We start from the raw sequence: 72,089 nt of genomic DNA, 5'->3' as shown, positions 1-72,089 counted from the left end.
AGCCTGCTTAAGATTCCCTCTCCCCCTCTCTCACTAAAAAATAAAATAAATAAATAAATAATTTGTTCTCATGTTTATTAAGGTCAAGGGCCTGGGCCTCTGATGTCCCAAAGAGAAGTTAGGTTGAGTAGATACAACTCACAAATGTTCCAAGTGGCACTGAGGGAGCATTCACCAAGTGTATGCTGACTCCAATGGAGATTCACTGGGTCAGGGACCTCTTGTGGTTAACACAGTGATCCCCTGAATCAGTGGGAAACCTGAACATACATAATTCTTAAAGCTTGCTCCCAATGAGCAAAGCCACCACCAGGATTTCTTCAGCAGATTGGACAACACTAAGATCAGTTTCAATGAACACCATAACATAAGCACTTGGAAATTTGTGTGGAGGATGGAAGTGATGAATGGCACTGACCAAGTTAAGATGAAGTCTGAGTGGAAAGAAACTCTTACTTGTGCTGTGGTCTCTTCCTCAGGAGGAGAGAAAAAGAATTCTGTAAGGAATTTAGAACAACAACAACAACAACAACAACAAAGCCACCCGCAGCTGAGACATATGAAGTAAGTGGTAAGTGAAAAGAGCAATGAACTCAGTTATTAGGACTGCCAGGCTTTTAGCCTTGATTTAGCAGATTTGCTAAAAAAAAAAAAAAAAAAAAAAAAAAAAAAAAAAAAAAAAAGACCAGCACCTAAGTACTGGTGTAGAAACTGGTGTAGAAACTCCTTAAATAGTACCCTTAAGTACCTCTTTAAAATACTTTCAATGCACTCCCGAGTGATCCTGCTACCACCTAACTTTGTAGGTGAAACACTAGTGGCTTAGAAGGTCAGATGCATAAAACTTGAACTAACTTGTAAGTCGAAGAAAAATTTAAGAGGCCAGAGTCAGATGATTTCAGTAGCCCCTAGGGGCTCGTTATCTGCCTGGTATCACTAACAAAATGTTTTATCAGACAGATATGAGATCTTTAAAAATATGTTATGATGTGGCTTTTGTCAGGCATGACAAAAAATAAAAACCTAAAATTCCTAGTATTTATACATCTACTAGTTAATCCTTTAAACATTCAATGCCTCACACATGCTAAGGTATTTTTTTTCCTGAATGAATGAATGCCTCACTGACTCGCCTCAGAAGATATAGTTTGTTACAAAAAGAACGTCTCACAGCACTTCCCTGATTAGAACTCAGGACTAATTCTCAGCCTTGTCTGACCTTTTCTAACTAGTGAACCTTCTACCACCTTCCATCTGAGTGTTTTTCTGAGGAAGAAGCTCATGTGAGGAGTAATTGCACACTCTGGTTAGATGCTGTCACCATTGGAACATTATGAGTTTGACATCTCTGGAAGGCGCCAAACCCCACCAAGTCTCCTGTCCCATCATCCATCCTGCCTCCAGAGGTAAAGGAATCTAAATCTGTGATCATGGAGAAACAAGCAGGACATTCACACCAGAAGTTGCTATGCCCGCCTGTAATTTTCGACTTTCTTTTCCATTCATTCATTACAGTAATTAATGGCAGTATTTGTGTTTGAGTGAGATTTCTGCTCCTCCCTCTCCATTGTGGATGCTGGATTTGAGATCCAACAGTTTTTTTTTTTTATTTGTTTAATGTTTATTTGTTTTTGAGAGAGAGAGAGAAAGAGAGAGAGCACAAGTGGGAGTGGCGGGCAGAGAGAGAGGGAGACACAGAATCCAAAGCAGGTTCCAGGCTCTGAGCTGTCAGCACAGAGCCCGACGCGGGGCTCGAACTCAGGACCTGTGAGATCATGACCTGAGCCAAAGTTGGACACGTAACTAACTGAGCCACCCAGGCACCCCTAACAGGTTTTATTTGTAAGGGGCAAGAACTACACCATGAGGCGCCATAGTTTAAAAGGAAAGAAAAGATAAATAAGGAGAGGGAAAGCAAAGCAAGAATGAAAAATCTAACCTCTAGACTAAAATAAACTTGTTTTAACCAAGGATTACTTAATCAATAGTACCACTGTTTCTTGATTTATCTGAATTTTTTATTTCAGTTCCAATGAGTATATAGAAATTACTTGTCTCTGAAAATATGATTTATCTCCTCCAAATGCAAATCCCCCTTGCTATAAAAGGGCATCCAAGGGTAGGCTGTGTGAATTTAAGAGGGAATACTTGTAAAGGGAAGCCCATAATCAAATATCAATATAAAGCCTAGACAAATGATTTTATTGTTGTTGAGTGGTCCCTGGACAGTCTCTGTAATTTTATTTGATTTTTACAGAAACACCATGAAAAAGTACTATTATTCCTAATATTTTACAGGTGATGAAACAGACTCAGTGAGCTTATATAGCCTCTGCAAGGCCCAAACAGCAGAACTAGTATGTGATTCCAGAGCCAGTGCTCTTAAGAATTACTCTACACTGTGACATAGAGACCTGTGGGATTTTTCATGAGAGAGGTTATATGCAAGGTAAGAGCAGTGGCGGGAGTGCACCTGGGTGGCTCGGTCCGTTGAGTGTCTGACTCCTGATTTCGGCTCAGGTCGTAATCTCATGGTTCTGAGACCCAGCCTCATGTGGGGCTCCATGCTGAGCATGGAGACTGCTTGAGATTCTCTCACTCTCCCTTTTCCCCTTCCCTGCTTTTGCACGCATGCAGCACGCGCACACACAAATACACACTCTCTCTCAAAAAAATAAATAAATAACAAAAAAAGATGAGAGCACTGAGAAGTCAGAAAGTGAGAATGTGAACCTGGGTTCCAATGTGCATTTGTTACTCAACTTCCACTAGGTCATCAATTTCCTTATCTGTGAGACAGACGTCATCGTTTGGCCATTCAACTTGTGGGCTGTCTCAAAGGCCAAATGAAATAAACACACACTAGCACTTAAGAAACTATAAAATTTATTAAAGTGTAAGTAATTATTATTTCAATATTATAAAGAGGTATATTAATATCCTAGCTTCTTAAGTGATAGGTGAGGATGCAAGTGTGAGAACAGCTTTGCAGATTCAAGGAGAAGCAAAGGAGATAATGCATAGTGAAAGAGACAAGACCCATCAGAGGCAAAAATACGAGAAAGCGTGGTGGGCCTCCTACAGCAGCCGGAGCTCAGGGGAAACCAAACACAGCTCAGAAGCAGGCTCTATCTCACAAGATCCAAAGGAGTCAGGCCTCCTGGGGCCAGACAGAGAAGAAAATCTGTTGGGGCAGAAAATTATTTGAGACCCTCTGGAGTCACTCAATCTATTTCCTGGAATACAGAATAATATAAATCAGACTGTCAAATCTTAGACAATAATAAGTATTGCGTGTAAATGAAAAAGTGAGGTAAACATGGGATAGGATCTGAAATGAGAAGGCAGCTCAAGTCTCATTCCCAAATAGGAAAGTATTACATGCATCATTGTGGATGTAATTAGTTTTCTGCTCTTGAAAAGGAGACTACAATTGCAGCCTCCATTTTTACACCCATTCTCTCCCTAACATCTTGCTATTCAGCTTCTGTCCTTAGCAGAATGAGATTCTTATTTTCTTCCCATTTCTTAGACTGTTCCATCTCTGAAAACTTCACTTTCCCCCCCCCCCCCCCCCCGCCTCCTGACCTCTGGGCACAGGTTCATTTCTTGGTCTTCTGCTCTTCGTTCTACACACGTTTGACTTTTGACATGTTATCTCAACCTATGACTTCTAATTGTATATAAATGATTTCAAGCCTTTAGCTCCAACCTGCCACCTTTTCTGAGCACTGGTCCTATATTCCCTACAACTTCTAATTCATATTCTTGTATTAACTACAGCTTATTCTTCATCCTCTCTCTCATTCTCTACTATATCTCTGCTCTTTGGCTTTTCTTCATATTACAAGTTACATCACCATTTTCCTCATCAGCCAAGGTCAAGACCTCTGAGTTGATCATATCACACAATCATCCCCTTTGACACAACTGCAAAAATTATGTTGCAGTCACATCTAACTTGTTCATCACACTTACCCCCTTCCCCGTGGCCCCACAAAGTAAATTCATCTCCACAGCTGCTCCTTTATTTCTGTGCAGTACTTCTTCCATCCATCCTTCTATCCATCCTTCCTTTCCTTTTTCAATGCCACCACCTTAACTTAGGTCCTAAAACTTCTTATCTTTGGAAAATGGACAGAATTTTCTAATTGAAACCATTGTCTCTCACCTGTAGTCATTCAGAAGCATCACTTAATGCACATGCAGCCAGATTAATATTCCTAAATATGTTTTAGCCAAATCATTGCCCTTGTAAATAATATTTTCATTGGCTCACTAATCTGGGAGAACAGACCTCACCCAGGAACATCATTCTTTTCATTATATTCATACCAAAACCCTTAGGTTCTCTCAAAACATTTTTTTTTTCATTGCCTTTACACACATCTTGCATTTTCCTGCCTTTATGCCATCCATCTCATGGTATAGTCTGTCATTCCTTTTGTGCACCTATAACCTTTTATTAACTTTGAAACAGTATGCCTTTTATACACTCTAAGTTCCTGTTTTCATTACCGGCCATTTTGCTCGTCTAAAATTCTGTCACAAATATTCTATGTGTACCTACAGTGTATTTATGAAAAACAGTAAATGCATATTATTAAAAAAGAATAATTTTCTTAAAAGAGCCCCAGAATAATGTAAATTCAGGTCCTTGTAGTTCACTCTCAACTTGAGAAAACATAGACATTTCATGACCTGAAGGTCAACCCACTCAGGTTCACGGACAACACTCCTATGTAAACAAACTCAACTGTCTCATCTTATTTTCATACCCATCCATCAAGCTAAGAATCCTTAAGCTGTCACAGATGCTCCCTATGGCCACCTCCCATGTCTAGTGTTGCTAACCTTGGCAGCCATACCTCCCTTCCTTTCACCAGAGGAGAGAAATGCTGGTGGTAGATCATAACCTCGAAGCATCAGGAAGACAGTGTTGGACTTCAACCTGCTTCCTTTGAGACACAGCCACAGAGCCATTCAGCGAGCAAGGCACCTGCTGTTGGACAGGTGCCCAGTGCTAGGAGTGTTCATCAGCATTTGAAGCAGATCTCTGCCAGAGATCAGTGGGGCTCCATGTTTCCATCCGTAAGTTAAGTTGCAAATATAGCAGAAACAGTAACAAATATAGGACTAGCCCTGCATGCAGTTGGGAGAGAGGATAGAATGAGAATAAAGGCAAAGAAGGACACAACAGACTATGAGGAGGGTATCCCTGGACACTATAATGGGAATCCAAAAATATGGACTTGAGTTCAGTTACTCAGGAATCAAGTTTTCATCAAGTAAGGGGAAAAAAGTTTGCTTTGGATGATCTTCTGGGTTATTTTCAGCTCTTTATATTTCTACAATTCTATGAAAGGAAGTATCAGAGAAAAGAGAGGAAAGTGAGTGTACTCTTGACTAGAATCAGGTAGATTTGCCCATCAATTTACTCCTATAATCTTCTATCTTTAATTGATCAACAAGTTAATCAGGTACAATTATATACATTTATCACTCCTTTTTCATCTTTCTTTGCCCCTTTTCTTCTTTATTTCTTCTTTTGTTCTGTTTCTTTTCAATACTAGCTTCAACTGCCATCAAAAGCTCACAGGAGCTCTAAGGAAACAAATCCTGTAAGGCACATCTCCTTGTTGCCAAAGCACAACAGAGGTTATACTGAAGGAGCAGCCAGGAGCTTCGCACTGGCCAGAGTAAGGACTAACAAGAGATGAAAACATGGAATCAGGGCTCAATGGGAATCTAGCTCTTTTCACATTCCTCATGGGCCCCCTATAATAATCTGCCACCACCTAGACTGAGCTTGGCCAGGGGTAAACTGTAGTCAAGATGCCTTCAAATTATCAGGAAAACAATGTAGCAGTCGGCCAGACCTGCACTGCCTGCCTAGTGTCTCCTGATCATCTCCCCTGCATTAGAAGTATTCAAGAAGAAACAGATGACCTCGTGAAACCCCTTTCTCTCAAAGACCTTCTGATCTCTTGCTAGATCAGAGGTGCTTAAGCCCTAGACATGACATCTCAAAGATAGGAAAATCCAAATCTCAGTTCATTAGCAAAGCAGTGGCTTTCTCTCCCTTTCTGCTCACGTTTTACCTAGTGTGTGTACTCCTTGTTTAAAGCATGTCCCTTGTAAACAGGCCTTTCAGGATGCTGCAAAGCTAAAGTAGAAATGATAAAAGATTTACATTTTAAGTAGCTTCGTGCATAATGGCTATGTATAACTTAGGGTTAATATTTAAAAAATGAGGATCACCAAAATAAATGAAGACTGATGACCCAGTTTCTTCTATGAATACTTGCATACCCTCCCTCACCTAGCATACAGTTTTTCTGTTTCTAGAGGAGAGGAAGTGGAGTATATATGGATACAGGCCCCTTACACACACACACACACACACACACACACACACACACACACACACACACACACACATTTCCTCCATGCTTCCACTCACCCACACACCTTCACCTTCAGGCAGGGACCAGAAGACCATGTTGGCTGTGGAGAAAAGAATTCTGGGAAAAAAGGTGGAATAAGTCTAGGACAAGAAGATTTTGGCCAGCTTGCCAACCAATCTGGTCACTCTCATCAAAGGTAGGCTCAGCAATTTTCCTCCAATATTCCTTCCCAATGCCTTTTCCAAACTTTCTTTGCATTACTCCATAACGGGTAGTAGGAAATTGCATGACTAAAGGAATTCACTTGTATATCAGATATTGTGTGTGACATTGGGCACCCATAAGTGAATTATTTGCCTCATTATTTTATTATTTCCAAAAGATCAAGATAGGCACATTCCAGGATGCCTATGATAGGTGGTTGAAAATGGGAAATAGAAATTAAGCTTATGACAGTAGATAACGAAGACAATAAAGATGATGATGATATAGCAGAAGCTAAAATTTATCAAGTATTTACCACATGCAAGGCATTGTGCTAAAGCTTTGCATGTGTACTGCCATCACCACCTCATATAGATACACAGACATATAGAGATGTGATATTAAAAACCATGTTCATTTGACTGTGGTGAACCCATTCTTTATGTTTCACTTGTTTCTATTGTTGCCAGTGTACAATACATAATAAGTGGCTGAGAGGTATAGTTCTAGAACTGGACAAGCAAAGTTCAAAGTCTTCCTCTGGTACCCACTGTTTATATAAACTTGGAAAATTCTTTAATGTCTCTAACACTCCATTTTTATATTTTTAAATTTTTTTAAATGTTTTTTTTGAGAGAGAGACAGAGACAGAGAGTGAGAGAGTGGGAGAAGGGCAGAGGGAGAGGGAGACACAGAATCTGAAGCAGGCTCCAGGCTCTGAGCTGAGACATGGGGCTCGAACTCATGATCCATGAAATCATGACCTGAGCTGAATGTCAGACACTTAACTGTCTAGGCCACCCAAGCGTCCCTCACTCCATTTTCATCTTAACCAAAGAAAATATTAACATTTTTCTTACAAGATTATGTGAAAGTTATATTTATCACCTCATAGATCTTGACACAAAATGTCAGATTTGGGTGCTCAAAAAATGTGTTTTTTACCTAGCACCCAGATCTTGATTTCTAACACTATTGTCTAATTCATGGAAGTAGAGATCTCTGAAAAAATTGCTCATTCTAGGACTGGGGTAAGAAATACTCAAGATGAGCCTGAACATCTTACACTGCCAGAAAGGAAGGAAATGCTCACAAAGCAACCAAAACCCCACAAAAAGCAACTGAGTGACCTCCCAGTGGCCACAGCTCTATAATTTAAGCAACAGAATTCAGTACTGCATTATAATCCAAACATAAACATTCTTGAGCTCATATTGTTATAAATAAATTATTGAATTATTAATGAGGGAGAATAGACAAATCTTGTGTTCAAAAAAGTTGCAAGTAATTTACACAGATGCCTCACCTTCAAGGAGATGGTGCATAACTTCCCTCCTTAAGCATGGGTTCTATACAATGATTTTCTTCTAAAGAGCACAACACAAAGAAAGGGGGGAAAGAGCATTAACTTTATAGTGAGGAAACCTGTGAAACACTTCCTCAGCCAGGTATCAAGGTCAACGTCAACAATGATAAGTCATATTGATAGTATGTACCCTTGATATGTTATGTTGAAAATGATACTTTACCTCTGTGGTCTTCTTCCCAAAAATCCATAACCCCAATCTATGAGAAAAATATCAGACAAATTTCAATTGAGGGACATTCTACAAAATACCTGACTAGTACTCCTTAAAACTATCAAGGTCATCAGAAACAAGGAAAGTCTGAGAAATTGTCACAATCTCGAGAAGCCTAAGGTGAAATGACTAAAAGTAATATGATATCCAGACGGGATCCCAGAACAGAAAAAAGGACATTAAGTAATAACTAAAGAGATCTGAATAAAGGATAGACTTCAGTTAAAAAATAATGTATCAACTTTGGCTCATTAACTGTAACAAAAGTACCATACTATGAGAGATGTTAATAACAGGAAAATAACACATGTGGAGTAATTGGAGATGTTTCTGTAGTATCTCTGCAGTGTTTTTATATCTCTAAAACTTCTCCAAAGTAAAACTTTAAAGTTAAAAAGTATTTTTAAATGCTGCATGCTTTCTCTTCTTTTATAACAATCAATGGAAAATTATTAATGCAAAAGTAGTATAGCAGGGGCTCTAGATTTAAGTAGCAAGAGTAGCTGTATATTTAAAGGGGCTGTGGCTACATATTTTGTCTATACTTCCCAAAATCCCTAACAGGATTGGGTCAGGGAACTTCAGTTTTAAGAAGAGTCTTTTGGCCCTGAACCTGGGAAGCCTATGGTGACCAAGTGGGGTTAGGAAAAGTTTCTGAAGAACTGGAATAGAGGAAATGTGTTTTATTAAGGACCCTGAGCTCTGGACACAGGTTACTGTAGTTGACCATAAAGAAATGTTGTTTAAAAAAAAAATGCACATGGTAAGGTGCCCAAGATACCTGTGGGCAACTTCTGCTCAGAAATGCAAAATGCAGTTGCCTAAGGTGGGCAAGTTTCAAAGGGACAGAACAGAAGACGTATAGGGGGCAAAAGGGAAGTAAGTCAGCAGAAGAATCAGAAGATGACTCTGGTTCTATGCTTTAGCAACAACAACAAAAATTCCCAGCTCAGGGACCTCTCTGTGCTGGGGTCCCCAGGACAGCCTTGTGCATTTCCAATTCCCTCATTTCTCAGGTCCCTGTATCAGCAAAAGACAGATGGTCTATGACTGCCAGGCAATCAGAAAAACTGCCAAGTCAAGGAAACTTGGTGGAGTGAAATGATGTGGTAATTCCAGTTAGCTGAAGGATGAGGCTTAACTCACACAGAGTTGGGGAGGAGTGTGCTATATACAAGATAGCTCTTTTTGACTGAAAGGTAGGTTTACAAGCCTGAAACTAGCACCTTTCAACAGTGGGCCTCCTCCCACTTCTGGAGCTATGAGTAGGGGAAGCCCATATATTATATCTCAAGCTTGGAAACTGACTGTGAAAAAGGCAGGGCTGATTTATTTCTCTCGTGTGGAACACAAGCTCTATTGACATCTATCTTTCAGTGTAAAAGCTGAGCATTTAGATGTTAAAGCTGCATCTCATAGAAGTTATGCTAACTTCATAGAGATGATTTTTTTTTTTTTTTTTTTTTTTTTTTGGAGATAGCCAGTGTGTGCTGTGCAGCTATTAGGACCATCTTCTGCATCAACTGACCATTAGTGATTTCCCTTCTACCCATCAAGGTCACATGACTCCATAGACATATTGCCATGAGAAAGGTACCCTCTGATGTGGGGCAGGGTGATTCATACAGGCTTCACCAGTGCCTGGGTGGGTTAAAGATTCTTCAGCCCAACCACCTGCTAATTTGACTTCCCAAGCCATCTGATATCTGGAGAGAGTCATCCTATAAGTACACACATGTATGTTAGATGCTAGGAAAATTTATCAACGCTGCCCATTAAAATATTGGCATTCCAGGGACACCTGGCTGGCTCAGTCAGATGAGCATGCAACTCTTGATCTCAGGGTCATGAGTTTCCAGCCCCATGTTGGGTGTAGAGATTACATACATATATGCATACATACATATGTAAACAGACAAACTGTAAAATATTGACATTCTGAGTTAAAAAAAAAAGCCAAGAACAATCTTACACTGTCTATAGTCCTCTCAAACATACCTACTGGTCTGCCCACCCCTTCCTCTGGATTAATAAATTGCAGTTATTGCACAGAAACCTTTTGGGGGCACACCATCAGCCAAGGCCTTACGTGCCCTTCTACTAGCCATTCTTTCAGTATCTGTCATCTTACAAAGTAGAATTTACCTGGTTACATTACTACTAACATAGACATAGCTATTTCTCCCTACGTGAGCAAGACTAAGCCCTAAAACATTAAACACCAGTCATTCAACTTCTAATACAGCCACATCCCAGGCTGCTTATCATCCCCACTCTACTGCTCCAGTCTTTGTCATTTGGTCCTGCCCCCTTTTTTTTTCTTTTTTCTTCTTTTCCCCTTCTTATCCCAGCTGTACTCTTCTGTTAGACAGGTTTGGAAACATCCAGACCTGAGATCAGCCCTCTAGGAACATGTGCACAGCAAGGCCATCTGGAGAGGCTCACTCTCGCCATTCTCATTTGCTCTCACTCACCCCTCCCTCTGCCCATGCTTTACCCCCAATGGATTGTGTTGAAGGGCTGAAACAATCCTGGCAAGGTCACACTGTTTGATTCTGCTGTCAGTTTAAATTATGTCTCAGCTTTTATATCTAAATCACAATACAAGAGAATAACAGAGAGAGAGAGAGAGAGAGAGAGCGCAAAGAGACATGGCAACATCCTACCACGAGTGGAGAAATGACATTTCAATTGGCCAATTGATCTGTTCCCTTGACAGCTGGCCCCCTTACTCACCCCTAGTCATTATTTAACATATAAGAACTCTGAGCCCATTCCAAGCCCTCTGTGGGTGGAATGTACACTTTCTCCTGGAGGGCAGGGGAATAAAACATTTTCTGTAGTGGCAAAAATAACACTATTTCAGGATGACTACTTTTATTAATAAAATGCTTGATCATTTATGTTAAAATCAAGGCTACTTCTTTTCACTACTGAACTGCAATCTCCTAAGTTCCTATAGAATGTATGTGGACTATAGTGTCTAGATTTTATTCAGTTTAGCACTTACCAAGACAGGACTTCAAAATTATATTCCACTAGTGGGCTGTGTCTAAATAATATTTTCATAACGTCAAGGATAAGAAATGGCCAATCTGAGCCTACAGCAGTCTCCAGTTGTCCCACATTGTATATACCCCTGTCAAGAAAAGAGTAATTTTTTTTTGCGTTACAAGTGAGTTGACTTGGAGCCTTTAACTGAAGGGCATTCACAGAGAGCTCTTGAAGACATCTGTCTGTTAGTCTTTTATAACTTCAAAATACAGCACCATGGTTATAAGAAAAGCAAATAGAATCAGGAATAGATACTATTCCTAGTACTCAGGGACTATACAGTCATGAGATACCACCCCATTTAAACATAGCGTGAAATGGTATTTTACTGATGGTATCACCATCTCACTAAAAAGATTACAACTTTTATTATTAATTCTGTGATGACCCCCTATTAGAATGAAAAGTCTACTAGGTTTGTAACATTTCCTGAATCTGTTTTAGACTGAAGAAAGTTTTTTAGCTCTTGCTAGTGAGCTACACTTTTTTCACTGTTTATCCTGAAGTGCGGTATTAAGCTTATTCTGTACTGTCCACAACACAGGCCAGGATTTCCAAAGGGAGTTTACTTTGAGATCAGTAGGTAAACATTAAAAGATACTGAGTGACTTCAAATAACGTATAATAAGTTAAAAGTCAGAAGTCCTAATTCCATTTTCATTCTACTTCTATGTGATCATTAATTGACAAGTTCCTAAATTTGTCGGAGCCTCAGTTTTTTGTTGTTGTTTTTGTTTTTAATCTATGAAATCGAATTATCACTACCTGACAAAGCTACTTTCCAGAGTGTTCCTTTATAAAGGCTAAAAGTGTGACAGTGTGGCACTCTCTTTCATTGTAAAGCATTATATGATTGTACATTATTTTTAGGCTGTAATAATGACTATGACTTTGTTAACACCATGTACTAACCCTCTAAGCTAATAGGCACCTTTGGTCTCAAATTATACAAAGACAACTTTCTTTACCAGGTAGGGAAAAATAACTTCATATTTAACTTAATTCGATAAACTCTTGAATTATGCCCAGTGAAATGGTCAGTGGCAAAAAAGGCACTGGTGGTACCGTAGAATGGAATAGTTGGTTGTTACTCTCAAAACCCCCTTTGGGGTAATAACGTTATAAGTGGTTATTTCTTACAGTCCCCCACTAGAGCACTAACAGTAGAAGAGTGTAGTTAATCTTGCTTCCCCTTTGTGCCATAGCAGGAGAAACGCTGACTTCACAACCCACATATCCACTACCCCCATCTTGGGCTGTAACAGTGAAATGGGTCATTTGCCAGATTGTGTACCAAATCTCTCAGGAGCACTATATTGTGACTTTCTATGTCTCACTGAGACTGAACTATGTTTACTACTTATAACTATTAGGTAGTGAAATACAGATCTCTCTTCAATATATTAAGTGCAAGAATACCATGATATTGTATCTTCATTCAAACCTTATCTCATCTTCCTTTGGTTTATTCCAGTCAAAAGTTATTGTATTTCAAACAGGTTTAGAGTAAAAGACTGTTCCACAAGTTTCTCTTGTACATTCAAAAGTTGAAATAGAGGAAAGAAGGAAAAGAACTCCTAGAATAAGCATATTTTACATGGAAACTTGGCGATTTACTTATTCATACAAAGCAACTAACACTGCCAAATAAAAGACCAGGTCTTTTAAGCAATTCAACATTCCAGGAGTGACCAAGAGACAATAAGTTACAGGTTGGGCCTTATCTCTCTTTCCTAAATCCTGGGCTAAGAGCTACCAAAGCCAAGGTAGAGCCTGGGACAGGGGCTTGGTCACCGTGGGGAAGCCACTGTGTGTGGACTTTCTCTTTTGTTTTGGCTTGTTGTTGTTTCAGTTTTGGTGAACCTTCATTAAAATTTCCTCCACTGTGGTCTTGAGTCAGAAAACAGTGCTAGAGATGTGTAGTTCAGTAGCTGGCCTTTGGGCCTAGTATAAATGCTTACTAGTCCCATATCCACTCCAATAGGCTGAAAATTCCAGTGGTGACAAGCAGAGATGGCTCAGTAGGGAGTCAGTCTCTACATGCTATCCAGCTCCTCAGCAGAGATCTGTTCAATCTTATTTAGTTTAGAGATACAGATGAAAACACTGTTTCCTTCTATGACTCCAATGAGGTCATCAGCGGTGGCTTCATGTAGGCACTATGGATCTCATCTCCCATTAGGAGGTTCCTGCATTGTCAGTATCCAGGTTCTTTTGAAGGCCAGTGGCTGTGACAGCCATGCTTCCCTCAAGGTTCTTCTTAAAGCCCATGCTAGAGCATTTACTCTTCAAATAATTGCCAATGTCTTCCAGCTCATTTTCAACAATATTCTTGTACTCCAAGGGTTTTAGCCCATTCAGAATAATGGGCCTGGTTCTGGCCTGATGATATCTGCCTTTTCCATTCCTGGTACCCTCCATTTTACTTAGGAAGCCCAGATACTGCAATTGGTACCTCTGTATCTGGTAATGCTAACATGGTAGTCAACGTGGTGAATTCAGGTTGCCATCTAAAGATATGCCCAGCCAGGTTATTTAGAAATACTGACTTATTCACAGATAGAAAAGCCACCAACTCAATTTGAGCCTCACTAGCTCTGCTACCTCAAATCCTCCTGGCCTGCTGACGTCAACACACACTGAGGTGATGAATGCTCACTAAGGGTTAGTTACATGAGGGTAAGATCTAAAGCATGGTGACCTCTTCCTACTGAGGTGGAGTCAACTCAGCCCAGATCTAGTCGGCCCTAACTAAGCAGCTGCTCACTGTGAGGAGCCTTCCCATGGGCTCCATGGTGGAGGCCTTCCCTCATGAAACACACACAAGTGCAGCACCAGATCCAGCTCTGGTGGGACCTAAAGCTAATACAATTCCTTATAAGAATTTCAGAGGCTCTATTTAAAATATAAATTTTAAAATCAGATGTAAAAAACAGAGAAGCCTTAGGCTACTGCAGTTAGTGATTATGCTTCTTCAACTTTACGGAATCATGCAACCATGAAAACCCATTGCTAGGGCCCCTCCCAGGGCTTTGGCATGGGGATTGTGCAGGAGAGGAAGAGAAATCTGAAGTTTAAGTTTTGTAGTCTTAAAGCCAATTGGCCTCTAAATGCATCTTTTAAATTTAAATACTTTTTAAAAAGCATAAAAATCAGACTTTTCCCAATATGAAAATATGTCCAATAGTGAATAAAAGAACCATATAAATCATGTACTAAGACTTCCAGTTTTTGACCTGAAAATTCAATTTTTATCATATGCTGGCAATGATATGCTAGTTGGGCTCTGTTCTGAGAAAGGTTCACAGATGAGTAAGAACTATACCTTATTTATTAGGAGTTCATAGTCAAGGGGTGGAGTCAAGCATATTTCTGAGGAATCCAGAAGATAATCAAGTAATAAAGTTTTGTTAAATCAGTTCATTTGACGTAGGTGATCTATGAATACTTCTCTTAAAAGGTGGATTCTGAACTGGGCCTTCAATAAGTGGTACTTAGAACTACATGTGGGCAGAAAGGCTGATGATCAGAGTCATGATCTTGGTAAACCTAGTCTTGGTAAACCAACAACTAGAGGCAAGAGATGCAGAGTACGTTTGGGGAATAAACCCAAAATTAAGATCCATGAATGTCAAGTAAAGAAGAAGAGAAATATTTGCAATGGAAAATAAGAAGGGAAAGACTCAGTGGAACTGAACTTTGGACAAATTTGATATATAAACACAGAAATGTGGTTGGTTTTCCTTTCCTGTGTACTATATGAAATATGCAGTTTGTTTGAACAGGGAGTTGGCATGAACACCTGTGGACTTTGGCCAGCATTGCCTGGTGAGGGTGGCAGGACCAGAGACTTGAAGCTGTTTGCAATGGTCCTGGTGAGAACGGTGGCAGTGGGGAGAGGCTCTTCAACGATGGAACTATGGAAATAAAAAGCTGAGAATGTACATGGAATGCAGAGAACAGAGCTGAGCACACTAACTAGGTGAGGGCATATGGAAAGAGAGAAGAGAGAAATGTAAAAGAAAACTAAAGTTTAAAGCTAAAGAATATGGTGACACTCTCAACTGAGATGGAGGTTGTTGAAGGAAGAAGATGGTAGGGAGGTAGACAAGAAGGAAAATAGGTGGGATTCATTTTAGACACTCACAGAACATCCATGTGTGGTTTCCCAGAAGGCATTTGGAGAGATCAGGAACTCTATGCGGAGCTGCAAATTCTTCTCAGACCTGAGGTGGTTTCATTCCTCTCCTGAACACTTAGATCTTTCTCCTAATTGGACATTCTCCAATCAAAGGGATGGCTCATGTATTCCCTTAAATAATCCTGTTCAAGGAACTCGTTCCTCATGGAATCCTCCATTGTTATCCCCAAACTATTCCAATCACACACTTTGCATTATATTAAATTGCTTTGATATTCATGTCTACTTTCTAACTGCTCTCACCCCCTTCCTTGCAGGTTACTGTAAAACTATTAGAACAGGCTATCAGCTCTTTTAAGAGTAGAAAGCCAGATTTGATTTTCTAGCATACCTCCACAGTGACCAATTCAGAACTCTTTGCAAATAGTGGTTACAAATAATCACAGTCATAGTTATCATAAAGGCTAATATTTATTGAGTGTCTCGATTGTGCCAAGTACTGTTATGTATACCAAATCATATTCTCTCCCATGGCAATCCTACAAAATAAATTTGTAGGATTTTCTCCTGAAACAACTCTGGTAGGACTGGGTTCCAATGCAAATTCAACCTGTTCCTAAACCTACCAACATTTTTACAATGATATAAGGATTCTATGTGGAATAATTTCCCCTGAACCCTATCCTGTAAATAATTTAATTTTTTCCTAAAAACAAGAAGACACTTAAATATGTTGCTGTGTCTCACTGTTGGGCTAGATACAATAATTATCCTGTTCTGTGGCCATACCGAAATACTCATTTTTTCAGATTTAGAGATTAATAGAATTCTGCTCAATAGTATATTTTATGTACCAGAATGGAATAAAAAAAAAGTAAACAATACAGCAAGGTTATATCTATATTATAAATGAATTCTTCCTGGCTTACATGATATAATTCAATTTGTAAGTCAGTTGTTTAAAACCTAAGATGTGTATTGTTTAATTAAAAATATATTGTAAATAACTAATGTCTTCTCCTATGTTGCTTTATTTTCACCCATGATTCATCACGTTTCATTCATACCATATATTATAGTTACCTATGTATGCTCCCCTTCTTTCTTCCTTACATAGACTGTAAGCTTTCTGAAGGCAGAACATGTGCCTTGCCTTCATCTTAATATAGAACCTCAATATCTAGTATAGCCCCTTCTTCACACTATATAACCGTTCCTCCACTTATCCTTTCATACATTCTAGAATTTGTAGCATGTCTACTATGTGCCAAGCATGAAGACAGATGCTGATGTTACAAGATGAGTCAGAGACATGTACTCTACCCTTATGGTGTTTACCATCTGATGAGAAGAACAAATATTTATTAAAAACTATGTAACTAAAAAATTGTATGTGCTATAAAAACTCATAAGGAATGTTGAAAATGCACATAAAAGAGACATAACCAAGTCAGAAAAGTTAGATGCAAAATGATAATTTTTCCATATAAAGTAAGAGATAAATTACATCCAGAGATGTGCCTGTTACAAATGACTTTTTTAAAGCCATAATTGGTGGTAATGGGATTTTAATCAATCAATAAATGAATAGTCATTAATAACATTTCAGTGGGAAAATACATCCAAATATGCTTCTTCAAAGGCTCAAAATACAACCTAGACCCTTTCTGACCCTCCATCCTTGGCAGCAAAAACAAACACCTGTTTATTCCTGCTGAGACTTAGGTACAAAGCAATATTGATTTCTTTCTGTCACTGAAGATGATTCTGCAGCTGGGAGCCTCTGGGGAGTGGAATGATGGCTTCCAAAGCTAAGAGATCTGATCGTACTCTAGAACCATTCTGGAGTATCCTTAATTGAGGATCCTTGGAAACTGGCAAAAGAAAGAAAGGCATTTATCACACCATTGTGAAATGGGTTATTTCCTTCTGAGTAACTTTCTACATGTATCAGTGTTAATGCCAACTACTTCCATGGATTTCATATAAAAACTGCTCAGAGGATATTGCAAAGTCTCTTCTATGACAACAGTCTTTTTATGAGTCAGTGTGAGAGCTGTCACAAATCCAAGGCCCTTTGGTATTATTACCTTTGCACATACACAACCATGTGGTTAGATGGTCCTTGTACACCCAGGCACACTGGATGTTTGATATGCACTGATTTTAGACACATTCTAAATAGCATGGTAGATAAGCCCAGTAAAATATCTAGGAGGATTGGGTTCGATCACTGACTTTTGCGTGTCAAGTCCAAGTGAAGAGCAATACCACACTTAATTAGTAAATAAAAATCAAAATTGATAAAAACTGCATACGCTCCAAATGTTTCCAATTTGAATAAGCCAAAATTAAAATTATTATCTTTCATCTGTAATCTTCATCCAATGTTGCTGATTTTATTCAAAATGCATTTTTCTCTTATAAAATAGCTGATAATGTGTTTTCTTCCCCTGTTAAATTATGTTCCTTTATCTCCTCTCTCCATGGGTTATTTTACATTCGGTCTTTTGAGAAATGACTTCTATTTTGATATTGATTTTGAAATTATGCATGCCCAAACTTTTCTCATCCAAGCAACCCATATTTTTAATTTTTGTTCTTAAAAAAGTAAAGCATGTCCATCCAACACACACACACACACACGCTTTCTACATTAATGGCAATAGCTAGCACAATCCTCTATTCAACGGATTCTTGAATAAATGGCATCATGGAAATGAACTAGGTGTTAAGTAGTTATAAAGTTCTGGACCAAAGAAAAATCTCGAAAGGGGCTGGATATCAGGTCCTTATTTTGAGAACCAAGAAGGACCATTCCTTAGTGGCTCCAGAGTGCATTTGTACATGCTTCTGTTAGCAATTACTTTACTAGAATGGCTTCTAGTCTATTGATGTTCCTAGTAATTAACAGAGTATGTGGTTAATAAGTATGTAATGAATATGTGTGAAAAAAAGAAGTAAAAGGGAAAGGAAGGAAGAGAAGGGAAGGGAGAAAGCAACCTCAATAGTAAATAAGGGTTAGGGGATCTGAGTCAATAATTAGGCAACTTGGCCAACTTTTATGGATCCCAGATCTTTCTACTCTGAAATGGCTGGATTTGATTACCTCCAAATTTCTTCTAGCATTGTATTTTATGGCTGTGAATGGTGGTGGAGGTGTACGTATATGCATTTTGTGTGGTGTATATGAATAGTATTGCTGTGTAGGTAAAAAGCAAAAAATCCAGATGACTGCTTCAACAGAAAGTTTCTGACACCATGTTTGCAGTTAATCAACATTTCAAAATTTTCCTTTGAAAGCTTATAAATGCATACCTTCTGAAGACATTTACTTGTCAGAATTCAGATCTAAAAGGGACTTATTAAAGTCTCAAGCAGGAAAAAGAGAAAACAAAAACAAAAACAGACCTTTACTGTAGACTGACTAAGCAGCCACTGAGCAAAGTGCCTTGCCTGAGTAATCTAATTTACTCCTCGTTACAATCTTATGAAGTTATCATCACTGTCTTCTGAGTAATCCCTACACCCAGTGTGGGTCTCAAACACATGACCCCAGGATCAAGAGTCACAGTATCTACTGACTGAGCCAACCAAGTGCCACATCACTCTCTACTAAATAAGGAAACTGAGGTTCTACAAAATGAAGCAATGTATCCAGTCTACAAAGCTAGTGACAGACCTATCAGACTGACCTGGTTCTGCTTGACTCTTAAAAAAAAAAAGAAAAAAAAAAAAAAGCTCTTTCACTAGCAAAGATTTTTCCCTCAAAGTATCCTAGAGGCAGAGGAGGGGAAATGCATACCTTAGGGGATGGCGGTAGTCACCTAATGCATCTGCTGTAGGGAGAGTAATCTATTTGAATCTGTACTAATACATGATTTTACTCTCTTCATAAGAGATGCATGTTTTTAATGTACAAGTAACAACCCCATTCCTTGAAATTCCCGTGAGTATAACTGACACTCCAGGAACATGACTGTTGTCCAATTGCTCACAGAGTCCACTCACACTGTTGGACACCACTAAGAATATTCACATCTCCAATGAATAGCAACAGCCCAAAGCTTTCATGAGACATAAGGAAATACAGTATTGTCCAAAAAACAGGCTGAGGGATGTCTTTCTTGCAAAAAATTCATTTTATTCAAGTGTCCAAAAGCAGTAGTAACTAGTTTTTGAAACTTAATAAATAAGGAGTCTTGAACTTTTACTTTCTTTTTCTAAAGAAAATACTTTTCCAAAATAATAAAAAAAAAAAAATGGAGCTCAGTATTGTGGAAGTCCTGGAAAATGTTTTAGAAGATCAGAAATTAAGTTATCCTTCTTACACCTGTTCATCTAAATACAAAAGCTCTGAAAGTGCTCTCATTGTCTTTCTTCATTTCTTCAGATCATAGGCTCTGCAGATAGAAGTAATCTATAGATCACTTATTCCAACCTCTTTTTCCATATGTAGAGGAAATGAGACTCTGTGAATGAAGATTACTTCATTGCCATGGAACTAACTGATGGTAGATCCAGGCCTAGAACTCAGACCCCCTGCGTCCCAGCCCAGTGCTCTTTTTCAAGTTTTTATTTAAATTCTAGTGAATTAAGATATAGTGTAATATTGGTTTAAAGAGTAGAATTTAGTGATTCATCACTTACATATAACACCCAGTGCTCATTACAATTCCTGACGTATTAATGCCCATCACCCATTTAGCCCACCCCCAGCAACCTCCCCTCCAGTAACCCTCAGTTTGTCCCCTATAGTTAAGAGTCTCTTATGGTTTTCCCAGTACTTTTAACATAACGGATACTTCCAATATTAATCATACTATGGCTTTCTAAAAGAATATCCATCTGATCCTGCATTTGAATTATATTTGGGCAGACAAAAATTTTGAATTATGACCAAGATTTTAGATTGTCAGTTGGGCAAGATTCATCAAGACACCCAATTTCCATTTAGGAGCTGAGAGAGATCAAATAGGCCACAATGGGTCAAAAATGCCCACTCTCACCATTAGCAATAGCTTGGCATAGTTTACAAGTGGCAAAATCCATTCTCTAGAAGAATTAAACTCTTCAGTGTCACTGACTAATATGACAGCTTTCTAATTTGGTTTACTGAAATCCAAAGTGAACTATATAATATCTGTTTTAAAAGAGCATGTCATGGAATTAGATGTTGCTAATCTAATCAAATTTGTTGTCTGCTCTCAGTGAGCAGTTTATAGTTTTATGATTGGATTAAAACAAGTAGTAGAGGGTGGTCGGCTCAGTAAATATGTTCTTGTCTCCCTGTTATGAAAATTAAATGAGTTAATATATGGAAAGTTTAAGAATAGTTCCTGGCACATGTTAAGATCTCAGTAACTGTTTATAAAGGAAGTATTGTAGGACCAAGTGCCTGGGTGCATAAAGGGCAGAGCGAAGACACTCAGAACTATTTCAAGAACTATTTCAAGGGGCCTCGGAAATATTCTGCTCTCATTCTAGGATTGCTCCTCAACTTAGATCAGTTCCTCAAGTTCAAGAAGAATTACATTTACATAAGACACCCAAAAGGCCAAAAGGCTTCTTCCAAGACACCAGAATTCGTAAACATTTCCTACCTGAACTGCAGTTCTGCTCATTTAGTAAAGTATAATTGCAGAAAAGTATCTGAGACTTCTACACCTATAATATCCACTTCAGCAAAACCCTGAGGTTATCCTGTGATTTTTAAGTAAGGAGCTCAGAAGCTCTCCTAACATGATCCTTGCTGGTCTCCTGTTAATTGAATTAGTTAATAGAACCAATCACCATTCTCCACATTGATTGTAACACCTGGAATTCATAAGGATTTATCCTTTTTCTGGACCTTTTGGGTTTCCACAAATCAAAACCAGTAACATCAAACCAAATTCCCTTTTTTCTCTTCTAAAAATGAAAGATGAAGAAAAACACATAACCACTGTGTTTTCACACCAACATGTAGATATGGAAGATTTTACTGATATGAATTTATCATCACCTTATTCCTTGGCTTCCTATGGCCTTGATGAAATTATCTGAGAAGTTCATCCCTTCTAAGTATTAAACAGGTACATTACGAATGGTTTCATAACCTGACCTGTTTAAATGAAAGAGCTTTAATGAAGAATAAATTCATCTAATAATTACTCAATTTCTTCTGTTTCTATTTTCAACTACATATTTTAAAAATTAAGTTTATTATCATGAAGATAATACATGCACATTGTTAAAAGTCAAAGTGTACAGAAAAGTGGATGTTACATTTAATGTGTCTTTTTTAAAAACTGTGATTCATAATTAGGATTATATTGCCAGAATAAAAGATACCCTGTTTGCAAATGCACCAAAAGATCAGGTATAAAAATGATATTACATTTAACATTCAGTCTCTTTTACCTGAGATTTATACGTTTTAGTTTTTTGAAAGGTTGGGTATTCTTGAACATGATTCTATACTTAGTACATTCTATCAGCTCCTAACATTTGGCCTCCTGTCTCCTTTCAAAAAGAGACTAATAGCTGTGGTGAACAGCTACAGAGATAAGCAATGTTCCTACACTTTTGTGGAGTCATGTTGGGGTTTAGGTAACTATTTAACTGAATCCTAAGAAGTGTTAAGATAAGAATGTATTTAAGAAAGAGGGTTCTTGATCAAGCAGACAACAGGACAAGGTCATCTGCAGGCAGAGAATGACTAAGCCATCCTATGCTAAGGATACAAAGACTTCAAGGAGCTCTTTGTCTAGCAGGTATTGGCAGAGAAACCAAATGTGTATCTATCTATTGCATCATCTATTTTAAAGAAGAAAAAGCAAATAAGCAAGTAAATTTTGAAACTTAACAATTTTTAAATGTAGGTAGAAGTAATTATGAGTCTGGGTAGTCAAGCAGATTGCAAGTTGAAGGTTAACAGAAAAAACAAATACATAACAAGTAGGTTAGCATGAGAGGAGGAGAATAACACCATAATTTTTGATTTAGGGAAGAATCTAAAAGCCAGAAACAGTGTCTCTTTGTGAGGTTTCCTATTGTGTGTATGCGAGGAGATGAGAGAGCAGAGGGTGAAGGAAAGTGGGGCGGGGGAAGTGAAGAAGGCAAGTTAGCACCATGTGTTTTCAGTTCAGAAGATACAGAGCTCTGAGATTTGCTAGACAACATTATGGCTATAGCTCAATCAGAGGCTAAGCCTTTGAGAACAGGAGTGTTACGGAAAGTGCTGGAAAGGAGTGTGGTACCATCTGTTTACAAGGAGCCATTTGCTTTTTAAGAAAAAAGCTAAAATGTATCTGCCTTACTGATGACAGGGTGCTGGGTGATGTGTTCTGCTGGGAAAAACATGGAACCATAACCCAAAAGAGAATGGATATCTCATGATCTGCCAATAACTTTCCATGAAGTCCCCCCCCACCCCGGTAAATAATATACACAGAAAACATGCACCTCCTTTCCAGTTCATAAGAATATTATGAACATCTGCATATTAAAATAGTGCTTAGAACTCCTGGTAAATAGTCCAGTAATACAATTTACAATTATTTATTTCCATGGACCAATACATCAGACAATGGCTTTTAGACGCATTTTAGGTTGAATTTAATTACCTTTTCTGAAACTTGGAAATAGTCTGCTTCTATTTGGACAGATGCCAGGACATCATATCTAGCTGATACTAGCGGATTTATTTCAACCAATTCTCCCAAGTTAGTATCAGCTGGTTTATAAATACCAGCTAATAGGCTTTTCAGGTTTCTCAGAAATTAATTATAGTAGATTTACATTAATTGCTAAGTTGATAAAAGAATTTTCACAGAACACTTAAGTTTTAAAACTTCTAATGTTGTTGCTAGTAAATAGCAGAGAGCCACAACTCCACAAAGGTCCTGTCTCATTTATTTTCCTCATAACTTAAACTATAACTAAGAATATCATTCCTATACTTTCAGGCTATCTATTAAATTAATAAATAAAACTCAATTAAATTTAACTCAGATTAATTAGTTTCAATAAAAATTATTAAATAAAGTTAATTAAAATAAAATCTATTCAGTCAACAAGTATTTAGGGATATTTGTGCCAGACACTGGGCTCAATGCTAGAGAGAGAAGTGTATACACAGGCTGAAATGGCCTCTGACCTGTTCAGTTGAAGAAAGAATTGTAACATCATGTACACTGTTTATCTTCTAACAAGACACAGCTGTTGAAATTTATAAAAAGGAGGGGGGTTGTGGGTTAGGCTATTATCTAAGGTGGCAAAGACATATAGATCTCTGGTTGGAAATCCCCCAGCAGGTTTCTGGCTTGGTGGGCTTGTAACAACAAGCCAATTGTATAATTAAAGGATCAGCCCAAAGTGGGCTTGGATGAAACGGGCCTAGAAAGACCATTTGCTCCACTTGGAATAATTTACACTTTAAGTTTTTAGGGGGGAAATGACAATAAGGAGACAAAAAACCCAGTCAGTGCATTTTCCATGATCAATCTAGGAAAGAAGAGCAAGTTGTTATGCTATAGTGGTTTTATAAGGGTAAGCCCAATTCGATTAGAGTTTTTCATCATGCGCCAAGCACATGCTCTATTCCAATGACTAGTCAATGTTATAACTTAGATGACACCACCCTGGGACAGTCAAATAAGAAATTAATTACACCAGATTAAACTGCATGTGACAACAATGGGAGGATTCTCCTGAAACACAGTTTGCTCTGGACACATACTTGATAACTTGAAACAACTGAGGATTTACATGTACAGAATTGAGACTATCGGAGGACAGTATTGAAAATCCTCACATTTCCTAAGATTAAACATATCAAAAAAGAGGAAACATGCACAAATTAGAATTATTATAAAACCTCACTATTTAGGGATGCCTAGAAAATTATCTAAATAAGTAAAATGTACTTAAAATACATATTTAAAGAAATGTTGTTTTAAGGCTTTCAAATAAATGCAGTGACTAACTGCTGACAAAGTTTATCCAAGCTTGCCGGACTAGTTTTAATGAATAGATGAGACTGATTGTAATTAGCAGTACTCATCTCTATAAAACGAGTATCTGATAATTTATTTAAATTGGCTCCCCCCCACTTCCTTAAAATGGTCTGTAGAAGTGCTTTCCTTTAAAGTGAATTAAACTTAATTTTGTTTAGAGGCTTTTTTGTGGATATATTGAGACGTGTTCAAAACTAAATGGAGGCATTTGGGGTTGTTGTAAAGAAAAGGTTGAAAATCATTTATTTATAACCCTATTTATTGACCTAACAAATTGTAAGATTTTACAATAATGAAAGTAATTATAAACTAGATCATGAAATCTTGAATTATAGATTAAACAAAATGCCAAATACACCAAGAGTGAATAACCGGTAAACACAGAAAGATAGGCACACACAACTTTCCCTGAGTAATTCTTCAGGCACCATAATTCCAGATAAAATATTGCTAGAAGGGAAATGCATGGACAATCATCTTACTTCGTTTAGGATAAAAAGCACAAGTTAGTAAACCAATCTAAAAAAAGGCAAATCAAGATTAAAATTAGCAAAATACTTTTTTTTTTTTCTTTTGAAAATAACTTGTTCATGTTGTAAGAATGATACACCTTCATGGAAAAAGTCACATAATGGGGCGCCTGGGTGGCGCAGTCGGTTAAGCGTCCGACTTCAGCCAGGTCACGATCTCGCGGTCCGTGAGTTCGAGCCCCGCGTCAGGCTCTGGGCTGATGGCTCGGAGCCTGGAGCCTGTTTCCGATTCTGTGTCTCCCTCTCTCTCTGCCCCTCCCCCGTTCATGCTCTGTCTCTCTCTGTCCTGTTTCCGATTCTGTGTCTCCCTCTCTCTCTGCCCCTTCCCCGTTCATGCTCTGTCTCTCTCTGTCCCAAAAATAAATTAAAAATGTTGAAAAAAAAAAAAAAAAAAAAAAAAGAAAAAGTCACATAATATAAAAAATGCAGAAATATACAATGATGTATTACTTCAAATGCCACCACATAGAAATTACCATCACTGATGTCCTTTCATAATTATCCTTATGGATATTTATGCATATGTACATATGTTAATATAAACACACAAGGATACTAGGAAAATGTCCTATAGGCTATTCCGCAATCTCTTTTTATCCACTTAACAATATGTTCTGGACATCTCTTCAAATAAATTCACCCTTCATAATTATTTCAATGGAACTATAAAATCCAATTATAATATGTGCCATCATTCAATTAAATAATACCTGATGAATATTTAGGTTGTTTTCTTTATTATAATTCCTATTATAAAGCATTCTGCTGTGAATATTTTCATAGCTATAATATTAGCTATAGTAACTTTCTAGAATTGAGACAGCTAGGTCAAATCTGTGCATAATTAGCACTGGAATATATTGTACATTAGGGCATGATAGTGGCCCATTCTCCAAGTCTTTGTCCGGTTTGGTAAGTGAACAATGGCGATTTCTTTTCTCTCCTTCTTCCCTTGCCTTTTGTTTGCCTTCTCCTCCCCACCGCTCTCCTTCACTCCCTTCCCCTGCTGGTGTCTCCACTCCCTTTCTCCCTCTTTCTCCCTAGCTTCCTGCCTATCCATCCATCCATCCATCCATCTATCCATGTTTTTACTGGCCTCTCACATTTAATCTTTTGCCCATTGCCTATTTAGATCCTTTGCCAATTTTTCTATTGAGATTACCATTTTCTCTGCCTCCATCGATTGGTAAGAGCTTTTATACATTAAGGATATGAATGTTTTATCCATGATGCTATTGCAAATATTTCCATTAATTTTCAACTTCCTTTCAAATTCACCATATGCTGGTTTTCTTTTGCCATTAGAAAGTTTTGTGTGTTTATATGATAATAGTTATAAATCTTTTCCTTTGTGGTTTTTAGAAACCATTTTATGAGGTTATTAAAATGGAGTTTCTTACTCCAAGACTATTACATTTTCTAATTTTTTGTGACTATTTAATTTTTGCATTTCAGTCTTTTATTATTATTTTTAGTCTACTATAAGGTCTTTAGACTAATATAAGAAAGAAAGGGATCAAGCTTTCCCTTCTACCTGAGAGTTAGCTGCCTCACATAATTTATTAAATCATCTACCTTCTTCAGATGGATTTGAAAAGCTCTTTTTATCATACATCACATTCTCTTATGCTCTTGAGTCTATCTCAGACTCTGTTCTACTGATCCATTTTATCAATTAAACTATATTGTTTTAAGTATTGAAGTTCTATAATAGATTTAATTGATAAAAATATATTTTGAAATTTCTTTTTTGATATCTGTCCTAAGGTAGATGTTTCATTTAGTTATGAGATTAACAATGCATGCCACAGTGCTAGACTATCTGAGAAACATTCTTTCGGGTGAAACCTCTCAATTAATAACCTGGCATAACAATTTAGTATTTTATTTTTCTGCATTTGTGATGTCTTGACATAGGGCAGGTTATCCTACACCCTCCTCTTTCCTAGAATGGAACACTGGATGATAAAGATACAGGCAGTCACAATCAGATACATATGCATTTTCTTGCTATTCGTTAACTCATCCGTTAGTGGACTCACAACTTTAAAAAATTACCACAGTTAAAGCATTCTTATTTATTGTATCACCTTGGAATTTGAACGCAAGACTTTGACACAAGTTACTTCAGACCCCTGCCCTTTTAGTGCCCTGTGCCTTACAATTGGTCCTTTTTGTCTTCTTTTCTCAGGCTCCCTGAATGAAATAGCGAGAGGGATCTTCCTTCAGGAGCATCTTTCTCTGAAGTGACAAGGAAGCAGCATCTTTCACAGCTGGCAGTGCTTGCCTGCATAATACCTGGATGCCAGAAGTGCTCTTGAAGAACAAACAGGCAACCTGTTTCCTCCTCAAGCAGCAGCAAAAGCTGTCAAAACCACAGGTGCACCAGGAACCACCCCTCCATCAAGCTGTTTACATTCCTCTTTCAGTCTAGCACTTGGCAGCTGAGGTTGATTCTGGCCTTGGCAGCAGAGACAATATATCTCTTAGGATTTAAGTCATACAGATGGTGTTAGAATTTAGCAGTTTAATGCTGTCTTTTCACAATGCTACAGAGTCAAGACCCCGGGCCAGGTAGCCAGCATTTTTATTTAGGAAAAGGATGGATAGGGTCACACAAGCCAATTATGCAATTTAAGCTCCTATTTGAGGTCTCAGAATTCTTGTTTTGAACTATACAGTTTTTTGCATATAGCTAATGGTTGGTAGCTATGGAGCCAAAAAGTAAATGAGATGCACTCGTATTTTAAAAGCATATTTAGAATTATCAAGTTTACATGCTCTCTTCACAGACGACTTGCAGGACTATTACTATATAACATGGCCTTTATTCATAGCTGCAAAAATCCCCAACCTTAACTTTACATTGAGTAGTCTCATAGAACAATTAAGTTGCCTATGTGGGGGGAAAAACATATATTTTTCATAAGTGTAATCTTGTATCTATGTTCCAAATTTTGTGATATTACAACGTAAGAGATTTTTCATGGAAAACAAATTAATTCAAGATATTGAATTAAATTACAAATACATAAAGTTAATTATCCATATGTGTTAATACTCTCTCAAATTCTGTTAATTAACTTCTACAAAATTTGTCATGGGATACAAAATAATGTATATGTCAAATAATGTTAGGGCTTAAGCAATAGCTCATATGGAAGACAAGAAATGGATAAATTGATATTCAAGGACATTTCTTCTTTATGAAATAAGACAAAACTCAAATTAGTAAGAATTATATACTCTATTTACTTTGGTTCATCAAAATGTGAACTCAATTCTTTAAGTGGCATCCCCACTTACATTAGGACTAGTTATTTTACTAAAGATTTTTTTTCTCTTTTAAATGAGGTTTATGCTAATATACTAAAAAAGGAATCCTAATTTTCACTAACCTTAATGAAAACATTTTTTTTCAGCCCTGCTAGGGCACTTGAATATGTTTTCTATGCAAACCAACTTAAAAAAGATAATACTTCCATTCCTATACCATTTGGCCAGATATAATATGCTTCTTCATCATGCTTTATCAATATACAGCCAACTGGTTTCTGGGTTCATTAAACTATCTTTTGAAGAGGTAGAGTCCTTTTATTATAATCTGTCTCCACATTATACTTACAGTGTTCAACTACAATATGCAGTATTCACTGAAGGTTCAGGGCTTTATGCAATCTATAAGCCAAATATAATATTTGATATTATATTGATAAAATAAATGTATATTATTAAGGTTTGAGAAGTCCACCAACAATCCTTTCAAACACATCTAAGATTTTCCACCATCAGGGGACTTTAAGTCCATGGGTCCTACTTGTGAAACTGTGTTCTCAACCCAAGTAGATGAGCCAAAATCCAAAAGAAAGACATCACCATGGTAAAAAGGCAGACATTGTCAATTTAGAGGCAGAGTCCTGGCTCAGTCCTCTATCAGATCATAGTACACAGGCAGCTGTCCATACCAACCCGGCTTATAAATTGTTTCCACTCAGCCAAAATGAGGCAAAATTCTGTTGAAGTTTCCAAGACTCTAAAGAAAACAGAATGCTATTACCTCTGGCTTGGTATTTTCTCTTTTGCCAGACATGTATATTATATATACACACACACATATAAATATTCACCCATATATACATATACACATATGTAAACACACACACATATATATAAAATGTTCCTCTGAGGTTGCTTGACTTTTCTAGGGCTTGGCCAGTCAGAAGGATATGGAATGCTGATCATAGAGCAATCTTAGTTGAGTTGTTATGGTCTCTTGGTCTCATATCTGATTCATAAAATTTGTTTTGAGATCCCAAATCAACTTAGAGGACTCTTTTACCGCCATTTGGTAGGTGGTTACTTGAACCCATTCCTGGATTCTTAGGGTAATACCATCTCTAAAAGGTTAATGCAGACCTACCCATGAAACTTCCAGTCTATTTTATTTTATTTATTTATTTTTTTAACATTTATTTATTTTTGAGACAGAGAGAGACACAGCATGAATGGGGGAGGGGCAGAGAGAGAGGGAGACACAGAATCAGAAGCAAGCTCCAGGCTCTGAGCCATCAGCCCAGAGCCCGACGCGGGGCTCGAACTCATGGACCGCGAGATCGTGACCTGAGCTGAAGTCGGACGTTTAACCGACTGAGCCACCCAGGCGCCCCACTTCCAGTCTATTTTAAACCACACAGAAAGAAAGAAAGAAAGAAAGAAAGAAAGAAAGAAAGAAAGAAAGAAAGAAAGAAAGAAAGAAAGAAAGAAGCAAAGTGAGGAGAGCAGGAGGTGGTGATGCTAGATGAGAACTTTCTGTCCACCCTCAATAGTTAGGGAACTTCAACAGACACGCATAATATAGCTAACAAAAAATCCTCATTCCTGAGATTTGGCTGCAATAAGCCAGGGAAAGTGGACTCCACACAAACATAGACCAACACCAACAGGTCTCTCCAGTCAGCCTGAGTTTTAGCCAGAATGCGGAGGGTTACTGAAGTCACAAGCCTATTTCCAGATTCCCATATATCTCATGGATTAGATGGGGACCACAAATTCAGATCTAAGTTACTGGTACACAGCAACTACTGCTATGATAAGGTAGGTAAGTAGGTCTTGCAATGCGGTTTCTTCAAAAACAAGTTCTCGTTTTGGAGAAAGGATTACTGAGGGAAAAATAGGTATTCACAGTTTGTAAAATTCCAAATGAAAGAACAACTGCCTTATTGTTGCTTATCACTCTGCTGATCATAGCAATATCACCTTCATGTTTGTTGGACAAAGAGAATCAAATCCCCTCTGGAGTGGCAGTGTCCAAACTTTCCTCAGGACTTCTGTGGAATTTTACTGATTATAACTATTCCCAAAGGAAAGTGTTTTCTCATATTGGATACACTACTTTTTTTTTTTTTAATCTTTACTTATTTTTGAGAGAAAGAGAGAGAGAGACAGACAGAGTACCAGTGGGGGAGGGGCAGAGACAAAGAGAGAATCTGAAGCAGGCTCAGAGCTCTGAGCTGTCCACACAGAGCCTGACTGGGCTCAAACTCACTAACAGGGAGTTCATGACCTGGAGCCTAAATCCGAGGCTTAACTGCTTAACCACTTAATGGACTGAGCCACCCAGGTGCCCCAGTGGATACAGTACCCTAAAGTTAACTGGCTCCATCTATTTCACCTAGGAACTAACTAAAATCCTCACACCTTTGAGAAGGCTACTTTCAAAACAAGTACTCAAGGAAAGCCTTTTGGGTAATAGCCCTAGTTCAGGCACTGTTAAGACAAAGGCTTACAAAGAGTTCTTGCATCAACTGCAGAGCCAGCCATACCTCTTCACACTCTTCTGGCTTGGTAAGTCAAAGCTGTCTCCAGTTTTCCCCAGAAATGTCAAAACTGCTTCACCTCATTGAATACATTTGTGACTGAAATCTCTGGGTTAAGACACAGACATTCCTATCATCAACAATTTCTGGTTTTCCCTAAGGCAGAAATGGAGAAGCTTTCTACTTCAATTAACTTACAATAGCATTGATGCTCCTGCCTTTGCCAAAGACAAGGTTGCCAAAAATGACTGTTTCCCTAAATATCGAAGGAATGGTCTCCATTTTATCTCCCTTCTGCTTCAGGCCTTCTTCCTAGGTCAACCTCCTCGTTTTCTCTCTTTTTTGTCCTTCTGAATAAATGTGTATGTTCCTTGCTCTTATTTGTATACACAGCGGGTAAGTCTGTTCTAGTTTAAAAATAAAATACCACATTCTGTTTGGTTTTACTTGTAAGTATATTTTCCATGTTTGGAGTGAGAGGAAAGTCCCTTCGTGGGCAGGAACAATCCTGCTATATTCAGTGCTGTCAATATGATACAGTCCACTGATTTTTCTGCCTGAGCTAAGAAGAATACCACATCTGAAAGCTTTCCGGCACATCGTTGGCCCCAGGCAAAATCAAAAAAATCTGCAAGGTTTGTTTGGTGCTCAGGTCTCCTTTTACTCTATTTTTTCCCCTGCCCCCCCCCCTTTTCTTTAGGGAACTATGGTCCTCATGGTCTCTCTCCTTGAGATCAAAAGTTCTTGGGGCGCCTGGGTGGCTCAGTCGGTTGAGCGTCTGCCTTCAGCTCAGGTCATGATCTCACACTCCATGAGTTTGAGCCCCGCGTTGGACTCTGTGCTGACAGCTCAGAGCCTGGAGCCTGCTTCAGATTCTGTGTCTCCCTCTCTCTCTGCCCCTCTCCTGCTCATGCTCTGTCTCTGTCTCAAAAGAAAAAAAAAACATTAAAAAAAAAGTACTTCTCAAGAAAGGACCAATAAATTTCCTCTCCACCTCAATATCCCTCTTTACCTATTACAACCCTCATTCTCTTTACTCACATATGAAAGATAACAGTCCATTTTCTTTTCAGACCTCATGAATATCCTTACTGAGAATTTTAAATCTAAGTCCTTTGGTTTCTTGAGGAATCTTTATCCATCAAAGCCTCTCTCCTGCCTCCCGTCTCTTCCTCTCCCCTCCTCTCTCTTCTCCATTTGCTTTGTCCACTTTTCACAGACAGACTTAATTGTACTTTATCCCAACAAACCAAGAAGCAACCAAAACAGAGAAAGTAACCCAACAACACAGACAACACACACAGCTCTTGTTCCCCAACTCCATTAAATGACCACCCTCTCCATTCAATTCCCCTATTCATACTCTTGAAGCCATATTCTACAAACACTCCCTTCAGCTTTTCCCACTCTTCACTCCTGACTACTTTACTTTCTGACGTCTCTACTTCTTCCAGCTAGGTGTTATGAAAAGTCTCTAAGAAGCCTCTATCAATCTAATCCAATCGCTTTGGGAGGTTCTCATTCTCTCTAAACTCCCTTTAGCATTTGTTACCTGCTTTGTCTTAGATGCTATTATTTTTTGCTCTATGACAGTCCTCCTGGACTGCATCTTCATATCCTAAATTTGTAGTGCCCCCTAACATACCCTATGTGCCCCTACTCTTCACTGCATGCAGTTTTTTCCTCAGTGATTTCATCAATGCCCCCACTTAATTATTATCTCCTGGGGGATACCCAGGTATCTCAGTTGGTTGAGTGTCCAGCTCTTGATTTCAGCTCAGGACATGATCTCAATGTTTGGGAGTTCAAGCCCTGAATCAGGCTCTGTGCTGACAGTGCAGTGCTGGGCATGCTTGGGACTCTCTCTCCCTCTCTCTGCCCCTCCTCCACTTCTCTCTCTCTCTCTCTCTCTCTCTCTCATAATAAACATTTAAAATATATATTATTTCTTGGAATATGTGAATAAAATATTTATATATAACCCAACTCATCTGCACACCTCCATCTGTGGTTAATGCCTTTTATAAAAAAAAAAAAATCACCTGTGTACCTTGCTGTACACAATCTATCCATCCAGCACCCCAACCTAACTATTCTTACTCCTTCCTCTCTTTTCTCCATTTAGTATCTCCTGCTATTCCTTTTGCTGTCACTGTTTCAAGCATTAGTTCTAAACTCTTCAGCTCTTCGACTCAGATGCCTCCTTTTCCCTGTAATCCACATTCATTTTGCCACCAGAGCCCCTGCAGTTTATCTGTAAAACAGGTTTCTTTCCACACTGGTATCACTGTAATTGAGACACATGTTGTCCCTTACCTGAAATACTTGGTTGTCTTACTTCTACACACTGCTGACAGATTAATCTTCTTACAACACAGCTATCATCTTATTATCCTATGCTTAAAAACCATCATTAGCTACTCACTACTTTCAATTATATCCTAATTACTTTACCTGACACTTGAGAACCTACATGACACAGAATTGAAGCAGCATGACCAAAATTCCACCTTAATAAAACTAAAGACTTCTTCCAACAAATGACCTAGAATTTTCTTAATCTCAATGGCTCTGCTGTTATTATTGATACCTGTAAAACACGGCTTCCAAGTCCAGTTGAGGAACTGATTTTCATCATTCTGGGCCAGGCTTAAATGTCAAGTTGTTCCTAATAGTCTCTCTTTCCAAATTGGATGGGACTGCTCCTTCTGAACCACTGAAATATTTGTGTGGTCTCTTCTGACAGTTATTTTGAAATGACAGAAGTGAAAGTTTTTCCAAAATTGTAACCATACCAACATAAAGGAATTATCGCAGTTTTATTTTTTTTTAATTTCCCAGCTCAACCTTAGTACCTCTGGTAGCATATAACACAGATCCTTGTAAAACTGAGCTCTCAAAAAACAGAGTAGACAGTCAATAAATACTTTCTTGAACTGTATTTGTTATCCCAGATATAAATTTTGATGATTACGTTGAACCAAAATATCTTTCAGTTATATTCATAATGAAGTCTTCTTTCTAATCGTGCAAAGGACAACTAGGCCTTTATTAAATAAATGATTTGTAGTAAGTGGGCTGGGGATTTATTGTTACTGTCATGTTTTTTGGGGTTTTTTGTTCTGTTTTTGTTTTTTGTTTTTGTTTTTTTTGTTTGTTTGTTGGGGTGTGTGTGTGTGTGTGTGTGTGTGTGTGTATACCCTCTCAGTGCTGCTAAAATCACCCTACCTTCTTTTTTCTCCTGGGCTTAAGGCAAGACCTATTTCCAAGTATAAAGCTGTTTAATAGTTTGGGGGAAAACTCTCCCAAGATGTTCATCTTAAACATGTCCAGTATGCAGCAGCTCTCACAAGTGTGTCACATATGATACCAGCAGGATGCCAATAGGTAGATTGTAACCTGTCGGTTCTGAATGAAATATGTAACTGACTCAAGCTGAGCACAAATTCATTGTCAATAAGTCAGCAGTTAACTCCAGGAGAAATGAATAGAGATGAGGGGATCAGCTTCCTTCCATTTTCTATAATCCACTTCTAGTCCACTTTCTCTATACTGACTCAAACCACTGTGTGTGTGTGTGTGTGTGTGTGTGTGTGTGTGTGCGCTCACGCACATGCACATATGCAGCCTACACATGGGTTGGCTGGATAATATTTGAAATGAGATTAGAAAGTACTGTAATTATTTTGTTCATGTAGAAATATGCAGAGAGCATCTGACCCCTTGTAAACAATGCAGTATGGGGGACTTAACAGAGGGCTCAGTTCTTCTTTGCTCATTAGCACCTCATTAAGCTATCCTAATACTAAAACTCTTGTTAATGCAAAGACTGCTAAGGAATGAACAGAGAAATGCCCCTAATAACAGTACCTTCATAATACTTGCCTCTGGTTACACTCTCCTCTCATCACTTTTAGTTTCAAAACACAACCAGTACTACAGGGCATACTTTCCTTCCCACATTGTGCTGTACAAAGCCATTGCATATTTAAATATGAAAAGTTTCATACCCTGCATGCTGATTTAATGCAGAAAAGGGAAGAGCTGCAATCCCAAATCTAAGTCCCTCTTGATATGCTAAGAGCATCAGGAGCAGAAAATGAGAAACTGAAAATTATCAACGGCAACACACGCCTATCCACCTGGAGTTTAAGCAACAGGCAAAGCGGCTATGGTGGGTTTCAGTTCTGCATCCACAGGTAAGAAAAGCAGTGGGTTTTAGCCCAAACAACATTTTATCACAACAGATTAACATCAGCAACTGCCATTCTCTGTGGAAAGCTAGAGATAAACAGGGCAGATGACTTTATTTTTAGTTTTTTAGGCAAATGGGCTGTGACATTTTTTTTTAGCAACTCAAGCCAGGTCTCCTGGATAAGTGCTTTCCATTCATCTAACTAAAAGCCCAGTGACAGAGATGAAGTGACCACACTTCGGGGAAGTGAGTGCATGGGGGTGGGGAGGAGGTTAAACAGTGACACCAAGAATGAGGACAAGAAAAGGCAGGATGGGACACAGGAGTGTCTCTTGAGTTGAGCTGGGTGTTTACCCTATCAGTGAGGGACCTGATGAAAAGGTATGTGAGTCCTCTTTAGTATCTTCCATTTAATACATGGTAGAGGATGGTAAACGTGTGTGCTGGAGCGGCTTGGAGAGAGCTTAGGAGGAGAAAGATCAATTGATCCCACTTATGGATTACTCATGTTTCCCAACTGATATGAAAGCACTGCTCCAGCAGAAGGGAGGGGACAGAAAGGAAATGACCACGTGTTACGTAGCTACTTTGTGAGCTTGTGCATTCTGGTGCCAAATGCTATACACCCCATTTTCCGTTGATTTAATTTTCACCACAATTCTAATAGGTCAGCATTAAAAGAAGAATGCTCAGACTCCCAATCAGAAGCAGTCACATTTTTGCAGAATTCAAGGATAGGGTCTCAGTTGCTGGTATGCCTGCCAACGGAAGAGAATGTGTGTAGGGATGCTGGTATTCAAGGGAGTGTGCTTCCGGGAACTCAGAACCAAATAGTATTTGATTTTTTCTGTTTCCCAAGGTTGGAGGCAGCTGGAGATGAAACTGTGTTTAAAATTATATTTTAGGTTGAAAACAGCAGGGTGAATCCTTTTTTTTCCTTAGTAAAATATAATCAGAGTAGTGTGTTATGCAGGCCTGCTTCTATTATAACGTGTGGTCGAGGAAAATAATACAAATAGAGGTCTATGTTCTCTTTATTGAAATAATACCATCATATTCTCCAAGAAGACCAGGTCTCACCTAGAATCCTCAATTCCCTGTTGTCTGTGTCTAAGGAAGGTAGAACTATAACAGATGTCCCTGACTCCTGGTCCTCACCTATGAATTTCCCTCCTTCTTGTCTTGTGCTGTCCTTAGTTCTACAACGCATCCTTTTGAGCATCCCTTACTCTCATGATCACACTCTTTGACAACCCCTGAAAACTTTCCTTGGCCAGCCCTTTCAAGGACAGACAGGAAGAAGCCAATGCAGACCCAGAAAATGGGTCTCGGCTTTTCTGGGCAGGGAGTTCTGGGATGCCAGGTGCATAGGGTGTTAGAAGGTGTCAGGCAAACATTATTTTAGTATGTTGACGCTTAACCCTATAAGGAGAGATGTGTTTGTTAATGGACCAGACAAAATCATCTAAGTATGGTACCCAGTATAGAGCTCCTCTTCCCTGGGTCTAGGCAATGACTCACAAGATTGACAATCTACCTCAGTTAACGAGGTAGGGCCCCAAATAAAAAAACAAACACTGTTCAGCTAAGAAACCTCTACACTTCTATAAACACTGTATGGAACAGCAGAATTTTACATTTATTTCCTGGGTTGAGAAGACAGCATCATACATCTTACATCAAATCATTCTTGCCCACAGATAGTAACCTAATCAAGAGACAAGACATTTAATCATGGTTAGAAAAAAGTTTCTCCAAATAAATCTGGGAAATAATATATCTTTTGAAATCAAGTCATCTGAAATCAAGTCTGCTGCTCACCATTTACTTGTGTGATTAGGTAAATGATTTAATTTATAGAAGTTCTAGTTTTCATAGCTACAAAAATAGAGCTAACATCACATATTTTAGGGTTGTTGGAAGAATTAGATTAGCCATTCCATATGAACACAGTTTCCCTTGTGTTTGAATATACATGGTAGATGCTAATATTAATTTCCCTTTCTCTCCCTCTCACCCCTATTTTCTTACCATTACCTTTCTTAGAAAGCCCTTCAAATAAAGTGATGAAAAAATATATTTCATTCTTAGATTCTTGAGGGATGATAGTACACATTTTGAAACTATGTAATTCACTTTTCCAATAAAGAGAAACCACTTATCTGTGTTTATTGTCATATACTTACCCTTGTCTTGTTTTCTTTGCCCCTCCCTTACTAAAATACACATATATAAATCTAAACTCAACATAAAGGTATAAACTGGTCCAAATTTGTGTAAATATTATTAAATGTACAAGTGAGACAAGATCATAGAACTGTACATTTCTGTACATTTTTCGCCATGCCTTTATCATTTCGAACTACAGAAGGAGAACAAATTCATTTAATGCTGAGAAAGGGGAAATGGGAAATGATCTGACCATGGCCAGAGGCCACACACAAGATCTAGGTAGAGAAACATGAGGTAAATTGGTGTCATATTGGTGGTCCTACCTTTACCCCATGTGACCCCCTTTAAGATTTGGTGCCTTATTTGACTCTTCCCTTAGGATTTGCATTTTAGAATCTTCAATCTCATTGCTCAATATGAAGGGACAAAATGCTATGGCTTCTATTTGATCCTTCAGAATGCAAATCAATGATTCTTTAGGGCTCTGCATAAAGAAAAAATATTAAAAATACAAAATCTTGGCTTCCTGAGACCCTTTAACTTCTCTACCATACAAATCAATGCTTCATATTCATTTGGGAACCTGAACCATTTTTTTATGGGATACGCATTGTGCAGTTGCAGGCTGTTAAGCTTTAGTTCGGCTTGAGTGATGCTGCTCATGCATAAAGAAATGAAACAAGGCAGTGGAAAGATACAGATACATCTTCTAAACTAAAATGCACATACCATTCAGCAACTGCTACTCCTTATACCTCTCCCAGAGGAAATGGGAATTGACATATACATGCCACACAAGAGGTAAGGGAAGCAAAAAGAAACCGTGTTCACAAGTTCACCTGGGGATAAGCAAGAGATAATCATGTCTAGAAAACAAATTAGGGGGTAAGCAAGAAAGTCAAAAAACAATGGGGACAAAAAGCAGGCAATGCACAGACACTGAAATGCAAGAGGAAAAGGCTGAGAGAGAAATCTCAGTTGTAAAAGCATAACAGGGTTACAAACACAGGAGTCTTTGAGAAGGGGTGATGGCCTGTGAATACCACAAGGATGAGGTAATTAAAAATACAGAAAAGAAAGAAAGGAAGAGACTTCACACTAAGGTGGCTGGTGAGGAAAAAGGATTTGTTTACTGGTATTGGCATTCTTGAGGGGTGGCATTCCAATTCCCATGGACACAAAGTGGGAAATGCGAAATAGGGAGAAAGACCAAATTAAACACACAGAGAGAGGCAGCTACTGATGGAGGCGACAGTCTTTCTTCTCCCACATGCGGATATGCACACGTACAGACACACACACTACAGTAATATTCATGGACTAGTCGGCAAAAGTTACAATCAGCAAGGGTATTTCTGCCTGAATGGCTTGTAGGGTATGATTACTGAATTAAATCTAATGAGACACAGAAAAGAGGCAGATCACAGGACAGAGAGTGAATTATAGTGTGGGTCTCTGGAAATTATAGGAAGTGTGCACCTTGGCAGTATTAGAAAATAGAAATGTGTGGTCCTCTCTTCTTCCATTTTTAGTGATACATGGATATTACTTGTGGACATTTCCATCTGAATCACACAGAATTCCAGGAAGAATGTTTCTTAAGTGACTTCTCAGAATCCACATTTGGGGAGTATGCTTACTGCCCTTCATATTAGCTGAAGCACAGAACTGGGAAGAGTTTGGACTGGTTGAAAAGAAATCAGATTATGACCCAAGAATATTTAAAAACCTAGGAAATGCATTTCTCAGCATTGATCTTGAATTTCTTCATGCCTTGAGCTTGGCATCAGCTGAGTGTTCAATGTGGTGGGATGCTGACAAGCTTTTGCAAGCCGGGGTATTTTCTCATCTATCTGCAAAAGTAGACTAGGCAGTTTCTGGGAATAGGAAGAAATGAGTAGATTATGGGTTAGATGTTCAACTTTCTCTTTCCTTCTTTCCTTTTTCATCCGTTCATTCTGACTGGCTTTTAAATTCCCTTAATCCTAATAGATTTCTATCCTTGTAGAGCAAGTTGATGTCATTTAGTTTGATTTAGCCTATTGACTACAGTAAGTTATTTCGTTAATAGAACATTTGTATGCATCAGGTGACAGGAATGCTCACAGACATGTAATCATACCACAACACGCACCCACACACAAGTTCATACACACACTCGTTCAATAAGACTGTGGGGTCGTATGAAAGCAGTTCTGCTCACCCCCTAAGACACTGCTAAGGTACAATTTTCTGCTTCTGCTCTCCCTTGCAGCACTGCCCTTCATATTCAAAGTTCTGCTTGGTAGAGTTCACAGGCCACAGCAGTTCAGGAATTAATTTCCATAATTATCTTTTTAACTTCCTCATTATAAAAGGCATCATCCCTGGATGGCAAGAAGCCAACCTGCTGACCCCAACAGGACAGTGCTCCACACAGACACCCAGATCCGCATGTGGCTCTTTTGTCTCCTTTCACATCCTAGTAGCCAACTGCAGGGATGCTGCATTTACTGTAAAATAGGATCCTCAATGAAATACTAATGTGAAATAATGACCCTCTGTAACAGTCATCATGGTGCCATGACTAGGGTGTGGACTTCATCTTGAGATAACCTTAAATTTGAATCGCAGCTCCAAACCTAGGAGCCTTGTCCCCATGAGAAAGTGAGTTGACTTGATTGAGCCTCAGTTTATTCCTCTGTTCATGGAGGATGATACTGTTGACCAGCTAGGACTGTTGTAAGGTTTAGATTAAGTTTAGAAGTTTCTCCATATATGGTATGCTTGTTAATACACTAAGGGCTATTCCTTGGGAAGATTAGCTTAGTTGGGATATTTTGAAAGAAAGCCTTTTAGAGACAGGGAAACTATAGAATTCAGTGATGCAGTAAAAATGATGTTAGGGGTGTTTTGTTTTGCGTTTTTCCTTTTGAGTCTTGAGAAGAAAGGCAGTGTTAAGTGCTTATTACAACAACACTTACGTAATACCTTGTTATGTATATTTATACCTTACAAAGGAAAACTTACTTCCAAAATATTTTACTAAATTATATTTTGCATAAAGAGTTTCATTTAATCATTATGTGATATAATAAGAAATGTACTTGGTTTTTGTCCTGGCACAGAGCTCCTAAAATCTTTGGAATTTCCTGGGTGATAGGAAAGTCTTTAGTTCTTCATGTGATCAGACCTGAGTTTATGCAAATGAGATAACTTAGGGTGGAATCCCTAGCTAGCCTCAGGATGGGGCTGGTCACTTAAAGTGATTAAAGTGTTAGAACTTTCAGAGACACCTTTGAGAAGGGAAAGACACCAGAGATAAAATTCTTTAAAACAAAGAAATCTGCTCAACTTCTGAAATTGTGAACACATTCATGTGCGGGGGACGGTGGTGTGCCTCAACTCCACCAGAGACATAAGCTCTTGAACTTGGGACACTTCCAGACTTCACCCTATGTACCTCTCCATCTGACTGTTCATTTGTATCCTTTTTAGTAAACAGGTAAGCATAAGTAAGCTGCCTTCCTCAGTTCTGTGACTTGTTTCAGCAAATTAATGAACCTTAGCAGGGGTCATGGGAACTGATTATAGCCAGTTGGTCAGAGGTTGGGAGGCCCGGGACTTCTGACTATTGCCTGAAGTGGGGGCAGTCTCATGGGACTGAACTTTTTAACTTGTCCAAAGTTGTGCGAACTACAGATAGATACTGTCAGTATTGAAGTGAATTGTTGGACCCTCAGTTGGCCTTTACAGAATCAGAGTACTGGTTGTTGGTCCTGGAAAACACTCGATATTACCACAAACTTGTGAAGTAGCTAATAGTTTTTTTTATCTCCATTTACCAAAGAGTAAACTAAGGCTCACAGCAGGCAATACATTGACTGTGGGCACATACTAGCTTTGAGACTGCAATCCTGGCCATTGGATGTCTGATGCTAAATATGTTAAATGGCATCATGCCAACTCCTTGGTGGATAGTTTCATTTTAATAAATTATCATGACAATCACAGATCCTCACCAGTCTATTGTGATCATTATTTATGTGAACAAAAGAATGATGACTAGTGGAACTGGAGATGATTGGGGTAGACTTTGTTGAGAAAGAAAATAATGGAGAAATATGTAAAAGGATGTTCTAAGAGAAGGGAATGCCTTGAACCATTAATGCAAGGAGGAGAAAATAATATGTGAAGAGAGGAATAAATACACTTGGCAAACCAGGGCCAAACCATCAAGTGTTAGAGATAAGACCAGTTGAAGGAAGGGCAGGGCACTAGTCCTGTGTGACCATGTTGAGAGATTTGGACTTGCTAAGGCGGGCAACTGAAAATCCCTTCGGTCATTTAATGTCATTTCTTTCATTTACATATTTATCCAGTCATGCATCCCCGCATTCGATTGTACATTCATTCATACATTAACTGAGTGGTTATTATGCACCAGGCACAGTGCTGAATGTGATGTATACAAAGAAAAATAATAGTCCTGGTCACAAGGAATTTTAAAGGCAGTGACGTGACAAACAGATACATGATACTATTTGACTAGTCCTAAGAGATGCAAGAATCACCAACTGTAGAGTGATCTGGAAAGGTTTCAGAGGAGAGTTCATATTTGATCTAGGTCACAGAAGATAACTGGAAGTGCTTCAGGGGCCAGTGTGTATGATGTGGGTAACTGGACTGGAATGGACAGAACCTGGGGGAAGAGAAGCCATTTAGACCATTACTGCAATTCAGTAGCAAAGCGATTAGAGCCTCAGGTAGAGTTATGGCTGTGGAGATGAATTTTAAGGGGGGAGATCACTAACAGTTAGTCGCTGATTAGATTTGGAGGTCAAAGAAAAGGGAGCGATTGCATAAATTTATGATGATAAGACTGGGGCATCGAGAGGATCACAGTGAAATTATTAATCATTAGGAGATGAGGAAGGACTGATGGCGCAGGTCCTCAGTGCTCCCAACACGGCCTTCTCCCCACCCGGAAATGAGTTCTTAGACCTTAAAAGCCATAGCATCATTGTGGCCTTAATCTCTCCCTGCTGAATACAACAAACGATCAAGGGGACCAGAGGAGACTCTGAAAGAGACAATGAGCTGGCCCCTATTGGACACTCAATTCATGTTTGTTCAATTGAATTTGGCCTGAGCAGTGTGAGAGGCAAGGACATCACTGATGACAAGCCAGAGAGAATTCTGACAGCCCTGCAGCGAGGCCAAGAACAGAGACTATGCACCTCTGAGAACATCTGGAATAGAATCTCAGCTCCCCAAATTGGGAAACGTAGGACAAGTGACTTCACCTTATTCTATCTCGACATCCTTGTCTATAAATTGGAAAGTATAGTATTTTCTTCACTTTGTGGGATATTGTGAGAATTCAGTGAGTTAATGAAATACTTCAGTGACTTGACTATACGTTTAAAGTGACTACAACAGCATTTGGCACATCGTAAGCGTTCACAAAATTCTGCTATTATTATCACTTACTGGGAACATACTGTTAAAGGCAACATAGATATCAAAAAGGGAAAACAAAGATGAAAGCTGAATGCAAGTACTGGAGATGATCCTGGAGAAAGCCATTTACTTCATCAAAGGGGTAAAAATGGAGTCAAAAAGGAAGGAGATAATGAACTACATGAAACATCTAGACACTCACAAATCAAGCCTTGACGCACAGGTCAGTTTTCCCCAAGAATGAGGGTGGTTTGGAATGTTTACGCTGGCTCAAAGTATTTCAAGAAAGGCTGCAAAGCCCTTAGAGGGAAAAAGAAAAAGTCACCAGAGAAAATACTGCTGCTGCTGCAGCTGTTGCAACTGCTAATCACTACTACTAATACTACTGCTGGTGCTACTATTACTACTAGTAAGACTACTATTACTATTGCTAACACTGCTGCTACTATCACTGTTGTTACTACTACTACTACTACTACTACTACTACTAAACACTGCTGCTACTACCACTGTTACTACTACTACTAACACTGCTGCTACTACCACTGTTGTTGCTACTACTACTACTATTAAACACTGCTGCTACTACCACTGTTGTTACTACTACTACTATTAAACACTGCTGCTACTACCACTGTTGTTACTACTACTACTACTAAACACTGCTGCTACTACCACTGTTGTTACTACTACTACTACTAAACACTGCTGCTACTACCACTGTTGTTACTACTACTACTATTAAACACTGCTGCTACTACCACTGTTGTTACTACTACTACTACTAAACACTGCTGTTGCTACCACTGTTACTACTACTACTACTAACACTGCTGCTACTACTGCTACTGCTACTACTACTATTACCACTACTACTACTACTACTACTAATTTCAAGCAAGAACCATAGTACCTCTCAAGAGAAATTAAATGCAAGGGAGGTGGTAATCACTGAGGCTAAAGGATGCATCTTTTCTAATATCTCATAATGAGTCTAAAGAAGACACTCACATGACAAGTAAAAGGATATAAGCTCATTGTTGAATTGTTCCATTTAAATGAGTAAACCAATAGTTATAGAGAACTGAGTTACCAGTTTAAAAATGCAAATAAATGGGCGTGTGGGTGGCTTCAGTTGGCTAAGTGTCCGACTCTTGATTTGGGCTCAGGTCATGATCTCACAGTTTGTGGGATTGAGCCCTGCATTGAGCTCTAGGCTGACAGAGCAGAATCTGCTTAGGATTCTCTCTCTCCCTGCCTTTCTCTCTGCCTCTACTCCACTCATGCTCATGCTTGCTCTCTCTCTCTCAAAATATATAAACATTTTTCTTAATGTGAATAAAATCAAGTCTACAGAAAATAGACAATAGCATCACACGAGCGATAAATAATGCCATAATTCTGAAAACAGACTCTGCACTCCACATAATGGGAGAAGCCACACAAGTGATGAACATTCATGTAGCTGAGTCCTACAGTGGTCACAGTCGACCTAATCCTGGGGTCTGCAGTCCTAATCCAGGTACTCTTGGAAATGCTCACTATTATTTTCCCTTTTCTCCTGCTGGCAAAAACCTAAAGGATGTAAAAGCATCTCCAATGCGTACCAGGAAAGAACACAACTGTTAGCAAATGCGCATTTGAGCCGCACACTCCCAGGGTTTTCGAAGTAATAAAAACCAATTAGATAACACTCAGCAGCTATAGTGAGAGAGCAGTGCAATCTTACCACTGCTAATAGGGTTTTTAATAATAGATAGGTTTCTCTCTGCAAAGCTCGAGTTGGAAGTAGCAGAAGTATCAATTGCACAGCACTCTGCTGACCAACCCTCAATGCAAAAATGTTACATTAATGCAGTTACCCTGTGAGTTTAAACTGGCCAGTTGGAGCCAGGGCAGGACTTACAGAATGACCACAGAGAAGCTTGTACAGGTAAGAACTGCCAGAAAAAAAGAAATCAAGCATTCCCCTTAGCTATTACCGGCAAGGTTATAACCTCCCTCAGGAGGAAACTAGGGAGGTCCAGGTCTGAAGAATGTAAAAGTACACGTTAAGGTTACATTTTTTGGGTCAAGGAATGCCGGAGACTTTTATGCTAAGAAAATGTTGACTCCGATTCCAAGTAGAACAACTTTTGAATGCAGGTGGAGTAATACTGTACAAATCTTTCATACCTGACGGTAACCAAATACCTATAGGGTTTCATTTTTACCACATTCACTTTGCAGAAAAATTATTTGCCTAATGCTTCTTTGCTTAAAACACAGAGTGCATGGAAAGTTATTTGTCTCGTTGTCATAGAAACCATCATTAAAATAATTCAGCAACTCTACTTAATTCATCATTCCCTCCTTCAAAACTGTCAAAAGAGGGCTCTTTAAAGGGAAGGGAAGAGCTTACAGGAGGCATGGAGTAGAGGAGGGGGCTCAGAACTGGTTCCTCTGTGAGCTGCCCCACTGCAAACTGGAGATCACTCCACCCCCTTCCAGCTCACAGACTTTCTGTTCTTCCACATCACTCTCTTAAATACAATCATTTAGGTTTATGAAAGGAATTTCCTCAGGGCGTGTGGTTCTAGTGCAAATTTTGTATGATCAGATCAAGCTTGTGAATAATACATTTGTCTGTGAATCAACTCCCCAGGGGATGTCCTCCTGGCTGAGCCGCTGTAATGAAGCATTCCACTGTAACTCAGGCATGCAGGAGATGTAAATATGTGTGGGTGGCAAGAGTGTAGAAGAGTTCACACCACAGGGAAACCATTTCCTCCTTGGGGGTCAGTGTTGCATTCAAATGCTGCTCAGAGAAAGCAGCTGCTGGTTTGCATGAGGCTGAATCCTCCTAACAGTCTTTCAGAGCCAAGGGGACAGCTGACAGACCCTCGCCGCAAATATTGGGTTGGACAAGATAACCACAAGGAAAAGTGATAGACTACCATCAAGAGAGTTCGTATCTAGGTCTGCCCTTGCCAACTTCATGACCCAAGACAGTAACTCTCTCCCCCCTGGAGACTCCATGTGTAGAGTAAACCATCAAGACTAGTTACTCTCAAAGGTCCCTCAAAACAGAGGAAACTGTGGTGTGTGTGTGTGTACTTTAAAACAGTGGACGAAATAATGCTGTTATTTTCTGAAATGTCACAAAAAAGATAGCAATGTGTTCATTATTAATACTTTAGAATTAATACTTTTCCCTTATGGCAATAATTTAGAATTTTAATTTCTTCTAAATATTGTCATCATGCAGTAAATATACATACTTCTCATTGAATATAAGCTCCTTAAACTATGGCTCATGAATCCATTCACAACACCTAGCCCAACATCTAGACCACACTAGGTTGTGAGGAAAATATTTGAGTAAACAAATAAATGAATGTACAAATGAAGATAGGGTCAAAAAGAAAGCGATTCTTTTGAGTAACTTTTAGATCTATTCATGAGATAAGAAAATGTGACTGTAATGCCAAGTCAAGCTTATATGAAGGTGACACTGGACAAGAAGTCACTGTCCTTGATAGGCTCCAAAATTTCTAGGGCTTAAAATATGCTCTGTTTTCCAAACATAGGCTCATACAAAGACCACTATTTCAGGTCCCTGAACCTTATGCCACTCAGGGACTACAGCATATTTTCTGTTCCGTCAATTTCATGGTCACAGTACCTGCGGAAAAACTGTTTCCATGGTTAATCTTGCAACCATTTACTCAGCCTCTATTATGTATAAAGTCCTTTGCTAGGATAAGTGGAGAATGCCAGGATGCATATGAGGTAATTCTAGCTATTACAGAGCTTGGGTCTCTTTGGAAGGATAGAACATTACCTGTAAAAACTATAACCAGACAAAAATACATGTATCAAATTGGTAGCATTAATAAGTTGCATGATCCACAAATGGGAGGTAATATTTGTTGTTGAAGTTACTGACCAACTACTATGTTTCTGGCATAACAGCAATCACTTTTACCTGTATTACCTCAGTAAGTCCTCATCATAACCATGAATGCTACATAACATTCATCCCAATACTCAGCCGGGGTAAGGCCTTGAGATGTTTAAAGCAACTTATACACACTTCTACCACAAAGAAATGGTAGAACAGAAAACTCTTCCAGTCTACTGAGCCAGATGTAGGCTAGACACAGGAAGCTTCCTGGATAAGGGTGTTTTCATGATGGAGAGAGTTTACTAGGACAGAGCCAAAGGGATAGGGACATTTGCAAGTTGAGAAGAGAAAGCTAAAGGCACAAATATGAGTTAGAATGTTAGTTTAGCTACAATGCAGTCCGTGTATCTAGGCAGACCCAGGTGAGGACTCTGCCCTAAAGAGTTTGCACTTTAACCCATATGTAATGAGTAACAGCTGAAAGTCTTCAAGCCAGGGAATAACATAATGAAAGAGGTTTAGGAAATCTAGTCTGTTGTTTCTGTGCTACACAAGAGATGGCAGTATGTAGACAGAGAGGAAAAAATTATTTCTTAATTGGCTAGATATAAATGAATTAGCAGCTGAGAGCACATTATATGGGCCCAAAGTTAGAATCATCTCTTCAAAGCCCTTCACTCAGTAAATGAAGAATGCTCTTCAGATGGAAACACAGGGTCGGTAAACGGAAGCACCGAGTTGTGCAGGATGAAGAGGTTTGTGCGGAAGATGTCCATGGTGCATGAGGTATAAATGCAGAAAAGTCTCTTTGCGCAAATGTATTAATCTGACTTCTGCAAAAGGTATAGGCTACAAAATTTGGTTTTGGTAAATGTGATGCCATTCTATAGTATCTTAAAAAAAAAAATCCCTGCAAAAAACACAAATTAAATCCAAAAGGTAAAAAGGACTATTAAAAAATAATTTCTTTCCTAGGGTGAACCAAGGTCAGAACCCACATCATTTGTACTCTGATATTCAGAAAAGAACACATCACTCTCATGGCTATGAGTTTCTATTTTTAAAAAATATACTCTCTTGGTTTTATTGAAAATAAATTAAAAGGTTGTACCTAAGGGAAGATGAACTTGAGGAAGACAAAAACACATTTTCCATTGCATGTTTCCAAGGAGAACAGGGGGTTTATAAAAATAATAGCCAAGCCTTAGTGATTACCATTTGCCAAGTGGTATATTAAAAACTTTACGTTAATTGATTCATTTAGTCCTACAACAATATTATGGGATAGTACTACAGTACTATTATTACATGGAAACTGACAAAGGGAAAGTTTAAGAAAACATGCCCCAGGCCACATAGCCAGTAGGTAGTAGAGCTCTAGGATGTTCGACCCAGGGATTTGATTTCCCAACTCTTAATCACTAGTCTCTCCTGCCTTTTGTGCATCATCCCACACAAGGTGATGTGTCTGGCAGAATTATAGGTTAGTCCTGAACCACTGGGATCAATGCCATGTGAATCAGCAACCCTGGATCCAAGAGGAAAACAGTGAATTACGGGATGAGGAGAGGTGTACCAAGTTGGGGAATGGTACCATAAGAGTCAGTGTGATACAGGAGAAAAAGTTTGAGGCTGGAGTCTGATAACCTGTGCTTGCTTCTCAGCTCCCTTACAACGCCTCTGTCAAGTTACTTAGTCTCTAAAGAGCTTTAGTTCCTAAACTGCTAAAGAGAGATAAAAACTACTATCTACATCATAAATGGAGACTAAACAAGTATATGTGAAAACACCTAGTTAAAATCTTTAAAATACTTGGATTGACTTTAAAGTGCTACATGAATACTGTTGTTCAAATATTTATTTAGATGCTTTTATCTTGCCAACACTTTCTCAGAAACAACAAAACCCTGACTCACCACTGATCGGTCTTCAGCTGCACCATGAGTTCAGATGTCCCCAAGAGCATTCCTAAATGTGCTTGGATATCTCTCCCTCTATGCTATATAGATTCAGAACTCACCAGTAGGTAGCAGCAAAATTCACTGCTATTGGCCTTCAACCAGGCTTCCTATGAAATTATGGATGCTCTATGGGAAAATCTGGTACTTCTAATTATTTTTTTTTCTTAAATCAATCATTTAGAACATTGTTAAAGTTTGTTTTTCCATATTCACTCAAGCATCCTGAGTTAATGATCACTTCTTTCATGTGTCAACCCCTGGGGAAAAAATTAAAATAAATCTATTATTTGGGCCCTGGGTTTAAAGATTTAAAAATACATGGCTTCCTTTCTTGACCATCAATTGCCTTATTTTCAGAAGTTGATTGATAAAAATCAACTCCTAGAATCTCTCCAAATCAATTAGGTTGGTCAGTTATATTTTGCAGGTAATTTTCTCTATTTTAGAAATGGGAACACTAGGATTACAGTTCAATGTGTACTTTATAACTTACAAGTGGCAAAATTCAACCATAATTAAGTTGGTGAATGAATGAATGTAGAAAGACTTTTTCAGGGAGGTCTATTCTTTTAAAAAAAATGTTTATTCAAACTGAGGGTTGATGGGGGGTGGGAGGGAGGGGAAGGGGGATGGGTATTGAGGAGGGCACCTTTTGGGATGAGCACTGGGTGTTGTATGGAAACCAATTTGACAATAAATTTCATATAATAAAAAAAAAATGTTTGTTTATTTTGAGAGAGAGACAGACAGACACCACACAGGCAAGCCCACACAAGCAGGGGAGGGGCAGAGAGAGGGGGAAATAATCCCAAGCAGGCTCCACACTGTCAGTGCAGAGCCCAACATGGGGCTCTATCTCAGGAACCATGAGATCATGACCTGAGCTGAAATCAAGAGTTGGACACTTAACCAACTGACCCACCCAGGTGTCCAGGAAGGTATATTCTTAGTATTGTCCTCCTGAGTACCCTCTTATGTTGCCCAGGAAAAAAAAATACTTCGTTGTCACCTGAATTTTTTAAGTACCACGTTGTGCCCAACCACTCTAACAAAACTGTATCACCAGATTCATGTACAAGGGTAATTTAAATATTTTATGAATTATTACTTATTTCCATCCTTTTTTTTTTTCCATCTAGAGGGATTACCGATATAGACCAAGAGATTGAATAAGTAGTGAAATGGAAGCACTGGCAACACCCCAAATGACACAACCATTTGTATCTTAACTCCCAATTCTTTTAAGTCTCTTCCAGATTTAAGTTAATTTTCTACTGGAAATTATTCCCACTAATATTCCCCCCAATTCCTGATTTTAAAGTCCCTTTTAAGGGCCATGGCCACAAAGAAACATGAGACCCCACATGTGCATGCTTTCTTGCCAGGTGGACTAAGGAATGGCAACAGCTGCTCTCGTTCTCCTTTGACAAATATACATGGTGGTGGTGAGGGAGGATGTCTACCTTGCTAAGCATGAAGAACCCTTCTTCAAATAAATAGTTGCAACTTTTTTGTATCCAAGTATTTCTAATGGTGATCTACTGAGCTACGGGTGTAATCAGGCTTTTCTCTCATCCCTTTTTTTTAGGAATCTGCTCCGTGGGCTGCTGTACAATGAAAGTTCTCATCACTGGAAGACTGAAGGTAGCAATATAAAGTTATAAATAATTGAGGCTCCTGGATGGCTCAGTCAGTTAAGCATCCAACTTCGGCTCAGGTCATGATCTTGTGGTTTGTGACTTCAAGCCCTGCCTCAGGCTCTGTGCTGACAGCTCAGAGCCTGGAGCCTGCTTCAGATTCTGTGTCTCCTTCTTTCTCTGCCCCTCCCCTGCGCATTCTCTGTCTCTCAAGAATAAACATCAAAAAAAAATTAAGTTATAATCAACTTGAACTTAATTTTTAATATAGTTACAGATAGGATTTGGGAGGAAAGTATGCACATACATACACAATGTGATGGAAATTACACAGAGGGCACTTATATATTTTCTGCTGTGCTACTTGAAAACTACTGAGAAACTCCTGGAAGTAAAACAATCATTCCAAATCTTTATATTAAAAATTAAATAAAATATTAAAGCTATTCTTAGTTAAAATATTAGCTCTGAGGTTTCTTCAAAATTATATAATTATTTGTACATTGGTCCAGTTTGGTATTTATTAGTAAAGGATAAAAGCTAGGTTACTGTTTGCAGGTCTTCCCAACAGCCTTGTCCCCTACATTATGGAAAATTATGAGAAACAAATAACTGAAGGATAAACATTTATTTATTTTAATGTTAGACTAAACACTTTCCCATTGAGACCTAGCAATAATGCCAAAAGACTTGAGGCAAGTTTGTCTTTTTTAATGTATTTATTTGTGTGTGTGAGAGAGAGAGAGCACGCGAGATTGAGTGCACACAAGCAGGGGAGGGGCAGAGGGAGAGGGAAAGAGAGAATCTCAAGCAGACTCCATGCTGACAGTGTGGAGCTTGAACTCGCAAACCGTGGGATCATGACCTGAGCCGAAATCAAGACTCAGACACTGAACCCACTCAGCCCTACCCAAGAGCCCGTCTTCTGTTTTTTTAAGCATGAAATCACTATGGCTTTTTTGCTGTGGAATAATTTTGCATGCCATGTTACTTTCTAAATGCACCTATGTACCACCCCAGAATATATTCTTTCCAGATCCTACATACAGCTGCACCCAGAGTCAGGAGAATAGGATGGGCTTTCTTAGGCCTGTAAACTTTTGGACAAGGAGTGATTACATTTTAACCAGTGAGAAGCTAAGATATTTGATGACATGCACTCTTTTGTTTTTTTTTTTTTTTTTAATTAAATTAAATTAAATTTTTAAGTAAATTCTACCCCCAACGTGGGGCTTGAGCTCACAACCCTGAGATCAAGAGTCACATGCTCTACTGACTGAGCCAGCCAGGTGCCCTGACATGCACTTTTTAAATAGCAGTTGATTCATTCCTTCCTCTTTCACTAGGTTCCTGAGCCTTTATGTAAGCCACAGAGAGTCTTTAAAGGTGGGTAAAGGTGGAAATGGATCTTGGTATCAGACATAACCTGTCATAAAATCTTTGCTTGCTAAATAAAGGAAAGAATGAACTCAAGTTACCCTAGTAACTCAAATTTTATGATTCTCACTTTCCTTGTTTTAATTAAGCAAATAACATTAGAAAATGCCTACCATTGTGCCTGACATTTGGTGACCCTCAAAAAAATGGTAGCTGCTACTAGTATGACTGCTGTATAATCCTTTTCACAATTTTGTTGCAATATTTATCAACATCATCAGATCCACCCTTTCCCGTCATAACATTTTTCTCGTATCACTGCATAAGTAGGTGTCCAGGAATTGTTTATAACTCAGAGACTATGTCACACAGATATGTATTATGGTACCACTAGTCCCTGAATGTCTAAATCAACAGATTAACAATGTAGAGAACAATTTCTCTATCACTCAATGATTCTTTATATGTTAGAATGAAAGTAGTCAATTGAAAAGCAATCTGTACTATGATATGGTACACACAAGGGATGTGTGTGTAGGGGTGTGTGTGTGTGTGTGTGTGTGCATGCGTACGTGTGTTTTAAATACTTACCAAAAATGTTTAGAAGTAAATTCTTTAACTTGACAAAATCCCGAGCATGAAGCTGTATGGAACTATCAGTGTCTCTCACCTCCCTGAGGCTTGAGGAGAGAGGTGAACCGTCAGGGCTTGGAATGAGGCAGGACGTAATAAAAATGATGCTTTGGGGTCAGTCCCTTATACTCAATATTTCATTAAGTCTATATTGGGGGGGGAAAGTTCAAAGACACTTCTAGAATACTAACCTTTTTATCTTGCCTTGTTACAAAATAGGCCTCTTGTAGGGAAGGAAAAAACAAAATGAACTAAAACTTAAGATCCTTGCATGAAATCAGGTAAATTTTTTAAAAATGTTTTTTGTATTTCTTCTGTGAGACAGAGAGTGCATGAGTGAGCAGGGGAGGGGCATAAAGTGAGAGAGAGCGCCCCAAGCAGGCTCCAGGCTGACAGTGCAGAGCAAGACACAGGGCTCCATCTCACAACGCTGTGATCATGACTTGAGCTAAAATCAAGAGTTGGACACTTAAACAACTGAGCTACCCAAGCGCCCCAAATCAGGTAAATTTTTTAAAAGATTACTTATTCAACATATTCATTGCTCATCGTGTATACTTCTTCTATTCATTTCTCACTTCCACTATCTTTAACTTCATCTTTCAAGAGTTCACCAAACTATATGTTCCGGTGTGAAAACTCCTGGAACATGTTACCTGTAGGAGATTTTACCATGCTCTGTCCCTCTGTTGGCTCCTTCCTCATCTCCTCCTCTTTTCCAGGTCTCTTCCTCCCTTTCTCCTCTTACTTGGCCTGCAGGCCTCTCTTGTCTCTCTCACAGCCCTTGCTGACAGCCTTCTAAAGATGAACTCAGCAGATGTGAGGTGTAGAAATCCTTACTCTTACAAAATACTGGGCACAGTAAATCAGCTGTGGCACCAAAAATGAATAAATGTTCATTTTGGACAGCTAATTCTGAATAAAGACCTGATCAAAGGCATTGAGAAAAAAAAAATGAATGGATGAATGAACAAGCAATTTAGATTATATTGATGATCCTGGTTACAATGGCAGGGGTGGCAGACCCTAATCATTGAGGAATAAAGAAGCAAGAAATTAAAATTTTAGTAACCAACAAGACTACTTCTTATTTTTTTGAGCATATGATGGGAAATGGTCAGCAAGGCCAGGGATAACATGAGATAGTACAAGGACAAATGTGAAATTCAAGTACAGACAACGGTGTCTATTTTTTAAGTGGGGAAGAGAACAGATCTGTGCCATTCTGAAAGGGCTGAGCAATTCCAGAGAAAGTTTTAGAGAAATCTGGGCAAAACAGTACGTTCAACCAGTTTGGCCCATTAGATCCAAAGCCTCTGTTTGCTCTTTCAAGAGCTGAGCCTATGTTAATGTAGAGAGGCTGGAAGTATACGGGTTAAGAGCAACTACTCAGGTCCAAACTGCTGAGTTCAAATTCAAGTTCCACAGAGAACAAACAGATAAACTGTCAGAAAAGAAGAGTTTAAAAAGGGTACCTACCTTCCTAAGTTGTTTCTAATATATAAGTGGATTAATAAAGTTCTTCCATCACTGCCTGTGGTGTAGTAAATGCTTATGTAACACAGGTATACAGTGCAAGCTATCATTACAGAGGAATGCAATTTATTTCCATTTTATAAAATGGACTTGGGGTGCCCCGGTGGCTCAGTTGACTAAGCGTCCGACTTCTGATTTAGGCTCAGGTCATGATCTCAGGGTTCATGAGTCTGAGCCCTGTGTTGGGCTCTGTGCTGACAGCACGGAGCCTGCTTGGGATTCTCTCTCTCCCCCTCTCTCGCTGCCCCTCCCCAACTCTCGCTCTCTCTCAAAATAAACTTTAAAAAATACAATAAAATAAAATGGACCAAATAATGTCTGTTACATTCTCTAATTACTCATTTGCCTGAAGGAAAATTATTTTATATATTACATAAATATATAAATTACATTGTATATATTATAAAATTGTTATTTTATAATATTATTCCTGTTACACTTTCACTAAAAAGCCTTCCTAAAGCATAAATTCTTGTTTCAGGGCCTCCAAGTCCCTACTTCTTCCTGACCTTAGAAGTCATTCATACTGAGGATTCTCTTGCCAGTTTCTGTGCACCTGGAGTTGCAATAGTTTAAGTAGGAGTATGAAAACAGTCACCAGTGGAGCCATGGGCCAACACAGACAATCACAGAATCTGGATGATTTCATTGCATCATCAAGCCTGAGAACCAGTAGGCTGGCAGTTTTCTTTCAAACTAGTGACATACTCTCTGACACATGACCTTAAGAAAAAAAAAAATGTGCTCATATGCTGCCTTAAAATTTAAAACTCCTTCATTTAGGGACTCTTTTCTTTTTAACTCTGTGCAATGCACACCTAGTCCCCCAGCACGCCTCCAAAAGCAGAGATGTCAGCACAAGCAAAAAGTCCAGAGCTAATAATTGCTCTGCTTAAAATGTCCTCTTGTTTTCTCTACATCTAGGCCTTAAGAGGTCCATCTAATGTAGCCAATAACCATGGCCACCACTCCCCAAGCCATGTGATACATACCAGTTGAGATCTTTGTGTTTAACCCATACAACAATCCTTTGAAGTAAGTTAGTATTTACCCTTCTACACATGAAACACCGAAGGTTTTTGACTGAAGGTAAATGTGTCCAAAGACACACACAGTAAGTAAAGAAATAAGGATGACATCTGTGTTTCATTCTAAATCCCATGCAACAAATTTACATGTTTAATTATGCTCTGTGATTGCCAAACCTTCTTGTTTCACCTTCTGAGAAACAGATATCCAAAATTAAGTCCCTATCACTGCCAGCTAGATATTTTGAAGGCGGCATTTTTTTTTTCTGTTAGACCGAAAAAATCATCATTAACTCAAAATGTACTAAACACTGATCTCACTTCCAAAAGATGATGGATGTCCATGGGGAAATGAAAGAAACGATTTTCTATGTACCATTTTAAAGGTGGGGGAGGGAAAATTTTGGAAAGATAAGGCCTCAGGCTAATGGAAGATAATTGACATTTTCTTTTAGGAGTTGTTAATTAAAACAACATTAAATATTCCCCTACAATCTTTTGTCAGTCAATAGGATAGGCCACTAGAACTGCCACTGAGGGGCCCATCAAAGCCTATAACATTCTCCCAGAGTAGCTAATTACAGCCTTTTTAAAAGGTTTCCAATGCACTCACAAACATCTTTTTAAGAATTCACTTCTATAAAACATTCAAATGTTAACAACCTGCCATAGAGAAGATGCCATGTAAAAGCATTCAATCAACATCCTAAAGCAATGTCCAGTCATCATTGCTTTATATAGGTCAAATCCTGTTTTCAAAAGGCCTATAAAGAGATCCAATTACCTATAAGAATATAATATATGACAAAGCAAGCATCGTGAAACAATAGGTACAGAAATGTAATTAAATAAATGATGACAGGTAAAAGGTTTAGCTTTTCATTTGAAAAAGGAGAACTCACTTTATACCATATACCCAAATGATTTCTTTTTTTTATTTAGGTAAAGAAAAACATGTAGTGAAACCTACAACATTCATTAGATCTGTGGAAGAACTGTTGAATTTCTAAGACATTAAAAGAAATAAAAAGGCAAGAAATAAAAAGTCCATCTATTTTTCTACATTAAATTAACCTTCTGAGGAAGAAAAATTGCAGTGGAAATGGAAGACAGGAAAATTAACCGGAAATATTAAATTACTAAAGTCTATATATTATAAATGCCCCTTCCTACAAATAAAATCAAGACATCAAAACTAAATGGACAAAAGTTAATAAAAAATTAATTTATACAAAAGGAATCACAATTGAATTACTAGAAATGATGAGACTGACATCTCAAACACAAGTCTGTACTACATTGAGGTATCAACTTATGCTAATGAAAAGGTGAAAAATAAATGACAATAAAGCTAAATTATAGAAAGTCAATCATAAATCTGGGATATTCATGAATTGCTTCTGATGAACTGGTACAACCCTGTGGAAGAAGATTTGACTTTATAATACAGGTGTCAGAAAATTAATCAAACCCTTTGACCAAGTCTTTGACCATCCCACATCCATAAATTCATTCTACAAGAAGCATATTAAGATAAATACACAAATGTTCTTACAAAGGAGATTTTTGTGATATCATTTATGAAAAAGGCAAAGAAACCATTTGTATATCTATAAAGAGGGACTGATCAGTCAAATTACAGGAACATATAAACAACTAAAAGAGTATTTAAGAATAAGTAGCTACGAGGACCAATCCTTATAATTTCACGTTAATCAAAACTTCACAGTGGAAAAAAATAAATATAATCAGCTCTGTCGGAAGATATAGAAAAAGAAGAGTATTTCTTGGAATGATAGGATTCTGATGATTTCCCCCCATTTTAAAATTTATGTTGCTGTGACATTTTATGAGTGAAATATGCATATAGAGTTTTCATTAAAGGAGATTTTACAGTAATTAAAACCTTGCCAAAACCATTGTCCACCGAGTGCTAGAGTCACTTAAAACACAGGAGGGCTGAATTCTAGGTTGTTAGAACCAAAAGTGGTAGTATAGTGGTTGACATATTGACCTAGGGTATTATTTACAAACTAATACATTTTTCTTTGCCAGACCAATTGCCAGTCCTATATTGCCTACTTTTTATTATATAATAAATGGAACATATAAGGAATTTTCTGCAAAAAGTGCACAATCAGGTACTTTGCGTCCAGGAAAGGAAAGGCAACTATATTGGACTAACTAAATTGTTTGTTATTGAAAGTCTGCTATAACTCTAGGGTATCCACATACAGACAGAGACATAGAAATGGATACAGCATCTTCAAAAGAAAACCCTTCCATTCACAGTTTGAAATAGATTTTTATCCATGGTGGTTGAAGAAAATTTACCATGTCTTCTTATTTCTGGAACTGAAATGAATGAATTATGATAGCAGCTAACATTTATTGAGCATTTAGTGTTTGTCAGCTTTTGTGAAAACATGTTAGAGTTACCATATTATTTGTCACAATCATTTCCACTTTATAGATGAGGAAACTGAGGCAGAGAAAAATCAAATTCATCTGTACAGCTTATAAAAAGCAGAACTGGCAACTTATTTAGTCTTATATCTCACAGCTAATATTCTATAAAGTGTTCTTTCTTTCCAATGAAGTTATATTTAAAATTTTATGGCAGTTTATAATCCATAAAGTCTAGGATTTTACTATTACTTACAAAAAAGGTTAATTTTGCCTGGAGAACATTAGTGAATTATACCTACTGTCATCTACTGACTACAGAATATCAACAACCCAAGTCTCCGTCATGCATGAATCTCTGTTGCACAAACTTCCAAGTGCCTCTTGGTCTAATAGCATCAGTAGGATGGTAGAAAGTATCCTGAGGTTCAACAGCCTTTTCCTCATTGACTGTATGTGAACTCACAGGCAAGATAATCTTTCTAAAACTCCATTTTCTTGTCTGTAATGTAAGAATAATAAATCACAAAACTGAAGATGTGTAGTGGGGATTAAATAAGATAGCTTATGCAAGATGCCTAGCCTAGTTTCTGACACACAGTAGGTACTCAATATCTAAGGAAAAAGTCTGAACTTTTTCAACTGTTTAACAAGTACCTATTGAGGTCCTAACTTGTTATGTGAACCAGGCATGCGGAGAGAATGAGATGTAGCTGTAAGCATGACAGACAAATTCCCTTCCCTTTTGCAGTTTGTATTCTCCTTAGCACAGGATAAGATGGTAGAACACAGAAACTATTCTTGGGAAAAAAGGAAGCACATACTTAATTCACAACTTTACTTGCCTCAATAAACAATTGCTCTGATGCATGGATAGCACTAATGGCTCGATAACAACCATTGGATAATGAGGCAAACCATTTATTGAGACTGGAAGTGTCAACACAGGCATAATCTACTAATATGTTAATTGTTGACGGACATTTGCTGGTTCATAGAAATTCACCTTGTCACCGATACAAATGTCATTTGTTATAGCTTGCAAATTTCCATACAGGCAGGGATTACTTCTAAACCAGACTGCACAACTCCTTGTAGAGTAATTAATAAATATTCATGATGCTGATATTGCTGCCAATGATGACAGATCTTGTATATTAGAAAGAGAGTATTCTAAAGATGAGGATGTTAATCTTATAAGACAAAGATGTTCTAATATCAGTTCCAATACCCCAGGTGGCTTTAAATACTATAGCATGTATCTTTTTTTTTTTTTTTTTTTGGTTATTTGCACCTCTGGGAAATATGAAGTCATGCCTCAGGAACTATTTGTATCAGCTTATACTTTATTCATCTACAGATCATATATGCTTTTAATACATAATATGGTTTCTATATGTAAGCACTTGGAATTGTTGTTCTCCTTCAGGTCATGGCTAAATTAAATTTAGATTCAATTTGCATTTGGATTCTACAAAAAAAAATTCTGTTAGGTTGAATCTCTTCGTATTTACCCTTATTGTGCCTTCCTGCGCCACATGCACTCATCTACACCAATATTTACTGAGGACCTACTACGGGCCAGGCACCATCCTGGGCCACGGGCACACATGGTGTGGGGAACAAATATTTCAGCTTTCACGTGTCTTCATATCTCCTGGGAAATACAATAAATAGGTATGCAAATTCATAAGTGATTGGACATTATAAGAAATAATCAGTGTGTTGTGATAAAATTTGGTCAAGAAAAGCCACTTTAAGGAATTCCAATTACTATGACCTGAGAAAGGAGAATGGACACATCATGTGAAGAAACACAAGAAAAAGATTTCAGACGCAAAAAAGAAAATGTGAGAAAACCCTAAAGAGCCTAAGAGACTAAGGTGTGCCTGAAGGTTAGTGAGCAAGAGAGAGAGTGAGTGAACACATAAATTAAGGAAGGAATCTGACAATGCTTGCTCAATTAGTGCTCTCTGACCATTCCTTCTGTACAAGTGGCAAAATCACCAGTCTGAGCCTTTATCCTCTCAAGTGTGAGAAAGTCTAGGAGACCCAAGTGTAGAATCCAAGCTAAGTACACTCTCACATCCCTCACAGTCCCTTCCAATATATTCCTCTGCAGACCCTGCTGCATCCTCTTCTTTCCTGGACCTGGATGCTCTCGTAAGACAACCTGTGATTGACTCATTGATTTACATCTGGGCTCGTAACACTCTTCCATTGAGATATCTTCCATTAAAAATCCCACCTTTGTTCCATGGTGTGATTTCATTCTCCTCAGCAATATGCACCTTACAGAGTATATGAATTTAGTTACATGTCACTTGTCCATGAGGTTTTCATGTCCTAAAGTTTACAACCTTTCATAAATTATACAGGTTTGAAGGCAGGTGTTTTGTTTTTTTTTTTTACCTTCCTTGCCCAGTTCAATGTCAAGAGTAAAGGAGAAGCTGTCTCATGTTAACTCAATTCACAGTATCCCTAGTTTGTTTTTTTTTTAAGTTGTTTTTTTTTAATTTAATGCTTATTTTTGAGAGAGAGAGAGAGACAGAGACAGAGAGACAGAGTGCAAGCTGGGGAGGGCCAAAGAGATAGCAAGACACAGAATCTGAAGCAGGCTCCAGGCTCTGATCTGTCAGCACAGAGCCCAAAGCGGGGCTTGAACTCATGAAATGTGAGATCATGACCTGAGCCGAAGTGGGACACTTAACCAACTGAGCCACCCAGGCGCCCCTCCCTAGGTTTTATTATAGAGATGGACAAGTTGACAGACAAATATAAAAAGAGTTCTAATATACAGTATGTATAAATATATGCATATATATGTACACACATACTATGGTATGTATACATATGTATGCGTGTACATGTAATGCATATCTATTCATATAATATATTTATTATAAATCATATCTCCACAAATTTTTAGATATTTCTTATTTATCTCTCCATCTACCCATCCATCCATCTATACATTTTTCCATCCATCAATCTAGAGATAGATGTAGTAAAACAGAGGGACATATCAACAATCAACACTTGATTTGGGAGAATGCCTTATCACAAACCTTATGGAGGTACTTGTAAAGGTGTGCTTTGGAGATGCCATTTTTCATGATGATTGTTCCCAGTTGTACATGTGTATTGGTAATGCAAGTAAAAAGAGCAACTCTAAGAATGTCAGAGTAGTGTGAACAATAAGCAAATATCAGTGGGTGCACTCAGAGGGGGAAAAACTTGAGAAAGGGGTGCTCTGCTAGGTAGATCTGCTTTGGCACTTGCTGGGGGATGGAGATACAATGGGAAATGCCAAAAATGGTGTCAAGTGGCCGAGGAGAGGGGAAAATGCTACTGGAGGTGGGGCTACCCTTCCTGAAATCAGGGTTGTCTATGGGAAGCAGGGAGGCAGCTACTGTGCCTGACTCATCTGAGTGCAGCTGAGTGGAGGACATTTTCTGAAAGACAATTGCAATCGGCTGTTTCCCTAACAAGTCACTGAAAAATTCAGAAAGAGGCAGACTGAAGACTTGCAGGCTGTGTTTATGCCATTTCTGTTCATTTCATTCAATTCCTTGGACTTGTTTAAAGACGAAGTACATTCAAAACTTTGAATTTGTGAACTCTAATTAGAAACACAAATAAATCAGTGTTCTTTCTACATCGTGTTTTCTGATGCTTAAGATAGGCTTACCAATTTAGTGCTAGGTAAACACTAAAAAAACAGTTATTGATGCTTATAAGCAAAAAACAAAACAAAAACAAAAAACCCACCACAATGTATTACTTTAAAAGAGAGACCTTTAAAATTAACTTAATGATTTTTAAAGTATGTGTGTTCCATTCTGTTAAGAGCAATAAAACAAATTATATATCTGCAATTTTTTTTTTTTTTAAATAGACATTTTGGTGGGTAAAAAGCTTTTTGAGACCCCTGCTGACAGCAGAGGAGAACTGCACCCAGGTTGCCCTTACCAGAAACTGAGTATGTCATTTACCTCCTTGGCCACCTTAAATATATGCCATTTTCAAATATGTGAGATACAGCAGTATGAGATGAATGTAGAAAGGTGAATTCTTAAAAGAAAGTGATTTGTTACACACAGGGATATTCTTTTTGCTTAAGGTTTATAGGTCTCCTAAATAATTATGCCTAACTTAATAGAAAATTATTATTTTTTCAATATGAAAAATTCATAACTCTTTAGAAATATATGCCTTCTGTGATAGCAAGTATATCTAGAATTTTCAAAGATAATGTAGTATTCTAATAAAGGATGAATAACAATGCTAATTTTATCTTTTTTTTTAATTTTTTTAATGTTTATTTATTTTTGAGACAGAGAGAGACAGAGCATGAACGGGGGAGGGTCAGAGAGAGAGGGAGACACAGAATCCGAAACAGGCTCCAGGCTCTGAGCTGTCAGCACAGAGCCCGACGTGGGCTCAAACTCATGGACCGCGAGATCATGACCTGAGCCGAAGTCGGACGCTTAACTGACTGAGCCACCCAGGCGCCCCAACTAATTTTATCTTAAAATGCATTCATTTCTCTACAAGTTTATTGAAGGTTTATTCTACGTTAAATACCATTCTACACATTAGGAACATAGTTGTTTTAAACCATCCAAGTATAGTGCTTTCAATAACTTAATATTCTCTGAGGGGAAACAGATAAATAATTATGTAAGATAATTTCAGATTACAGTGAGGGTAATAAAATATTACAACATGGAAAAGTGATAGTGTAATAAGAAGATAACTGTATGGACCAGCCCTCAGGGATGGGTTCACTGAAGAAGTAATATGTGAACTGATGGTATGTATGTATGTATGTATGTATGTATGTATGTATGTATGTGTATGGATATCTATATATCTATATCTGTATCTATATCTATATCTATCTATATCCATGCAAAGATTTTATGTAGACAGAGCAGCAAGTAAAGGATCCAGAAGGTAAAGGCAAAGGGTAATTATGCAAATTTCAAGATTATATAATGGGAACAAAGCTTGGCTCAGCCTTTACTAGGGTTGTAATTTGGATCTCTGCGTCCTCTTGAAGGTATGCAAATACAGTACAAAGATCAAGGTCTTTGGAACTAGACAAGTAGAACCTGGGAACAGTCCTAAGGATGCCTTAGAGAACTCTTGGGCAAGTTTCTGAGCCTCTCTTAGATAGCTTCCTCATCTCTAAACTGTTGAAATCCATACACACTCAAAAGGTTTTCTTGATCATAAAAACTGACACAGTATATAAAAAGCCTAAGCAGGTGTCCAGTCATTTTTTTTTATCACCCTTTCCTCTGATTCAAGGGTTCCCCAAGTCTCACCTTGCTAATAAGTTTCAACTTAGCTATGAGAGACCATGAGATGCAGGTAGCAGAAATATCCAAAGGGCAGGCAGCTAGGTGTGAGGGTGAGTTAGTGAATATCCAAGGGCAAAGATGCCACTTCAGTATTTTTCATAAACCTCAGGCCTAACACAGACACGGACATATAGTAAGGATAAACACTCACTAAAATAAAAACAAGTCTCAGAAATCACTACCATTAGGTATTCCACGTAAGACAGTATATAACCCAAAAATCATGTGAAAAGAAGCCTAGGACTTAATGATCTCAATGGTTTGCAAACACTTATGATCTATGAGACTATGACCTCACTGCTTTGATCTGTGTAAACAATGATATGACTAAGTCACATACAAACACAAATCCTTAAGAAATGGTTTTTGCTAAGAGGAATGTTAGAATGGTTATAGAAGGCCATGAGTGTCTCAGCAAACCTAAAGGCATATTAGTTCAGCTTTTCCCTAATTTTGGCCCATGGTGATAACAAAAAATAACCTTGAATATTTTCATGGAATTTTTTCAATGTAAAGGATTTCCCTTTATTATGAACTTACGTCTTCCCTATGTTTTCAGAACGGAAATATTCTTACATTCATGAATTCATAGTGACAGCAAATGGAATGTTTTATTGAACATATTTGGAAAAATAAGAAATTGCAACTCATGGAGTGTACATTGATTTTTTTTTTTTTTTATATGAAATCTATCCCCAAACAGGTGTGGGGACTTCTGGCACAGGTAAACTGATGAAGAATATAACCAAGGAGGAAGAGGTCTGATGTGAGTTTTATGAGGGGAGTAGGCTCAAAGATACGGGTCAAAAGGGGCATAACAGAGGCAAAAGTTACATTACAAATGACAGGTCCTACTCAAACTGGACCAAGTAAAGACTAGATACAGTAAAGCCCCCTCTTTTCAGGGGAAGTTGGGAGACTGTGAACATGTGGTAAACAGGAATTCATGTCAGTCAAAAAACAAAAACACAAAAAAATAACAGGGGTTGAGGGAGATAGAAGCAAAGGCTTGTTATTTAAAATTCCTACATTGTTGCTCAGTCTCTGAATACGTTTCTCAAGATCTGTCAGGTAAGAATAAGGTCCCCCATTGGGGTGCCTGGGTGACTCATTCGGTTAAATGTCGACTCTTGATTTTGGCTCAGGTCATGATCTCACAGCTTGTGGGTTCAAACCCCATGTTGGGCTCTGGGCTGATGGTGTGGGGCCTACTTTGGAATCTCTCCCTCTCCCTCTCTCTCTCTGTCCCTCCCCTACTTGCTCTCAAAATAAATTAAAACTTAAAAAAAAAAAAAAGAAGAAGGCCCCCAAAATACCAGAGCTGAAAAAGATCTAAGGGGAAGGAGGTGGTTACCCTAGGTAAGGGCCCTAAGAATGTCTTAGCACAGAATTTGTCAAGATTCCTGGTTCTGTACAGATACAGGTTCAAAGGGAACTCAGTACTTCTGTACTCCCTCAGTTCCATAACACCTTTTTTTTTTTTTAAGTTTATTTATTTTGAGCTCAAGCTGGGGACAGGCAATGAAAGAGGGGCAGAGAGAGAATCCCAAGCAGGTTCTGTGCTGTCAGTGCAGAGCCCAATGTGGGCTCAGAAACCCTGAGACCATGGCCTGAGCCAAAACCAAGAGTCATAGGCTAAACTGACTGAGCAACCCAGGCACCCCTCCTACCTTCTTAAGGCAGCTTGACCAGATAACAATTGCTCTTCAAGCCTTCTCTTCCTTAATTTTTTTAAATGCCTGTTTCACATGTCTCCCATGTAAACTAAAAACACACTTATCCTCCCTCATTAGGTTAACTACTCAGGTTCCTCTCTACACTTGTGTAATCAGATTGCACTACAATAATTTATACTCGCTGATATATTGCTAAGTATTCTTAATCCATTTTTGAGTACCATATATGCGGAATATTTATGTGTGTGCCCTTTTTATCCACTAGGCCACATCTTGAAGGCCCTGGCTGATATTTCTGTCTCCATCATATCTTCAAGTTTGGATTCAAAAGCTAGCTCTACCAGTAACTAGATGTTTGAGTATAGGAAGTGATTTAATAAATTTATGTCCCTGTTTCTTCATCTGTAGGGGATAATATATTGATATTCTTCAGAGTGTTTTGTGAGATTAAATAGTTCTTTAGAAGAGGGGCTGATATTTAGTAAGTCATCAATAAATGTTAGCTCCTGTTGTTGGAAGGGGTGTTGTTAAAAGGGTAAACTCTGGAACAATATTTCCTAGGATCAACTCCTGGTTCCACCATTTCTTGGATGAGGGACTTTATTTTTTTAAGATTTATTTATTTAAGTAATCTCTATACCAAATTCACTACTCAGAAATCAAAAGTCACATGCTCTACTGACTGAGCCACTTAGGCGCCCTGCCCTTCAGCTGAATGACTTTAAGCAACCATCACAATTACCTCGATTACAGAAATAGGACAATTAAACCTACTTTAAAGTGTCTTAGGGACAACTAGGAAAGTTTATACACACTACATGATTATAAAAATTATTATAACATATATAATATATAATACACATTTAATATAGAAATAATATACCCCTTAGAACAGTATTTACCATGTATAAAGTTCTCAGGTTGCTATTATAAACCAAGGAGTTTCTTTGTGTAAACATTTTTATTCTCTCAGTTATAGATTTAAGTCCGTTGTATATCACAAATACATCTCACTTACTCCTTGTTGTCCCCCTTCCCATTCCACCTATCTGCCCTCTCTTTCTCTTTCCTTCTGTTCCCTTATTCACTTTATTCTTTCTTTTCTTTCCCTCAGTTTTTGTTTTTGTGATTTGAAATCAATGTTCAAACCAGAGACTCTTCAAAGAAGAGCCTTCTCAAGAGAATAAAAGGTTACTACTTTAAGCCAAGAAATAAAACTAATTTCAAAAGAAACACAGTCCTGAGATAGTTTTCTGAAAAAGGCAGCATCTATATCTATTTGTCCTGGGATAACCTTGCCCTATCAAAATTAGATCAGAATTTGGCTAGGGAACTTGAAGCAGTATGTCTACCTTCTGTCCCCATTAAAACACTAAGACTGCATTTTTTTGTAGGGGCGTTGGGCTATCTAATTGTTTTGAGTTCCCAAGTAAAACACATTAATTATGCGATATATTGAGGATCAGTGAAATTCACTACATTGTTTGGTGAACATGAAACGTATCAAAATAAGAAAGGGAGAAAAGCTTTCAATGTTTTAGAATAGAATCCTAAAGCTAGGATTAATGGTCCCATGGAGGAAGTGGAAGACCAAGAATGGAAACTACCAGAAAAGAGAACACCTGTCTAAAGAAGAAAGGATTTTCTAACGGACTTGTCCAAAGAGAGAATGGAGACCACTTTGAGAATGAGAAAGGTGTCCCAACATAGACTGGAAGATCTGTGGATCTTCATGGATCCATGGAGATGTCACACCAGGTTCAACAATACTTAAGTTTGAGTTCAAATGACCTGAGATCTTTTAAAGTCTAAGACTCTTCATTCCATGATATGCATCTGCAAAGGTAAATCATTCATACTAAATCTTAAACCCAAAGAAGCCAAATAATTGAAGAAATTATGAAGTGTGTATTTTTTTTCCTTCAGCAATCTAAATTATTCCCCTATTTTATTTTTTGTTTACTTCCCTTTACTTATGTGACCCAGTGTGAATATACAAATGTAATTTACAATTGGAGCCTTCCTAATTTGAAATTCTACAAGTCTGAGAGAGTAACCAGATTATGAAAACACTTGATTAATTGTGCAAACCAGCAGTTAAATATTATAGTTTAAAAACCCAAGTCAAAAATATTTCTTTTCCTTCAGGAAGAAATATGAATGTTAAAAATGTAGTGCCTCGCAGAAGCAAAGCTCCATAATTAATCTATAGAGTCATCTCCACTGTCAGAAGCAGAAAGGCCCCAGAGGAACTACTTTTCCTATAGAATGATGATGGTATTAGTGCTAACACTGATGGTAAGAAAGACCTGAAAAGTATGTGAGAATTTCTTTTAGGATGCTGCATGGGACCTAATTATAAGAACGAATATTTCTTGAGCACTTACTATTGACCAGAGAACATTCTGAGTGATTTCTATGAATTTCTTAATCCCCACAATAAGGAGGTAAAGGAATTTGTCCAAAGTCACCTAATTGGTAATTGGGGGATCAGGATATGAATGGAGGCGATCCAATGTACAGGTGTATCAACCTAGACCACTATCTTCTATACCCTAACTTGAGGTATGGTTTAAAAAGTATCTTCAGCTGAGGAACTGACATAGTACTTGCTATTGAATCCTGGATCAGTCATTTACTCACTGCGCATATCTGGGTTGCCCTGGACAGACAAGATCTGGAGCACTATGTTTGATTCCGGCTCTCAACTTAAAATACCAGCTAAATGAAGTATATCCAACATACAGTATCAGTGAACATTAAATCAAACATACAATCCCTCAGCAAAGTCTCAGGTATTAATCATTTCAATATTAGAGGAAAACTGTGTGTTTATGTATTTATATATAAGAAGTTTTTCAAAATATCACTTGAATATGTTCAGATCAATTAATTTTACAGAATATATGTCTATGTGTAATCACTTTATCATTATTCTACTTTATAAAAACACAGGACAACTGGAGAATTTTTCTCTTCCAGACCTTAAGAGTACCACAGATCAAACTACTCCAGATTTAGGTATAATATTTCCACATGATTTTAAGTGTAGTTTCTATGGAGTTCCCTCGGTCCCTAGTATAAGAGGAAATGATAAAACCCATAAACATAACCAATATGTGCATACTACCATACAGTTTTAAAAATCATTTTAAATTTTAGTATTAATTGAAGGTTTGTTTTTTTTCAGTCTTAAAACTACGAAAACACATATACCCATCTACTGTACTGTGTTCTGTGCTAACTCCATCCCCCATGCTGACCTCTTAAAAGCCAACAGAACAAAGAAAAATAAATCCAGTTTGGAAAAGCCAGTATAATGTGTGCTAAGATGCATTCCTACTTCATCACACATTTTCCTGAAAACAATCAATACAGGTAGCCTGAGGCAGACAATTTCATCATACATGTACCTTCTGAAAACAGATATTATTACCAGAAACCTTCTCCCTTACTCAAAAAGACAAAAAGTATGACAGGAACCATACACAGAGTTGGCCCCAGGGGAAATTGTGTGGTAGGCAAAATGCTTCGCACCTCATTAGATAGCCCCCTTCTCTCCTTTTCCTTCCAGTAGAACAACCCTTGACTCCCAAACTCCCCCAGGCACCCAGGACCTTTCATGATCTCATCCCCACCCCGACCATGACCTGACAAAAATCTACTTTGATAAATGATTTTATAAAGTCATTTCAACATAGTGTAAAGGACCATGACAGGTTTTAGAGTATCAAAGCAGTATACTCACAGGATATAGTTCAGCGGGATACAGACGTTAACTTAAAAAGAGTATTTTGTGAAAGTATATCTTATGAATCCAAATTCAGATTCCTTGAATGTTTCCACATAGAAAAATAATCAAAAGAAAGGAGATGGTGAGGATTTGTAGGGGTATGAATGAAAATGGGAATATTTTTCAAGTTATCTTTGCTACTATCTCATTTGGGACTGCAATGGAGAAAAGACAGTTGGAGTCACACCAGGAAATACTATAGATGTTCCCAAATTACAGACATGTCTAAGCACAGACCTGCACAACACTAAAATATAGAACGGGATGAATAGTGGTATATAGTTACCCAATGGAAGCTTGTTCAGCATACTCAAGTCGTCATCAATCACACAAAAACTAGTGTCTGTTGTCATTACTGCCCTGGAGACATGGATCTACGCTTTGTCACAGAGCTATTCTCTAAAAAGGTAACATACCACTTCAAGCTGGGAGAAACACACAAGTTCCCATTCCATCATTATATACCATCAGAGTAGTCACTGCATACACTGAGGATATTCTATGCAATGTTGTATAGTAGTTAGTGTGACCTGGTGTATAAGGGTTACAAGTTAGAGGTTCCATAGATATAGCTTCAAATCAGGCATAACCACTCTCTAGCTGTGCAGGTAACACTTTAGAGTCACTACTAAGTGTTAGTTTCTTCAACTATAAAATGAAAACACAAATGATAGCCTTTGGTTATTGTGGGAGTTAGTTAATATATACATGTCACTGAAATATAAAGCTTACGAGATTAAAAGTCATAGTGATCATGATGAAACTGATAATAAAAATTATATCACCAAAGTAGGGGGGTCAAAAAGTAAGGAAATTTCAAGTCACTCAGTCCCGTGTAAGTATTCATTGTGGCTTATAGCACAGACTGAGAAATCAAATATTTTGGACAAACTACTCAAATTCTTTATGACTAAGATTCCTGACTAAAAAATGAGATCAATAACAGTACTTAGCTCATACATTTGTTGCAAAGATTAAATAAATTGACACACATAAAACACTTAGAATGTGCATGACACAGAGAAGGCACGAGATAAATGTTGGCTATTATTGTTGTTACTATCATTGCCAACAGTAGAGGTGACAACATGGAAAAAATATGGAGATGAATCTTGGTAGGAAAGTCACAGCTCTGTAGAAGAATGCTAAGAAGTGAATGCTAGGAGAACATCCTATCTTTCATTCTGTACATATCCTTTTTTCCATTCTTTGCTTTACTTACCCAGATGGCAACCAGAGGAGCCCAAGTGAGATTCCGGTGGCCATGCCCCAGGAGTTACTTCATTAAAATGTAGCCAGTTTGCTTATTACTGAATCAAAATTGAATCTTTTTCACTGAGAATCTATGGCCTATATCTAATAATACAACCATTTGCTATTTTGGATGTTGTTGTAAATAGTATCAAGAGTTTGGCAATGAAAATCACATGTTAGCCTGTGTCCACATTTACGTGGAAATGATAAAGACACAGCAAAACCAATGGCTAAAAGAAGCTATGACAATGATAGGTCCACGCCTAGAATAAGATTACCATCTCCATCATCACTATCATTATCAACATCATAATCGTCATCACATCATCTTAGTATCAGCTATAGTTTATTATTTATGAAATTTTGTTCTTCACAGACTCACCGTAACTTCAGAAACCAAAACTCATCAAAATGTCACTGTTATACCCATTTAATTTATTTTTCCATTTTTCCCTGAAGATAGAGGTGTTTTGGGCCTTCCCATTTCTGAAATTGAAAGCTACATAATGCACAGCAATACTTCCATCCTACGTTTTCCATATATAGCAAGACCCATTTTGACACACAATAGTAAACCATTGAATGAGGCACTCAATTAACAATGAAACAACATGAAATGTTTAGCTTATAATAATGTATCACAGAAGGCCAATTCCAACGGTGACCTTCAAGTGAAGCCGTTCAATCTTTTGCTGCAAGACCGTTCCATTGTGCTTTGCAATTAATTTCACACGTGGATATTGATGACAGGATGCAAACAGAGAATCAGCAGCACCTCAGAAAATCTGTCCCCATCAAGTCAGCCAGGGGGTTGGCTTGATGAGCTCCATCAGCTGGGATAATTATTGTGAATAAGGAGGTGTGGCACCTCACTACAGAGTGTAGAAGTACCTGTACCAAATTATACACAAGCCAGACAGAAGTCATTTCACTGAAACAACTAAGATCCCCCTCAGTAAGTGCAAATAGCCAAACACAACGTGGCTGATGATGTCTGTGAAGAAAACGAAAAGTAAATTTGGAAAGCAAGATAAGCAATTGAAGAATCGTTCAGTGTGTAAAGTCAAAAGAAGGGCCAAGAGACCAAAGGCCAAGAAGAGTCATTGCCAACTTTCTAGGAGAAGTCACTGTTCAAATATTTAATAACTGCCAAGTATTCTTTTCCATCATTTTACTATTTATCTCCCATCTGGCCAGCTAGATCCTACTCTACACTGAACTTCTAAGGGTTCGTTTACTTCAAGTCTAAAACTCCAACCTCCAGGTAGATTTGGAGAATACCATGGGAAAGAAGCCACACAGTTTAATATTTTAGACTCTAGAGCACACCAAAAATCATGCCAATCCCATACTGTCAAAAGGAACAAAACAGAATTATCAATATATAGAGAGAAGTGAATTTCAAATGATAAAAGACACTTACCTGAAGATCCCCACGAAAAGTTACTTTATGAAAATCGAATGAAGAAAAATGCATTAGGGAAGAGTACTTAATGAAAATTCACTATGGATATTGCTGTAAAGAGAGTAATATTCCCCTCAGTGCTTCTTTGTCTAAAATCATGACTTGAATAGGGTTCACTTATCTTAAAGAAAGGTACAACTAAACACTGTATGGAGATAGAACTATTTAAATGTTTCTTAATCCTAGATTGTTATTTAGCACTTCCGAGTAAAGACTCACAAATCAAGGAGAGGTGATGGAAAACACTGAGATGTCGCTTGTGGCATATTCAGTGGAGAAAATCATTATATGCTGATGCAATCCAGTACCATAATCACAGTTCTGTTGTAAGAATTGGTTTCACTTACCTAGAAAAAAGAAGGAAAAAAAGAGAAAAAAAAGTTAATAGAATTCTTTTGGAATCTAAACGTTGCAATTGTTTCCTGCATCCTTTTTCCTTTTTACATTCTTTTCACTTTTCAGGGAAGAACCTCATCAGCATCTCAGCACTGGTATCGAAGTTCACGTGGACAGCATAGAGACATGGAGTCATGGAGACAATGATGCCTATCCTTGGCAATGGAGAATAACAAGGCCCATCCCCTCTTCATATCTTGGTGTGCAGGTGTCTCAAGCAGGAGAAGTGGAAAAATATCTTACTTATTTTTTTTTTTCCAGAACGGAAAGGCATGGGTCAGCGCTATTTGGTTTAGAGGCATACCTGCTACTTGAGAGTTTCCTCCCAGTCTTGCCCTTCCTTGCCTCAGAATCTCTGTACATGACCCCACTTCTTTCAACTCTTGCTATCCCACCCCATTCCACTCTGCCATTCAGCCCTGCTAAGTATACAGTTCTCTCTGGCTGCCTGATCTGTAACATTCTGTTTAGAAATAACCTCTTTTACCGAGCATTTATACATGTTTCAAGGCCAAACTAAGAGTTTCTTCTGTGTGCTTAGCACCCTGTACTTACTGCTGAAACAGTAGTTACAGCACTGCCCTATCATTAACTTTTTACTGGAATGCCATCTGCTAGAATATGAGTTCCCTTGAGAGTAGAATCTGCATCATATTCCATTTTTCAGAGTTTTCAGAGCATGATCTGAGATATAGAAAATATCATAAATATCAGTGAATGAAGAAATGAAATAATAAGTGAAGAGAATTCAAGTCAGAGCAAAAGAAAGGTAGAGGGAGCTGACTGCCTGGGGTGACTCCAAAATCTAGGTTTTCAAGGACAGACCTAAAGGTTATGTCCTATTCCCTTCTTGCTCAGCTTTTCAGGTTAGAAAACACATCACAAAGAAATACAGAAGCTCTGGGCTAGAACATTAAATTTTTTCAGAGACAAAACATGGTACTTGGTGCTATATTCACTTGATGATCCAGAGCAGGTAAAAAGTCTCTGAGTGGCTCCACTCAAAAGTGTCCATGGCATGAGGCTGGTAATGATCTCATGCACATGACCTTAATCTGTAAAGTCTCATGCACATGACTTTACTTTCCTCAAATTTAAATGGGAGCTACCATACCTGGCTTTTCCAAATCAC

This window comes from Neofelis nebulosa, chromosome 5 (genome assembly GCF_028018385.1).
Source record: "Neofelis nebulosa isolate mNeoNeb1 chromosome 5, mNeoNeb1.pri, whole genome shotgun sequence".
NCBI classification, from domain to species: Eukaryota; Metazoa; Chordata; class Mammalia; order Carnivora; family Felidae; genus Neofelis; species Neofelis nebulosa.
The sequence above is the reverse complement of the archived record's forward strand: the minus strand, read 5'-3'. Positions refer to the sequence as shown.